This window comes from Heloderma suspectum, chromosome 6 (genome assembly GCF_057233095.1).
Source record: "Heloderma suspectum isolate Gila_16-S chromosome 6, 16-S_ref, whole genome shotgun sequence".
Taxonomy (NCBI): Eukaryota; Metazoa; Chordata; class Lepidosauria; order Squamata; family Helodermatidae; genus Heloderma; species Heloderma suspectum.
This window is the reverse complement of record NC_139463.1, coordinates 108962817-109034406: the sequence shown is the minus strand read 5'-3', so window position 1 is coordinate 109034406 and position 71590 is coordinate 108962817. Positions and strand designations below refer to the sequence as shown.

Genomic DNA, 71590 nt, shown 5'->3' with positions numbered 1-71590 from the left:
AGGCCAGGGACAGAATTGGCCCAGGATCACATACAAAATGGTCAATGATGTTAGGTCCACAGAAGGATAACTTGGAGATCAAAGTCACTGGGATAATGTACCCCAGGAATCCAATGACCCAACAAGCAGCCACCAGGCAATAGCAGGAATTTGGGGACATGATCTGTGGGTAGCACAGTGGGTGGCAGATAGCCAAGTACCGATCAAAAGCCATGGCTGAAAGGAAGAAGAATTCAGTGTTGCCAAGTGAGAATACAATGTAGAACTGGAGGAAGCAGGCATGGAAAGAGATGATCCCATGAGGGGATGCCAAGTCAAAGAGCATACGGGGCACAGTGGTGGTCACGTAGCACATCTCCAGCCAGGAGAAGTTGCTCAGCAAGATGTACATAGGAAGCTGTGCCAAGTGGGTGTCTAGGAATACCAGTGTGATGATGGAGATGTTCTCAGCTAAACTAAACACATAGAGAGTGGTGAAAAAAATGAAGAGTAGGACCCGCTTCTGTTGCCCACCTCCAAATCCCAGCAAAATGAATTCCTGGATGGCGGTCTCATTGGCAATCTCCATCTGGAATCACATAACAGAATCACTATTGCCTAGTGCCTACTACCCCAAGGAGAAATAACTTTATATACCATAGGCTTATCTGCCTAAGTACCTATCTATTGCCATTGAAAGATGAAGGCTAAGCAAGTAGGCTGCTTAGGGAGTGGAGTTTGACAGGCCCAACCCCATGTGTCAGATGGGGTGATTATTGCTCAGAAGCAATTAGTTTACCCATTTGGTTTTTAATATTAGAGAGAGAAAGAGAGAGACTGACAAATTCAGTTAAAATAGACTGATTTGGAGTAAGTCAGTTCTGAGAATATGAAGAGATGTTGATGTCCACATCTTGTCTCCACTCCCACTGAAATATCTCCCCTCTGCTACGAAGGACCAAGCACTGGAGTCAGTTGAGGCTTTCTCCCTCTTTTTAACCCCCCTAGGTGTGGAATTTTGAGACTAAAACAGGTGGGCTGAAAGTTTAGCCACCTCCCTTCTGGACTGTGGTGTTTCCAGTCTGGATTGGGGTAACATGGACTTACATTAGAGTAAAGAAATCTAGCACGCATAATGCCACTAAGCATGGTTAAAAGAACATTTAGTTTCACCCTAAATCCAGAAGTGACACCAAACCAAATCACACTACTCTATTTTATTTTTATTGCTGATCTAAATGCCACACTTGAAATCATACATTTAGCATTATCATCTATGTGGGAATGAGTCCATTCCATGCAATATATAATGGGATAGTGCAGCGCTGCCCCAAGAAATTTCACTGTCTGAAGCAGAGCACCAGCCGGCCTGGCACCTACCATGACCACCAATGCTAAGAGTAACAGTTTAACAGTCTCACTCCCCCTGCAGACTTCCCCCGAAGGAGCTGGCGTCACCTTGCTGAATGGTAGGACTGGCCCTATTACCCTATTATTTATTCATTTAGTATATTTATATGCTGCTTTTCTACAGCAAACTGTACCCAGAGTAGCTTACAATTGACATTACCTTATCAAAAGATGACATTTGGAACGGGAAAATAATCCATTTGCTACAAAACATATCAATTAAAATGCAAATATGCATGTAAAAAATTACAATAAATGAATCCAATTCATTTTTACAATTAAACAAAATGCACAGGCCACCTTCCCCCAAACTCTCATTGTCTTCTTGCACTCTGAATGTCCAGAGCACCCTGGCTAAACACACTCAGGGGGGTGTGACCTTCTCACCAGGCTCGGTCTCTCACAGCTGGCTCCTTCATCTCTCCTCTAAAGGAGGCTGGCAACAACAAAAGGGTAGAGCTGGGAGCAGCTGACCATCACTGTATAATATCCCTTAAAATACTTTGCATGAGTTAGGTTGAATGTGTGTTTGTGACACAATTCCAACTTCCAAATGCTATGCTACTGATTTGTTCTTCAGATTGGTGGCAGAATGAACCATGGAAATATCTCTCCCAGGAACAATACCTTTCTGCACTGAAACAACCTATCTATTCCACCTGAACTTCTGAGAGGAGATTTTTCAGAGAAACTTTCTGAGATTTTTCTCCCATCCCCTTGAAGAAGAGGTCCCTTATGCCAAATATTCTCCAAATATCCTCTGCTCTGTGTGAGTGTATGTATGTTTGTGTCTGTGGGTGCTGCAATTCCCTCTCCCACAATATCATGCAAAATGGCAAGTTGGCTGCCCGCTGTTGCCAGACATCCCAATATTCTGTTCTTTTTGACACGGAAAGGTTTTATTCTCATTTGGGAAAGCAAAGGAAAAGTCTGCCATTCTAAAAGCCAGGTCTGGCAGTCAAAGCAGAATTGTGTTCGTGATACAGAATCATCACCACCACCACCACCCACTCTCTGTCTCTGTCTCTGTCTCCGTCTCTCTCTCTCACACACACACACACACACACACACCCTGGCATGACCATTATTCTCCATATCTAATCCCTTAAATCCCAGCAAAATGAATTCCTGGACTGTGGTCCCATTGGCCAAATCCATCTGGAAGCAAAGAGTAAAATCATGATCACAGGAGGTATAAGTTACTTTATATATTCCAAACCTATCTGCCTTTCTAATGACCGGCTACCAAGCAATTAGAACCACGAAAATAGTATATCAAGAGTTTCGTTTTCCTTTAAAATGTTCTCATGGGTCATGGTGACAATAAAAAATGGCAAGAATTAATAACAAACTTTTAAAGGAATAACAAGAAGCCATAAATATCTGCATTTACTTTTCAAAAGCCCATTAGAATAGGTGGGTTGAATTGCCCAATATTTATCTATAGTATGTATGTAGATCGGTGAGTAAAAATACTTTTACGATGGCTGGATAAAGCAGATAAGTCCTGTCTGTACTCTGGAGTGAAGTTGCTCCTAAATTTATTAGACACACACACACACACACACACACACACACAGGCGCGCATATATATATATATATATATATATATATATTCTTCATCTACAGATACTAATGCAGAATATAAAAAATTAAAAAAACAAATTCAAATATCATGAAAACAATAAAACATCAAACATTAACATAAAATAATCAAGAGCAGCAAATGCATAAATTATACAACTCATATCGATCAATTTAAAAACGCTTGGGCAAAAAAAGAAAGAAAGAAAGAAAGAAAGAAAGAAAGAAAGAAATTTTCCCAGGTGCTGAAAAGAGTACAAAGTCAGTACCAGTCACACTTCCATTGGGTTCCACAATTGGGGCATCGCAGCAGAGAATGCAGCAATGGTTCTTTGGGAAGGGCAATTGCAAAATATAGTATGGGCATATCGATACATGTTAGCATATATGGGTTGAATAATGATTCACTTGTCTCATTGATTTCAATGGGTCTACTTTATGTATGACTAAGTCTAAACCCAACCCTATGTATTTGTGGTGTGTATATGTTATATTTGTATATTTAAGGGATATATATATGAATGAAAGATGAAGGCTACGTAGAGTTGCCATTTATGGAATGTACTGGGCCATTCTTTCTGTCCCATTATTCCTCAGAAGTAACTATATTCTGATTAAGTATAAATTGTAATATATGCCATAATTCACCAGATAATTCAGTCACCAAAGATAGGTACTTCATCACAAAGATCCTTCTGCATCCAAATTCAAACTACAATGAAGAAAACAGAAGAAAACTATGTGGCTCCACCCCATGGGTTGGATCCAGATTTATTCATAATTAAGGTAGACCTGTTTAAATCTATGGGAGTTGAATGAGTCCTGATTCACCCACATCTCATTGATTTCAATGGGTCTTTCCTAGGTATGCTTAAATGTCAGTCCAGCCCCATATTCCTGCCCTTTCCTCTGTCATTGAATAGTCTTACCATGCAGAAGCAAGGGGGAGACATCCAGTCAATCATGCTAGACTAGCCTTCCCCAACCTGGTGCCCTGCAGAAGTGTGGGACTAAACTCCAGCATGTGTTGGATTACAGATGCAGATGTGCTGGACTACAACTCCCAGCATCCTTCAGCCACATCTGGAAGGCAACCAGACTGAGGAAGGCTGTCCTAGACTATTAGCAAGCCTAAAAAATGAGAATTGGTTGGTAACATCTTTCAGCATGAATTGATGGGAAAGTATGATGAAGTAGCTTCCTCACCTTGGCTAGACAACTTTACAGCAGTAAAAGCATGTGGGTGGTTTCTGCTACTTAGAAAAACCCTAATTACCTTGGCTGTCCCCATGGTAAATTGTTTCATGAGTGTGGCACACTGAATCCTGAAATATTTCCTCCTCACATTCGTATTTATTTACTTATGTTTGCACCAATCTCCTCCTTCCAAAAGCTTGGGATGGCTTCCGAGCACCTATCACTTCAGTATCCCTTTCAGGCTGAGCCTTGCTTAGTTTAAAGGCCACTGAAAATGGACACCTCTTCCCATCCAACCCCCTCCACTTCCTCCTTGAGTCTCCTTTGCCTTAATTATTACCCTCATTTCAGCACCTCATCAGGAATCAAAACGTTGATCCATCCAGCAGACAGCTCACCAGTTGTGCTGTGACAGAATTGGGGGGGGATGCTGTTGTCTGTGCATTACTGGCCTGCAGGACTGATGATGGGAAGGACAGGTGGGACCATATTGTGGGCTTGATGGCAGAAAGAATCACCATGTGGATACGCAGACCAGTGTTGAAATGCCACTGATTCTCCTTTTGACTGCAGTTTTAATTGGGGACAGAATGAACCTTGGGAACATCTCTCCCAGGAACAATACATGTTTGTTTTGAAACAGCATATCTCAGGAGAAAGGATTCTACTTCTTCCAAAATTTTTCAGAGGAGTTATTTCAGAGAACATTTCTGAGAGCTTTCTCCTGCCCCTTCCCCCAAAGAGGCCAATTTTGCCTAACATTTTCCAAACATCCTCGTGTGTGTTTGCCTATATGTGTATATGTATAGCCACTAGGGCTGTGCACGGAACCCCTGCTTCACTTCAGATGCCACTTCGGACCCTCCTAATCAGCCCCGCTTTGACTAGGACCAATTCGGATCCCCTCTGTTTCTATTCAGTTCTGGATCCAAAGCGAGATTCGAACCCTATATGGTTCCAGCCCAGCCTATCTTAAGGAGCGCCTCCAGCAACACCAGACAGGCCGCTCAACAAGATCAGCCTCGGATGGCCTTCTCTCTGTCCCAGCAGCCAGGAAAGCTAGGCTGGTGGGGACAAGGGAGTAGGGTTGGCGGAGAATTTCTCCCCGAAACTTCGGGGGGCCAAGCGCCAACGTGTTCGGCCCCCCGAACAAGTTTCGGGGAGAAATCCTCCGAACCCCCCCGCACCCCCCCCCCGGGACGGGACTTACCTTCACCGAATGTCCTTCCCGGTGGCTGGTCCGGCCGGCGGTTCGGCAGGTGTTCGAGCGAGGCGGGAGCGGCAGCCGGTCTTTCGACCGGCTGCCGCCGCCGCCATTGCAATGAAAGGAAAAAAAAAAAACGCCCCCTGATAGGCTACGTGATGATTCACGTAGCCTATCACGGCTAGATTTGCAAAGTCAGCCGTGATAGGCGACGTCAATCGTCACGTAGCCTATCACGGGTGACTTAAAAAAAAAAAAAAAAAGTGTGTACGGATAATGGCGGCCCCCATAGGGAGCCGCCATTCCCCTTCCTTATTTTCGCCGTAGTCTACATAAACATTTACGTAGACTACAGCAACTAAATAAGGAACGCGAATGGCGGCTCCCTATGGGGGCCGCCATTAGCGTACGCGCTTTTTTTTTTTTTAAGTCACCCGTGATAGGCTACGTGACGATTGATGTAGCCTATCACGGCTGACTTTGCAGATCTAGCTGTGATAGGCTACGTGAATCGTCACGTAGCCTATCAGGGGGCGTTTTTGTTTTTTTTTTAACTTTCACGTTCGCGGCCGGGCGAGGCGGGAAGCCTCCTCCCCGGCCTGAATTTCAGCTGGGCCGAGGCGGGAAGCCTCCCCCCCCGGCCTGAACTTCGCGGGGGGACCAGCGAAGCGCCTCCCCCCCACCGTGAACGTCCTTCGAGGACAGGTAAGTGACTTTCGTCCACCGCTACGAGGGAGAGGGCCTTTTCTGTGGTGGCCCCCACTCTGTGGAACTCCCTCCCTAGGGAACTCTGCCATGCCCCCTCTTTAATGAGCTTCCACCACGCATTAAAAATGTGGTTATTCAGGCAGGCATTTGGGGTGGGTTACGGTATTTTAGAAAATGTTTTTACTGTAGAATTTTATTGTTTTAAACGGTTTTATTGTATGTTGTACATCGCCCAGAGTGGCTGGGTGACCAGCCAGATGGGCGATTAATAAATTTAATCATCATCATCATCGGACCACTCGATTTGGGTGTTTTCCCATTGACTTGCATGGGAAAACACAAATGGCCATAACTTTTTCAGTTTTCATGATAAATACATGAAACCTGGGGGCCTCTCTGCCAACATGGAGGGTTCCACCTGCCAGATTTCAGACAGTTTATCCCAGTATGTTTCATGCTTGGTGCAGCTGAAATTTGAGTTTTTCCACAAAAACTCTCAAAGCAAAGAGCTACACCTCTCAGCGCCATGCCACTGCTGCATCCCACCTGCACAGCTGTCTATGGCTGTGTTTCCATGACAACGGATGGAGATGCTAATGGAGGAGCTCTGGATTTTTTAAAAGGCATCAGCTTTGCTCAATGTGGGCCATGTAGGGCTCCATGAGCAGGTTCTCTGGAGCAGTAAAAATTGCTTCACAGAACATACTTCCTGGTTGGGGTGGGGGTTGGAGTGAACGTCATCTGACTGGAAGGGGCTGCTCAGCCAATAAGACAGGCTTTCCCCCCTCCCCCCTTTCTCCTTTCCCCTAAAAGTCCAGATGCACCTTTATTTCAAGAGCAAGCCTCATTGAGCCCAATGGGAGTTACTTCCAAGAAGACACACATATGCTTGTGCTGAGAAAGAGGGCAGTAAATGCAAGGGGGACTGGGTAAAAGAGGATCCATAAAATAAAAAAGGGAGCATCGTGATTTCATATGATTTTTAAAGGGGAGACCTACAAAACCACCATCCAATCACAAAGCATATCTGCCTCCATGGAATGAACCAGAAAAATCACGGATCTGCCACTCATGGGCACAGCCATGGCACAAAAGTATGGATCCTTGGCAGGGGTCCTCTTGATTTCGTATGAAAGAGCAAATCCCCCAAACCACCATCATATCACAGAAAACATCTGCCTCCATGGATTGAACCAAAAAAAATCATGGATCTGCCCCTCATGGGCACAGCCACAGTGCTAAAACAGACTGAACCAGAGAAATCATCATGGATCCGCCACTCGTGGGTGCAGCCAGGGTGGGAAAAAATGGATTCAAGGCAGGAATCCTTAGGGATCCTCATGATTTTTACAAGTAAGATACCCCCAAATACCAAATATGACCAAATACCGTCATATAACATAACATGGACTGAGTCTAACATGGTCTATGGACTGAATGACAAAAAACATAGATTTGGGGGCTTCATAACACCGTCATGTTATAATGCCATAAATAAGACACCCAATTCAATATGGATCTTTTGAATTTTTACATGGGGTCCCCCTGCCTAACCCCCCCCCCATCAAAGCACAGAACTCATCTATTGCTTCCCAGCAGATCCTAGATCTTCTGCTTCACCTCAAATGGTGTGAAAAATCATCTGAAATCAAGAGGATCCCTGCCTCGGAACCCTTGTTTCTGCATCATGGCTGCACCATGAGTGGTGGATCTGTGATTTTTCTGATTCAGTCCATGGAGACAGATGTGTTCTGTAATATGATGGAGTTCGGGGATAAGTTCCTTGGAAAAAAACGATGAGGATCGCTGGGGGAATCCCTGCCTCAGATCCCTGTTTTTGCACCGTGGCTGTGCCCACGAGTGGCACATCTGTGATTTTTCTGGTTCAGTCCATGGAGGCAGATGTGCTCTGTGATATGATGGTGGTCTGGGGGATTTGCTCTGTAAAAATATGAAATCATGAGGATCTCTTTTTGATTTCTTGGATCATTGTTTACTTCTTTCCAACACGAAGATGGAAATTGTTTTCCCAGGCATTTTAGCATTTTAGCTTTCTAATTATTTAGCTTAGCTGTTTAAAATCTGTATTTTAAATCTCTGCATTGCTGCTAGGCTTTATTCTGGTTTTATTCTAGTTGCATTGTTATATTGTGGTTTTAATGCTCTATATTTTATATTGTTCTACTGTGTGCTTTTTGGTTTTAATTTTTGTGAACCATCCAGAGAGCTTCAGGTATTGGGCAGCATAGAAATGAAAAAAATATAAATAAATAAATAAATAAATAAATAAATAAATAAAATCAGCCCCCATTTTAACCTGCAGGATCTCTGTAACAAAGAAATTTCTTCCTAAGGCAAGAAACCAAACAAAGGAGAATCGGAGCCTCAAACCCATGTTGTGCCCTGTCATTTGAGGGGGTAAATTGCTGGTGGAAACAACCCCAAGGACTGCTAGCTGTCCTGCTCATGAGGAGGAGACAGCTAGCGAGTGGCAGGGACGTGCTCCTCACCTCCTCCTCCTCCTGCCTGGGCAATTCAAAGTGATATTTGCATATAAGTTTACGTGCAAATAGACTTATATGCAAAAAGTGCTGTGAATCGTGAATACACTCAAGATTCACTGTGCTTTTTGCATATAAGTCTATGTGCACATAGATTTCTGCTCACCATGTTTTTTTTAAAAAAACATGGCGATCAGAGTGGAGGGACTGGCAAACAGAGCAGGGGCGGGGGGGGGCATCTGGAGAACCCAGACAAGGGTGGGTTTTCAGATCCCTTAGTAACATCACCAGAATGATCTCTGAAATGCAGCCATTTTTCTCCAGTTATTCAATCTTCCCCCCTCCTCCACCACTATCATTGATTGGAGATTTCTAGGTTATGTTCAGCCCTGATTTGGCAACTAGAGTTTCCATCTGCCAAAGCTCCCTCCCTCCTCCTCAACCCTTCCCTGAACTTTATCAAGTAGATATTTTTGGTGCCAGGCTATCTGAGTTGCTCAGAATGAATCACAGAGTCAGACAAGGTGTGTCATATACAAGCCATTTCATTTGGGGGTACCTGGTTGCTATTCTGCTTTGCCTCGTATCATGCAGATGCACCTCCAAAGCAGCCCACTTCTACTCATTATTCAGGCTTCGGACTGAGGCAGTGCACAGCCCTAATAGCCATTGCCATTATTCCACACTGCCCTGCAAAATAGCTGCTAACACTGAAGGTCTACTTTGCCCATGGCATTTTGGTGCCTAAAGCTTAGCAGCAACTGGCACACACCCTCAAGCCCAAACCAAGAGTCACAGATTCAAGAATAGTTAAGTTCTTATGAGGTAGACAGTACCCTAGGTGTCCCCCTCTCCCTTGTGGTAAAAGATACAACAATAATAGGCCTTTTGTTGTTGTTCAGTCGTTCAGTCGTGTCCGACTCTTCGTGACCCCATGGACCATAGCACGCCAGGCCTTCCTGTCCTGCGCTATCTCCCGGAGTGTGCTCAAGTTCATATTCATTGCATCCGTGATGCTATCTAGCCATCTCATCCTCTGCCGTCCCCTTCTCCTTTTGCCTTCAGTCTTTCCCAGCATCAGGGTCTTTACATTTGTAAATTAAGGATAGCTTATTTACTCACATATCTCCTGGAGCCAGTCAATGCAGCAGCAGAAAGGCCTCCCTCCCACTCTTACTGGAATCAATGTATCTGCTTGCAGGTGCACAGCAAATTCCAGCATGGCATTAAGAGATCCTATCTCATAGAAAGGGACACTACTCTCTGACTCTCGAACAAGCCCTAGAGATTCATTAAGGAATATTGTTCCACGCACAGGCCTAAAGAGTGGCTGTGTCAGGGAATATTCTGAGAAAACTGGATTTCAGAATGTGTTCACTTTCAACTTACACTGAACAACAATAAAGTTAACCTTTGGGCTCTATGGGATTTAACCTGTGACCATGGCATCATTAACACCACACTCTAAACCACAAGTTCTCAAACTCTCCACCCTCAGTGCCCCCTTGATGGACGTGAAAAGGACTGAGGCTCACCAGTCACAGAACTTTAGTGCAGAGGCAGAGCTGGTAACAAACTGCTGACAGATAAAGTTTCCCAGTACCAGCTGACCAAAAGAGCTACTAAATAAGGCAGTCTGTTATGTGCTTATTTGATTTATATGGGCTTTATTTGATTTATATATATGGGCTTTATTTGATTTACACCAGTATGAGAATATGGTACGTGGTGTGAAGTTGCATGCATGCTCTTCCCTCCTACCCCATCTCATTTCTCCGGAGACGAGAACACCAAGGTGCTGGCAACATTAAGGTGTCTCTACCATGCTTTCCCTCTGCATCTCACCCCTTCACTAATTGCAAAATACTGTTTCTACACACACACACAGACACACACACACACACCTATCCCTTTCCCTTAGCTGGACAGGGAAGAATGAGTCTCCTATCCCCCAGCTCTGATAATTTTTCTCATTCAAACACACTCTGATTCCCAAGCTTACAGAGACTCTGGGGTTGACTGATTTGCTTTCCCTCTCCTTCCATCATCTGGGATTTCCAAAGATGGCCAGCGGTTGATCACGGCCTTCTCCTCTTCCTAATGGGAGCAACCCACTCCTTGCTTCTACTCTGGCTCTAGCTTAGCTACCCTCTTGTCACAGCCCTTTTTATGGGGAATGCAATGTGTGTGCTAGAGCCTTGCTCCAGTCTGCATAGCGGTGCAGTGGGGTGGGGTGATTCTTTACAATCAAGCAAGAGCCAAAAGGAGATGCACATGTTTTATTGCAGGGAAGAGATGATAAATAAAAAAGGGCTCTTGAAATGGAAGAAAGAAGAACAGAACATTAACACAGAGGAAAGTGTAGACTTGGGCTTCCTTCACATGGGGCTTTCATCCTGCAATTGAGATTGCTCCTACACAGATGTTTGTGGGTTCTTTACATGACGCCGTGACTCACCTGCACTAAATGCCCTTTGTTCCATTTTTAACTAGATTGCAGATAATGAGCTATCAAATTATCCCACTGTGTTCTGCTTGAGTTCCCTCCATGAAAAGAGGCAAAAAGAGGGGCGAGATCAATAAAAGATAATGGAAGACTCAGATACAGGGAGAAGGAGGGGGAAAGGGGAGCAAGGAAAGGAAGCATGTGAAAATGGAGTTATCATGATCCCACATTTAAAACAGAAGCAGAAAGACTCATTTTAAATGCAGGCTTTTAAGCTGGTGTAGAGATGGCATTAAGAGATCCTATCTCATAGAAAGGCACACTGCAATCTGACTCTCGAACAGTCCTAGAGATTCATTAAAGGAATATTGTTCCATGCACAGGCCTAAAGAGTGGCTGTGTCAGGGAATATTCTGAGAAAACTGGATTTCAGAATGTGTTCACTTTTAACCTACGTTGAACAAAAATAAAGTTAACCTTTGGGCTCTATGGGATTGAACCATGAACTGTGACCATGGCATTGTGAACAGCGCACTCTAAACCACAGGTTCTCCAGCTTTCCACCCTCAGGACCCCCTTGAGACACCTAAAAGGGACTGAGGTTCACCAGCCACACCAGTCACAAAACTGTAGTGCTGTGGCAGATCTGGTAACAAACTGCTGACAGATAAAGTTTCCCATTATCAGCTGGCCAAAAGAGCTACAAAATAAGGCAGTCCTTTGTGAGGAGGTGGGCTGGTTTTGTACAATTTATTTGATTTCCAAATAGCGCATTATCACTGCAATGTCAGAGCACCACCTGGTGGCTTTATGAATGGAACATATGGAATTTAACCACAAAGGAAACATCCAAACAGGGGTATTGAGGTATATCAACCAGTTCTAGATGGGTTTGCACTCCCCCTGAAGGAGCAAGTTCATAGCTTGGGGGTGCTTCTTGACCCAGCCCTACTCCTGGCACCCCAGGTGGAGGCAACGGTGAGAAGTGCCTGATATCAACTTCAACTGATATGCCAGCTACACTCTTTCCTGGAATATGTGGACCTGGTAACAGTGGTGCACGTGCTGGAAACCTCAAGACTTGAATTCTGCAATGCACTGTACTTGGAGCTGCCTGTATATTTAGTTCGGAAACTTCAACTGGTACAAAATATGGCAGCCAGGTTGGTCTTTGGGACATCTGGTGGAGACCATATTACACTAGTTTTAAAATCTTTACACTGGCTGCCAATTTGTTTCTGAGCAAAATATAAAGTTCTGGTTCTTACATTTAAAGCCTTACATGGTCTAGGTCCAAGGTACATTAGGGAGTGCCTTCTCCCCTATGTCCCAGTCCACCACTTAAGGTCGTCTGAGGGCTATCTGCTATGGCTGCCTAATGTGAGATTGGCAGCTACATGCAAGACAAGCATTTCCTTTGCCTCCCCTCAATTGTGGAATGACCTGCTGGTTGAAATGAACCTGCTGATCTCATTGAAGGTTTTTAAGCAGGCGTTAAAGATGCTGTTATTCCGGCAGGCCTTCTCTTTTTAGAACTCTTGTTCCTTTTGCTGACTTTTGTATACTGTTTTAAGCAGTGTTGTTTTAAGCTGTGTTTTGTTGTTGGATTTTTAAAAAAATGTTTTTAGTTCAAAGTTGTTTTTAGTTATATGTTGTTCTATATATAGTTCATATGTTTTATGTAAATGGTTTTTAAACTTTGTATTTTGTATTTTAAAGTTTTAACTTTCGTAAACTGCCCAGAGAGCTTCAGCTATGGGGCAGTATAGAAATAAAATAAATAAATAAATAAATAAATAAATAAATTGGCCTGGGATGTGTTCACAAATAGAAGACATGATAGCAAAGTGCTCAACCTGTCTGGAATATCAGAGATCCAACACAGGAGAACCAGTGATAACCAATGAGCTTCCAGAAAGACCATGGCAGAAATTAGGAACTGATTTGTTCACATTTGAACAGAAAAATTGTCTACTCATGATTGACTATTATAGCAGATATCCAGAAACTGTACAGTTAAAAGACACAACAGCAGCCACAGTCATAAACCACATGAAGTCCATAATGGCATGGCATGGCATGGCATATGTGAGGAAATAGTTTCAGATAATGGTCCTCTATACAGCTCAGCTGAATTTGCAACATTTGCTAAAGGATGAGGATTCATTCATGAACCAGCCCATATTTTCCACAAGCAAATGGACTAGCTGAAAAATATGTGCAAGTCATGAAAAATATGCTTTAAAAGACACAACAGAGCCACCAAGACATATATCCAGGCTTGCTAAACTACAGGAATGCTCCTGTTGTAGGAGAAACATCACAAGCACAACTACTGATTCGCAGAAGTCTCAGATCACAGCTACTTACAAGACCAAGTCAACTAAATGCCAGAACACAAAGAACTGAGTGAGGATATCAGAAACAAAGCAAGCCAACAGAAAATCAAACAGAAGGCTTACTATGATAGAAATAAGGGACACCTTAAACCATTATAAGAGGGACAATGTGTAAGGATGCAACAAAAGGAAGGACAATGCATACCTGTAACAGTAACAGCAAAGCAAAAACACCAAGATCATCTCTAGTAAACATGGGGAATGGAAAAGAATATAGATGAAACAGAAAGAATTTATGCTGGACAAAACAGAGCACATGTGATGAGGATGCAGCAGACCAAAGCAACCAGGAAGCTACAGAGCAGTTGTCAAAAACAGAAACAGATCAGGAGTCAAATTCACAAGAGAACACAGAAGAATTGGAACTGAACCCAAGAGATGACAACAAAAGCAAAGAGGACACCAACACAGTAAAAGCAGAACAGCAAGCAAGTTATTCCAGGTATGGCAGGAAACTGAAACCAAAAATCTGGAAGGATTACTTGGCCAACTAAGTTTAAATGGGGGGGGGGGTAATGTATGTAAAAGTAGTGTGGTTCATTCACTGCTACCAGATGGCAGTGGTAGTGCCTGTATATGTATTTGCTTATTGGGAGGAGTAAAGTTCGTTGTTATGGGCCGCGGTGGCTTAGTGGTTAAGACACTGAACTGCAGACCGGAAGGTCGGCAGGACAGCAGTTCGAGACCCGAGTGCTGCGTGACGGAGTGAGCTCCCGTCTTCAGTCCCAGCTTCTGCCAACCTAGCAGTTCGAAAGCAAGAAATTGCAAGTAGATAAATAGGTACCGCTTCGGCGGGAAAGGTAACAGCGTTCCGTGCACCTCGGTGTTCAGTCATGCCTGCCACATGACTACGGAAGTGTCTTCGGACAGTGCTGGCTCTTCGGCTTAGAAATGGAGATGAGCACCACACCCTAGAGTCGGACACGACTGGTTGGGGACACCTTTACCTTTACCTTTTTTTAAAGTTCGTTGTTAGCTCACCCTGCAAGCTGGCATGTGTCTACTTTACCCTGATCAGCACAAGACATAACAGAGTTTTCATATAACTATTTTTATTGCATGTTGATGATGTTTTTCATTCTTAGGAGACATGAAAATTATGAAGTCAGGCTGCCATATTTTATAAAAATTGGGTAATTACTTTATTTCATTCATAACATAACATTTACTCAAATGGGACAATCTGTCTCTATTAGTTTGTGGTTTGTATTCCAGTCCTCAAAGGGAGAGTTAAACTTCCTTGTAGTGCTGTGAGGTGGCCAAGCAGCCATTATGATCCTCAGCTTAGTTCTGGTTCATCCAGAATGGCCCATATGAAATGCTAAGAAGGGACTTGTTCCACTCTTTCCTGACTTTGAATACATGGATTTCATCTCTTCAAATGGGTGGTTCAGTTTGGTTTAATTCTTACTCCCCATCCCCAGCACACATGCAGTCATTTTATCCTGTGACCTTTGTCATCAGAAAACTAAACTTTCTCCTCAGCAACCTGCCCAGTGCTTCTTTCACCTGATTGTTTCTCAAACAGTAGATCAGGGGGTTGAGAAAGGGTGTAATGGCAGCATAAAACACTGTTATTGCCTTAGTGACCTCTGATTGACTTTCTCCACCTGGTATTAAATACATCCCTCCTACTGAGCCATAGAAAAGTGTCACAACCACTAGATGCATCGATATAGTAGAAAAGGCCTTCCTACAACTGCCTTGGTTAGAGGATTTCATGAGGGTGAAAATTACAGTGCCATACGATAGCACAACAAAGAAGACATTGCCTAAAAACAAGGCATTCGCAACTATTTGGAAGACAAGGGGAGCAGTACCAAGTAGAGGGCAGGCCAGAGACAAAATTGGCCCAGGATCACACAGAAAATGGTGAATTCTATTAGGTCCACAGAAGGACAACTTGGAAATCAAAGTCACTGGGAGAATGTACCCAAGGAATCCAAGGACCCAACAAGCAGCCACCAGGCAATAGCAGGAATTTGGGGACATGATCTCTGAGTAGCGCAGTGGGTGGCAAATGGCCAAGTACCGATCCAAAGCCATGGCTGAGAGGAAGAAGAATTCAGTGTTACCAAGAGAAAATAAGATGTAGAACTGGAGAAAACAGGCATGAAAGGAAATAATTCCATGAGGGGATGCCAGGTCAAAGAGCATCCGGGGCACAGTGCTGGACACATAGCACATCTCCAGCCAGGAGAAGTTGCTCAGCAGGATGTACATAGGAATCCTGGCCAAGTGGGCATCCACAAACACCAATGTGATAATGGTGATGTTCTCAGCTAAAGTGAGCACATAGAGAATGGTGAAAAAAATGAGGAGCATGAATCGTTTCTCTGGCTCAACTTCAAATCCCAGCAAAACGAATTCCCGGACGGTGGTCCCATTGGCCAACTCCATCTGGAATCAAATGACAAAATTGCTATCACAGGATGTATAAGTTACTTTATATATTCTAGTCCTACCTGCCTCTTTGATGACAGGCTACCTAACAATTAGAAACATGAATGTTATATCAAGAGTCCTATTTTACTTTAAAATGTTCTAATGTGGATACCTATGTTGACAATAAAAAAATGGAATGAATTAATAATAAACTTTTAAAGGAAACAAAACAACCCATGAATATCTGCATTTAATTTGCAAAAGCCCATTACAATAGGTGGCTTGAATTGCCCAAATATTTATGCATATTATGTAGGTTGGTGACTAAAAATACTTGTACGATGGCTAGATAAAGCAAATAACTGCATCCTGGAGCAAAGATGCTCCTAAATTAATTATATATACACACACACATACATGTGTGTGTCTGTATATAAATGCATATCTATCTCTATCTCTATCTATCTATAGGTAGAAATGGATATAGATATAGATATTTCTTCATCTACAGATACTAATGCAGAATATGAAAAGATAATTAAAAATGAATGCAGATATCATGAAAACAATAAAACATCAAACATTAACATAAAATAAATTACCCAACTCACATCAACCAACTTAAAAATGCTTGGGCAAAAAAAAGAAAAGAAGAAGAAAAGAGGAATTCTCCCAGGTGCTGAAAAGAGTACAAAGTCAATACAAGTCACACATCTATTGGGTTCCACAATTCGGGCATCACAACAGAGAATGCAGCAATGGTACTTTGGGAAGAGCAATTACAAAACTTAGTATGGGCATATCGATACATGTTAGCATATATGGGCTGAGTAATAATTCACTTGTCTCATTGATTTCAATGCGTCTACTTTAAGCATGAGTAAGTCTAAGCCCAACCCAATGCATTCATGGTGTCTATATGTTGTATTTGTATATTTAAGGGAGATGATAGACACACAGACAGACAGTCAGTCAGACAGACAGACAGATAGACAGACAGACATGGATACAGATATATGAAAAGACAAAGGCTAAGCACATTTGCCATTGCAATTTATGGCATATTTTGTGTGTGTGTGTGTGTGTGTGTGTGTGTGTGTGTGATTCTATCTATCTATCTATCTATCTATCTATCTATCTATGGCAAAGGCTAGGCAGACTTGCCATTATGGAATGTATTGGGCCATTCCTTTTGTCCCATTATTCCTCAGAAGTAACTATTTTCTGATTAAGTATAAATTGTAATATATGCCATAATACACCAGATAATTCAGTCACCACAGAGATGTACTTTATCCCAAAGATCTTTCTGCTTCCATATTCAAACTACAATAAAGAAAACAAAACAAAACCATCTGGCTCCACCCCATGGGTTGGATCCAGATTTAGTCATAATTAAGGGAGACCTATTTAAATCTATGGAAGTTAAGTGAGTCATGACTCACCCACATCTCATTGATTTCAGTGGGTATCCTCTAGGTATGCTTAAATCTTGATCAAGCCCCACATTCGTGCCATTTTGTCTGACACTGAGTAGTCTTACCATGCAGAAGTGGGGGGGCATCCAGTCAATCGTGCTAGACTAGCCTTCACCACCGTGCTGCCCTGGAGATGTGTTGGACTAAACCCCAGCATGTGTTGGATTACAAATGCAGATGTGCTGGACTACAACTCCCAGCATCCTCCAGCCACATCTGGAAGGCAACCAGAGTGAGGAAGGCTATCTGAGGCTATTAGCAAGCGTAACAAAGGAGAATTGGTTGATAATATCTTTTGGCATGAATAGATGGGAAAGTATGATGAACCACCTTCCTCACTTTGGCTGGACAACTTCACAACAGTAAAAGCATATGGGTGGTGTCTGCAAGTTAGAAAAACCGTAATTCAAATTCACTCTTTTCTTTCCTTGGCTGTTCCCATAGTAAATTGTTTCATGAGTGTGGCACACTCAATTCAGAAATATTTCCACCTCACATTCATATTTATCTACGTATTATGTTTGCTCCGATCTCCTCCTTCCAAAAGCTTGGGATGGCTTCCAAGCACCTATCACTTCAGTATCCCTTTCAGGCTGAGCACTGCTTAGTTTAAAATGCCACTGAAAATAGACACCCTTTCCCATCCAACCTCTCCTTTTTCTTCTTGAGTCTCCTTTGCCTTAATTATTACCCTCATTTCAGCACCTCAGCAGGAATCAAAATGTTGATCCATCCAGCAGACAGCTCACCAGATGTGCATTCACAGAATTGCGGGGGGATGAATGCTGGTCTCTATGCATTATCCTGGTCTGCAGGACTGATGGAGGGAAGGACAGGCGGGACCATATTGTGGGCTTGATGGCAGAAAGTCACCATGTGGATATGCAGACCAGAGTTGAAATGCCACTGATTCCTCCTTTTGACTGCAGTTTTAATTGGGGACAGAATGAACCTTGGGAACATCTCTCCCAGGAACAATACATGTTTGTTTTAAAACAGCATATCTCAGGAGACAGGATTCTCCTTATTCCAAAATTTCTCAGAAGAGTATTTTCAGAGAAATTTCTGAGGGCTTTCTCCTGCCCCTCCCCGCAAAAAGATCACTTTTGCCTAATATTTTCTGAATATTTTCATGTGTGTTTACCTGTGTGTGTGTTGTAATAGCCCCTGCCATCATTCCACACTGCCCTGGAAAATAGCTGCCAACACCGCAGGTCTACTTTGGAATGGCCCATGACATTTTGCTGCCTCAAGCTTAGCAGCAACTGGCACACACCCTTAAGCTGAAATCATGAGGCAGGGATACCAGAATAGTCAAGGCCTTTTGAGGCAGAAAATACCCTAGGTGTCCCCCTCTCCCTTGTGGTAAAAGATACAACAATAATAGGCATATTATTGTTAATATGCATTTTAATATACATTAATATACGTTTGTAAATTAAGGGTAGCTTATTTACTCACATATATCCTGGAGCCAGTCAATGCAGCAGCAGAAAGATCTCCCTCCCACTCTTACTGGAATCGATGGGGTTCATCACACGGAGTTCTTATCCTGCTATTGAGATGGCTCCCTCTTGGAAGTTGGCAGGCTCTTTAGATGATGACGCCATTACCCTCCAGGGTGTCCCGCTATTTCCTCCAGCCTATCTCCTGTTTTCCTCAAATGCAAAAAATGTGGTATTTTTTCCAGCCCACAGAACAGGAGCACCATGGCCTCCCTGTGAAATTCTCTAATAGTGGAAGAAACTGCTGTGTCTGCCTGCTGTGGTCATTTGTTTTCAGTTGCGAGGGGCACATGCGGTCAGGATGAGATTTGACAGGAGACAGGGCAAGAATCACCTGCCGTTTGCTTCTCCTGCCTCTACATTTCTCAACTGGGGAGAGAGAAGATGGTAAAATGCCTCCCTACAATGAAGGGAGACACATCTGATCCCCCACCCCACCAAGCTCAGAAGCAACATCCTCTGTTGTTTCAGAGCACCCTATTAAGTTCAATGGGGCTTACTCCAAAGTAGGTGTGCCAAGGGTTGCAGACTTAAAGGGGGCTCTTATGTCTACTCAGAAGTAAGTTCCACTGAGTTCAATGCAGCTTAATCCCACATAAGTGTGCCAGGGGTTGCGGACTTACAGCACAATCTTACATCTTATGTCTACTCAGAAGTAAATCAGATGTTTCCAATCCTGGGGGCTGCGAGAAAACAGTACACCAGAAGTTAAGCTACGAAAACAAGACTCCCCCCCTTCTTTGCACACATGCCAGGGAGGGAAGAAGGCACTCCCTCGGTTCAAACCACGTGGCTGCACTGTAAAGAAACCCTTCCTAATCTCACAAAGAAACCGAAAGCAGGAAGCTCTGGAAAGGACCTGGGTTTTTGTGGGGGTTTGCTTAATGTAGAAACATTGAATGTATCTACTTGCAGGTGCACAGCAAATGCCAGCATGGCATTAAGAGATCCTATCTCATAGAAAGGCACACTGCAATCTGACTCTCGAACAGGTCCTAGAGATTTGTTAAAGGAATATTGTTCCATGCACAGGCCTAAAGTGTGGCTGTGTCAGGGAATATTCTGAGAAAACTGGATTTCAGAATGTGTTCACTTTTAACCAACACTGAACAAAAATAAAGTTAACCTTTGGGCTCTATGGGAATGAACCTGTGACCATGGCATTGTGAACAGCGCACTCTAAACCACAGGTTCTCCAGCTTTCCACCCACAGGACCCCCTTGAGAGACCTACAAAGGACTGAGGTTCACCAGCCACACCAGTCACAAAACTGTGGTGCAGGAGCAGAGCTGGTAACAAACTGCTGACAGATAAAGTTTCCCATTATCAGCTGGCCAAAAGAGCTACTAAATAAGGTAGTCTGTTATGGGCTGGTTTTATACACTTTATTTTATTTACAACAGTATGAGAATATGGTAAGTGGAGTGAAGTTGCATGCATGCTTTTCCCTCCTACACCATCTCATTTCACTGGAGATGAGAACACCAAGGTGCTGGCAACATTAAGGTGTCTCTACTATGCTTTCCCTCTGCATCTCTCCCCATCGCTAATTGCAAAATACTGTTTACACACACACACACACACACACACTTCCTTTAGCTGGACGGGGAGGAATGAATCCCCTATCCCCCAGCTCTGATAGTTTTTCTCATTCAGACACACTCTGATTCCCAAGCTTATAGAGACTCTGGGTTGACTGATTTGCTTTCCCTCTCCTTCCCATCATCTGGGATCTCCAAAGATGGCCAGCGGTTGATCACCACATTCTCCTACCCACCGCTTGCTTCTACTCTGGCTCTAGCTTAGCTACCCTCTTGAAACAGCACTTTTATGGGATATTCAATGTGTGTGCTAGCGCTTTGCTCCAGTCTGCATAGCCATGCAGTGGAGTGGGGTGAGTCTTTACAATCAAGCAAGAGCCAAAAGGAGATGCACATTTTTTTATTGCAGGGAAGAGATGATAAATAAAAAAGGGGTTCTTGAAATGAAAGAAAAATAGCAGAACATCAACACAGAGGGTAGTGTAGACTTGGTTGGCCTTCCTTCACACAGAGCTTTTATCCTGGGAATGAGATTGCTCCTTCAAGGAAGTTTGCTCTTCAGATGATGCTATGAAGCTCCAAGGCATCTCCTGCATTAAATGCCCTTTGTTCCATTTTTAAATAGATCGCAGATAATGAGCTATCGAATTACCCTGTTACGTTCTGCTTGAGTTTCCTCCATGAAAAGAGTGAAAGCAGCAGGAAGAGGAGTGAGGTCCATGAAAGATACTGGAAGACTCAGATACCGGGAGAAGGAGGGGGAAAGGGGAGGGGGGAAAGGAAGCAGGTGAAGAAGGGAGTTGTGATCCTGCATTTAAAGTGGAAGCAGAAAGCCCGATTTTAAATGCAGCATTTTAAGCTGGTATAGAGATGCCCTTCCACTAATCTTTCCTTCTTCTTCTCTAAAGGGATACATGTGCCCTCATGTGATAAGTGATTATGTGCTCCTCCTTTGTCAAAGGGCTTCTCTACATTAAATCAAAATACCGCATCCTACCTGGCTTTCTTCTTGCATTTTTCTTTTCTTTTCGGGATCATGATCAGCGCATTACACATGCCTCCCCCTTTCCTCCACCCACCCTTTTTGGATGTTTCCTTTGTGGGTAAATTCCATATGTTCCATTCATAAAGCCACCAGGTGGTGCTCTGACATTGCAGAGATAATGCGCTATCCTGGAAATACACCACCTCTTTGCTGGCAGTGTATATTTATTACTGCATTTTTGGTGAGTTAAATCATGGTGGAATAAAGCTAAAAAATGGTGGGAGAGGCACTGGAGGATAACAACGTCATGACAAGGACCCACAAACTTAGTGAGTGACCAATCTTGATCGCACTATGTAAGCAACTGCTGACACAATTGGTGTCATTACAGGAGGCTTCCAGACAAGGCTTTCATGGTGCCACTGCCCTGTCACATTCATGGAGTTGTTTGTTTGTGAGTGGGAGTGAGGGTGTGGTTCCAGATTATGTCTTGCACTTATAATTCTCCTATGTCTTCTCACCTACCTTTTTTCCTATCACAGATAGCCTCTTAAGAATGAAAAGATGGAATTGCTGCACAATGCCTTCTAATAGGGAGCCCCCAGAGCCCTCTAACTAAAAGCACACACATTTAACCACAACGATGATCCATTTTATTAGATTTAGGAAACAATTCTAATTCCACTGGAAGCTGCCCAAATACTCTTAAGTGTTCCATGCCAGGCATCTTGGTTCTCAGAAGGAATAGTCCACATCCTTGTAGTGCCTTTATGTTGGCAGGCAATGAATGAATGCCTCGCAGACGCTTCCCACAGTTTAGGTTAAGAATACCATGACTGCACAGTGGAAAACATGGAAGAGAAGACTTGCTCTTCCCACTCTGAATATATTTTCATTCTGTCTCTTCGGTGTAGTGGCTGACTATTTTGGTTTGTTTGCTTCTTTGTTCCTTCTTGACTCCTCCCATTCATTTCAGCAGTCTCACCTTTCTCCCCAGCAACCTGCTCAGGGCCTCCTTCACCTGATCATTCCTCAAACAGTAGATCAGGGGGTTGAGAAAGGGTGTAATGACACTGTAGAAGACAGTTATTGTTTTAGTAAGTTCTGACTGGCTTTCTCCACCTGGAATTAAGTACATCCCTCCCACTGAACCATAGAAAAGGGTCACCACCAATAGGTGCATTGATATGGTGGAGAAGGCCTTCCTAGAACTACCTTGGTTAGAGGATTTCATGAGGGTGAAAATTACAATGCCGTATGATAGAAAAACGAAGAAGACATTGCCTAAAAATGCAGTATGCATGACAATCTGGCAGAGAAGCGGAACATTTCCGAGTGGAGGGCAGGCCAGGGACAGAATTGGCCCAGGATCACATACAAAGTGGTCAATGATGTTAGGTCCACAGAAGAATAACTTGGAGATCAAAGTCACTGGGATAATGTACCACAGGAATCCAATGACCCAACAAGCAGCCACCAGGCAATAGCAGGAATTTGGGGACATGATCTGTGGATAGCGCAGTGGGTGGCAGATAGCCAAGTACCGATCAAAAGCCATGGCTGAAAGGAAGAAGAATTCAGTGTTGCCAAGTGAGAATACAATGTAGAACTGGAGGAAGCAGGCATGGAAAGAGATGATCCCATGAGGGGATGCCAAGTCAAAGAGCATACGGGGCACAGTGGTGGTCACGTAGCACATCTCCAGCCAGGAGAAGTTGCTCAGCAAGATGTACATAGGAAGCTGTGCCAAGTGGGTGTCTAGGAATACCAGTGTGATGATGGAGATGTTCTCAGTTAAAGTAAGCACATAGAGAGTGGTGAAAAAAATGAGGAGTAGGACCCGCTTCTGTTGCCCACCTCCAAATCCCAGCAAAATGAATTCCTGGATGGCGGTCTCATTGGCAATCTCCATCTGGAATCACATAACAGAATCACTATCACCGACTGCACAGAGGAGAAATAACTTTATATACCATAGGCTTATCTGCCTAAGTGCCTATCTATTGCCACTGAAAGATGAAGACTAAGCAGGTTGGCTGCTTAGGGAGTGGAGTTTGACAGGCCCGACCCCATGTGTCAGATCGGGTGATTATTGCTCAGAAGCAATTAGTTTACCCATTTGGTTTTTAATATTAGAGAGAGAAAGAGAGATACCGACAAATTCAGTTAAAATAGACAGATTTGGAGTAATTCAGTTCTGAGAATATGAAGAGATGTTGATGTCCACATCTTGTCTCCACTCCCACTGAAATATCTCCCCTCCATCTGCTACGATGGGCCAAACACTGGAGTCAGTTGAGGCTTTCAGGGATGGCAGAGAATTCTGCCACAGATCCCAGTGAGGCTGGATTCTTTAGAATCTGGGCACCCCAGAATCTGTGGCGGAACGGCCTCCCGCCCCCCCCTGCGAAATCCCCCCAAGATGGCACTTACCTGGGGCGGATGCGGCATAAATATTTACATAGACTAGAACGGCAAAAAATAAAGGAACGCAAATAGCGTCCACTACGTTATTTGCGTTCCCTTTTTTTTGCCGTTTTATCTTACATAAATATTTAGGTAAGATAAATCGGCAAAAAATAGGGAATGCAAATGGTGGCCACCGTAGCCGCCGCCATTTGCATACACTGCATGTTTGTTTTTTTTTTGGGGGGGGGGTTAGTCGTAATAAGCTATGTAAATTCTTACATAGCCTATCACGGCTCCCTGGCTGGAGACAAATGGCGGCCGCTACAGAAATCTGGAAATCCGGCTGTGGACAGCCCTGGCTGCCTGGCCGGCTGCTCCGCTGAGCTGCCACAGAGCAGAGCCGGCCATTGAGGATTCTGGGGGGGGAGGACCGGATCGCCTCCTCCCCTGTCGAGGATTCCGGGGGTAGGGACGGAGTGTCTCCCCCCCCCATGAACAGAATCCGCAAAAATGTAAGTGACTTTTGTACATCACAATTTTAAACCCCCTGGGTATGGGATTTTGAGAATAAAACAGGTGGGCTGAAAGTTTAGCCACCTCCCTTCTGGACTGTGGTGTTTCCAGTCTGAATTGGGGTAACATGGACTTACATTAGAGTAAAGAAATCTAGCACGCATAATGCCACTAAGCATGGTTAAAAGAACATTTAGTTTCACCCTAAATCCAGAAGTGACACCAGACCAAATCACACTACTCTATTTTATTTTTATTTTGATCTAAATGCCACACTTGAAATCATACATTTAGCATTATCATCTATGTGGGAATGAGTCCATTCCATGCAATATATAATGGGATAGTGCAGCGCTGCCCCAAGAAATTTCACTGTCTGAAGCAGAGCACCAGCTGGCCTGGTGGCACCTACCACGACCACCAATGCCAAGAGCAACAGTTTAACAGTCTCACTCTCCATGCAGACTTCCCCTGAAGGAGCTGGCTTCACCTTGCTGAATGGTAGGACTGGCCCTATTACCCTATTATTTATTCATTTAGTATATTTGTATGCTGCTTTTCTACAGCAAACTGTACCCAGAGTAGCTTAAAATAGACATTACCTTATCAAAAGATGACATTTGGAATGGGAAAATAATCCATTTGTTACAAAACATATCAATTAAAATGCAAATATGAATGTAAAAAATTACAATAAATGAATCAAATTCATTTTTACAATTAAACAGGTGCTGAGAAAAAACCAAAATGCACAGGCCACCTTCCCCCGAACTCCCATTGTCTTCTTGCACTCCAAGTGTCCAGGGCACTCAGGGGGGCGTGACGTTCTCACCAGGCTCGGTCTCTCACAGCTGGCTCCTTCATCTCTCCTCTAAAGGAGGCTGGCAACAACAAAAGGGTAGAGCTGGGAGCAGCTGACCATCACTGTATAATATCCCTTAAAATACTTTGCATGAGTTAGGTTGAATTTGTGTTTGTGACACAATTCCAACTTCCAAATGCTATGCTACTGATTTGTTCTTCAGATTGGTGGCAGAATGAACCATGGAAATATCTCTCCCAGGAACAATACCTTTCTGCACTGAAACAAACCTCTCTCAGGAGACAGGATTCTATGTATTCTACCTAACTTCAAAGGAAGTTTCTTTTTCAGAGAAAATGTCTGACATTTTTCTCCCATCCCCTTGAAGAAGAGGTCCTTTTTGCCAAATATTCTCCAAATATCCTCTGCTCTCTCTCTCTCTCTCGCTCTCTCTCTCTCTGTGTGTATGTGTGTGGCCCCTGCCATTCCCCCTCCCACGATGTCATGCAAAATGGCAAGTTGGCTGCCCGCTGTTGCCAGACATCCCAATATTCTGTTCTTTTTGACATGGAAAGGAAGGTTTCATTCTCGTTTGGGAAAGCAAAGGAAAAGTCTGCCATTCTAAAAGCCAGGTCTGGCAGTCAAAGCAGAATTGTGTTCGTGATACAGAATCACCACCACCACCACCACCACCCTCTCTCTCTCTCTCTCTCTCTCTCTCTCACACACACACACACACACACCCTGGCATGACCTTTATTATCCATACCCAATCCCTCAAATCCCAGCAAAATGAATTCCTGGACTGTGGTCCCATTGGCCAATGCCATCTGGAAGCAAACAGTAAAATCACCATCACAGGAGGAATAAGTTACTTTATACTGTATATTCCAAACCTATCTGCCTCTCTATTGACAGGGTACCAAGCAATTAGAACCATGAATAGTATATCAAGAGTCTCGTTTTCCTTTAAAATGTTTTCATGTGGGCTGGGTACCCATGGTGACAATAAAAAAATGGCAAGAATTAATAATAAACTTTTGAAGATATCATAACAACCCATGACTATCTGCATTTACTTTGCAAAAGCCCATTATAATAAGTGGCTTGAATTGCCCAAATATTTATCTGTACTGTGTAGGGTGTGGACTAAAAATACTTGTACAGTGGCTAGATAAAGCAGATAACTATCCTGTCTATCCTGTTAACTAGTTAACTAAACTAACTATCTATCTATCTATCTATCTATCTATCTATCTAGTTAACTAACTAGTTAACTAAACTATAGTTAACTAAACTATCCTGTTTAGGAGCAAAGTTGCTCCTAAATTTATTACACACAAAGACACACACACACACACACACACACGTGTATGTATTTCTTACATACATAAGATATATTTCTTCATCTACACATACTAATGCAGAATATGAAAAGATTACTAAAAATGAATGCAAATATCATGAAAACAATGAAATATGAAATATTAACATAAAATAATCAAGAGGAACAAAAACATAATTCACACAACTCACAGCAACCAACTTAAAAATGCTTAGTAAAAGAAGAAGAAGAAGCAGTTTTACCTGGTGCTGAAAAGAGTACAAGGTCAGTACCAGTCGCACCTCCATTGGGTTCCACAGTTTGGGAATCACAACAGAGGATGCACCAATGGTACTTTGGGAAAAGCAATTACATGGGCATATCGATACATGTTAGCATCCATGGGATGAGAAATGATTGATTTGTCTCACTGATTTCAATGGGTCTACTTTAAGCATGAGTAAGTCAAAACCCAACCGTGTGTGTGTGTGTGTGTGTGTGTGTGTGCAGGAGTATGTCTATATGTGCCCTATATGTATGTGTGTGTGTGTGTGTGTGTCTATATACATATACGTATACGTATACGTATACATATACATATACATATACATATACATATATATATATATATATATATATATATATATATATATATATCTCAAAGGCTAAACAGAGTTGCTGTTCATGGAATGTACTGGGCCATTCCTTCTGTCCCATTATTCCTCGGAAATAACTATATTCTGATCAAGTATATGTTGTAACATATGCCATAATTCAGCAGATAATTCAGTCAACAAAGAGAGCGATCTATTGCAAAGATCTTTCTGCTTCCAAATTCAAACTTCAATAAAGAAAACAAAGCAAAACCATCTGGCTCCACCCCATGGATTGGATCCAGATTTAGTCATATTTAAAGGAGACGTATTTAAATTTATGGGAGTTAAGTGAGTCATGACTCACCCACATCTCACTGATTTTTCAAGGAGTCTCCTCTAGGTATGCTTAAATCTCAATCCAGCCCACATTCCTGCCCTTTCCTATGTCACTGAGTAGTCTTACCATGCAGAAGAGGGTAGGGGGAGAGACATCCAGTCAATTGTGCTAGACTAGCCTTCCCCAACCTGGTGCCCCACAGAAGTGTGCGACTAAACCCCAGCATGTGTTGGATTACAGATGCAGATGTGCTGGACTACAACTCCCAGAATCCTCCAGCCACATCTGGAAGGCAACTAGACTGATGAAGGCTATCCTAGACTATTAGCAAACCTAATAAATGAGAATTGGTTGATATCTTTCAGCATGAATAGATGGGAAAGCATGAAGAATAAGCTTCCTTACCTTGGCTAGACAACTTCACAACAGCAAAAGCATGCGGGAGATGTCTACAACTTAGAAAAACCCTATTTAACTCATTTCTTTCCTTGGCTGTCCCCACGGTAAATTGTTTCATGAGTGTGGCACACTGAATCCTGAAATATTTCCTCCTCACATTCATATTTATCTACGTATTATGTTTGCACCGATCTCCTCCTTCCAAAAGCTTGGGATGGCTTTCAAGCACCTATCACTTCAGTATCCCTTTCAGGCTGAGCCTTGCTTAGTTTAAAATGCCACTGAAAATGGACACCCTTTCCCATCCAACCTCTCCTTTTTCTCCTTGAGTCTCCTTTGCCTTAATTATTACCCTCATTTCAGCACCTCAGCAGGAATCAAAATCCAGCAGACAGCTCATCAGATGTGCATTCACAGAATTGGGGTGGGGGAAGGATGCTGGTGTCTGTGCATTACTGGCCTGCAGGACTGATGATGGGAAGGACAGGTGGGACCATATTGTGGGTCTGATGGCAGAAAGAGTCACCATCTGGATATGCAGAGCAGAGTTGAAATGCCACTGCTTCCTCCTTTTGACTGTAGTTTTAATTAGTGACAGAATGAACATTGGGCACATGTCTCCAAGGAACAATATATGTTTCCTTTGAAACTTCTCAGGAGACAGGAATCTCCTCATTCCAAAATTTCTCACAAGAGTTTTTTCAGAGAAAATGTCTGTGCACTTTCCCCTGGCCCTCCCCCCAAACAGGTCGATTTTGCCTAATATTTTCCAAATAGCCTTGTGTGTGTTTGCCTGTGTGTGTTTGCCTGTGTGTGTATATGTATAGCCACTGCCATTATTCCACACTGCCCTGGAAAATAGCTGCCAACACTGCAGGTCTACTCTGGAAAGGCCAATAGCATTTTGCTGCCTCAAACTTAGCAGCAACTGGCACACCCCAAAGGCCAAAATCAAGAGGCAGGGATTCAAGAACAGTCAAGGCCTTTTGAGGTAGAAAATGCCCCAGGTGTCCCCCTATCCCCTATAGTAAAAGATACAATGACAATAATAGGCCTATACATTTGTAAAGGAAGGGTAGCTTATTTACCCACATATCTCTGGAGCCAGTCAATGCAGCAGCAGAAAGGTCTCCCTCCCACTCTTCCTGGAATCAAAGTATCTGCTTGCAGGTGCACAGCAAATGCCAGCATGGCATTGAGAGACCCTGTCTCATGGAAAGGGACACTACTCTCTGACTCTCAAACAAGCCCCAGAGATTCATTAAAGGAATATTGTTCCATACACAGGCCTAATGAGTGGCTGTGTCAGGGAATATTCTGAGAAAACTGGTTTTCAGAGTGTGTTCACTTTTAACCAACGCTGAACAACAATAAAGTTAATCTTTGGGCTCTATGGGATTCAACCTGTGACCATGGCATCATTAACACCACACTCTAAACCACAGGTTCTCAAACTCTCCACACTCAGGACCCACTTGAGAGACATAAAAAGGACTGAGGCTCACCAGTCCCCCAACTGTAGTGCGGGGGCAGAGCTTGTCACAAACTACTGACAGATAAAGTTTCCCATTATCAGCTAGCCAAAAGAGCTGCTAAATAAGGCAGTCCTTGGGGGGTTGGTCTCCTTTTGTAGAATTTAATTATGGTAAGTGGAGTGAAGTTGCATGCATGCTCTTCCCTCCTACCCCATCTCATTTCTCCGGAGATGAATGCCAAGGTGCTGGCAACATTAAGGTGTCTCTACTATGCTTTCCCTCTGCATCTCTCCACTTCACGAATTGCAAAATACTGTTTCCACACACACACACACACACACCTATCCCTTTCCCTTAGCTGGACAGGGAGGAATGAGTCTCCTATCCCCCAGCTCTGATAGTTTTTCTCATTCAAACACACTCTGATTCCCTAGCTTATAGAGACTCTGGGGTTGACTGATTTACTTTCCCTCTCCTTCCATCATTTGGGATTTCCAAAGATGGCCAGCGGTTGATCATGGCCTTCTCCTCTTCCAAATGGGAGCAACCCACCCCTTGCTTCTACTCTGGCTCTAGCTTAGCTACCCTCTTGTCACAGCCCTTTTTATGGGGAACGCCATGTGTGTGCTGCTAGAGCCTTGCTCCAGTCTGCATGGCCGTGCAGTGGGGTGGGGTGAGTCTTTACAATCAAGCAAGAGCCAAAAGGAGATGCACATTTTTTATTGCAGGGAAGAGATGATAAATAAAAAAGGGGTTCTTGAAATGGAAGAAAGAGCAGAATATCAACACAGGGGAAAGTGAAGACTTGTACTTTTTTTTCTTCTCCAAAGGGATACATGTGCACACAGGTGAGAAGTGAGATGTGCTCCTCATTTGTCAAACTTTCTCTCTCAATCACACACCTTGACTGCCATAGCATATGTAAAAACAAATGACATGGAGGGTTTGAATCTGATCATTTTCATTCCATTGCTTTTCATGGAACACAGCATAATGACACAATTGGTGTCATCAAAGGATGCATCCAGACAAGGCTTTCATGGTGCCACTGCCCTGTCTCATTCATGGAATTGTGTGCGGGGGGGGGGGTCTAGATGATGTGTTGCACTTGTCATCCACCTCTGTCCTCTCACCCATCTTTTTTCCTCTCACAGATAGCTTCTTAAGAATGAAAAAAATGGCTGCACAACGCCTTCCAATAGGGAGCCCTTGGAGCCTCTAACTACAAGCACACACATTTAACCACAGTAAATAATCCATTTTATTAAAATTAGGAAACAATTCTAACACCAATGGAAAATGCCCAAATACTCTTAAGGGTTCCATGCCATGCATCCTGCTTCTCAGAAGGAATAGTCCACATCCTTGTAGTGCCTTTAGGTTGGCAGGCAATGAATGAATACCCCACAGACTCTTCCCACAATTTAGTTGATAAGTATCATGACCACACAGAAGAAAAAATGGAAGAGGAGTGTTATATGCCTATATATTCCTATTCTGAATATATTTTCATTCTGTCTCTTAAGCGTAGTAGCTGACTATTTTGGTTTGTTTGTCCCTTTGTTCCTTCTTGACTCCACCCATTCATTTCAGCAGTCTCACCTTTCTCCCCAGCAACCTGCCCAGGGCTTCCTTCACCTGATCGTTCCTCAAACAATAGATCAGGGGGTTGAGAAAGGGTGTAATGACACTGTAGAAGACAGTTATTGCTTTAGTAAGCTCTGACTGGCTTTCTCCACCTGGAATTAAATACATCCCTCCCACTGAACCATAGAAAAGGGTCACCACCAATAGGTGCATTGAAATGGTGGAGAAGGCCTTCCTAGAACTGCCTTGGTTAGAGGATTTCGTGAGGGTGTAAATTACAATGCCGTATGATAACACAACAAAGAAGACATTGGCTAAAAAGAGAGCATTCACAACAATTTGGCAGAGAAGTGGAACATTTCTGAGCGGAGGGCAGGCCAGGGACAAAATTGGCCCAGGATCACATACAAAATGGTCAATGATGTTAGGTCCACAGAAGGATAACTTGGAGATCAAAGTCACTGGGATAATGTACCCCAGGAATCCAATGACCCAACAAGCAGCCACCAGGCAATAGCAGGAATTTGGGGACATGATCTGTGGGTAGCGTAATGGGTGGCAGATGGCCAAATACCGATCGAAAGCCATGGCCGAAAGGAAGAAGAATTCAGTGGTGCCAAGTGAGAATACAATGTAGAACTGGAGGAAGCAGGCATGGAAAGAGATGATCCCATGAGGGGATGCCAAGTCAAAGAGCATACGGGGCACAGTGGTGGTCACGTAGCACATCTCCAGCCAGGAGAAGTTGCTCAGCAAGATGTACATAGGAAGCTGTGCCAAGTGGGTGTCTAGGAATACCAGTGTGATGATGGAGATGTTCTCAGCTAAAGTAAGCACATAGAGAGTGGTGAAAAAAATGAGGAGTAGGACCCGCTTCTGTTGCCCACCTCCAAATCCCAGCAAAATGAATTCCTGGATGGCAGTCTCATTGGCAATCTCCATCTGGAATCACATAACAGAATCACTATCATCGACTACACAGAGGAGAAATAACTTTACATACCATAGGCTTATCTGCCTAAGTGCCTATCTATTGCCACTGAAAGATGAAGGCTAAGCAGGTAGGCTGCTTAGGGAGTGGAGTTTGACAGGCCCGACCCCATGTGTCAGATCGGGTGATTATTGCTCAGAAGCAATTAGTTTACCCATTTGGTTTTTAATATTAGAGAGAGAAAGAGAGAGACCGACAAATTCAGTTAAAATAGACAGATTTGGAGTAATTAAATTCTGAGTATACGAAGAGATGTTGATGTCCACATCTTGTCTCCACTCCCACTGAAATATCTCCCCTCCATCTGCTACGATGGGCCAAACACTGGAGTCAGTTGAGGCTTTCTCCCTTTTTTTTAAACCCCCTGGGTGTGGGATTTTGAGTCTGAAATAGGTGAGCTGAAATTTTAGCCCCCTCCTTCCTGGACTGTGGTGGTTCCACTCTGACTTGAGGTGACATGCACTTACACTGGAGGAAAGAAATCTAGCATGCTTAATGCCACAGAACATTTAGTTTCACCCTAAGTCCAGAAATGACACTAAACCAAATCATGCTACTCTATTTCATTTTTATTGGAAGGGAAAATAAATGCTGATCTAAAATGCCACACTTGAAATCATACATTTAGCATTATCATATATGTGGGAATGAGTCCATTCCATAAAATATATAATGGGATAGTACAGTGCTGTCCCAAGGAATTTTGCTGTCCGAAGCAGAGCGCCAGCAGGCATCCACGACGACCACCAATGAGAAGGCAACAATTTTAACAGACTTGTTCCTCTATGAACATCCCCTGCCTGAAGCAGCTGGCTTCACCTTGTCGCTCACATTAATCATGTGGGCAGTGGGTGTTCTGAACCAGTGCCTGGGTGTGCTAATAGACTGGATGAGGGCTAATATCCTGATCCAGACAAGACGGAGGTACTGTTAGTGGGTGGTTCGTCTGCCTGGCTAGGTGATGTTCAGCCTGTTCTGAAGGGGGTTGCACACCCTCTAAAGGATCAAGTTTGTAGCTTACGGGTGCTCTTTGACCCAGAACTGTCACTTGAGGCACAGGTGGACTGGGTGGCACAGAACACCGTTTATCAGCTTAGGCTGGAATACCAACTCAGCCCTTAGTTGGAGAGAGACAGCCTAGCTACAGTTATTCATGCTCTGATAAACCTCTCATTTGGATTACTGCAATGTGTTTTATATGTGGGGCTGCCTTTGAAAATGGCCCAGAAACTTCAGCTGGTCAAAAAGAGGGCAGTGAGATTGTTAATAGGGTCTGGCCAATGAGATCACATTATGCCAGTACTTTTCCAGCTGCACTGGCTGCCAGTCCATATCTGGGGGCTCCATTCAAAGTGCTGGTATTTGCTTGCTTGCTTGCTTGCTTACTTATTACATTTCTATCCTGCCTATATCATTAAGATCTCAGGGTGGCAAACAGATAAAATTAACTTAAAAGTATAAAACAATAAATAGTTTAAACACCTAAAAACATATTAAACTATTAAACAAACTAATACCAGTTAAAATCTAAAACAATAAAACAGTTAAAACCATGTGCTAGGGAATGCATTTAGCCTTCAAAGGCTTTGGTAAAAAGCCATGTTTTTAGTTGGTGCCAAAACGAGACCAATGAGCTTCGGCTATTGGGCAGTATTGAAATGAAATGAAATGAAATGAAATGAAATGAAATGAATGAATGAATGAATAAAATGTCTGTGCCAATCGGGCCTCCAAGATGAGGGCATTCCACAACCAGGGTGCCACAGCAGAGAAGATCCTCTCCCATGTCCCACCATAGTGTATGTCTCATACTGGTGGGACGCAGAGGATGGCCCCTCCAACAGATCTCAGTTCTCAGGCAGGCATATATAGGGAGAGGCGCTCCCTCAAATATTGAGGCCCCAAGCCACTTAGGGCTTTAAATGTCATCACCAGAACCTTGAATTCTGACCGGAAGCATATTGGCAGCCAATGCAATTCCTTTAAAACTGGTGTGTTTGGGGGTTTTTTTATGAGGTGTTCCGGTCGGCAGTCTAGCTGCTGCATTTTGCACTAGCTGCAACTTCCGAGTTGTCTTTAAGAGCAGCCCCATGTAAAGTGCATTGAAGAAGTCTAATCGGGAAGTTATCAGTGCATGTACTACTGTGGCTAGGTTATCCCTGTCCAGGAAAGGCCATAGCTGGAGGATCAGCCAAAGCTGGCCCCAAGTACTCCAGGCCACGGAATCCACCTGGGGATCAAGTGACAGGGATGGAACTAGGATTACTCCCAAGATACGCAGCTGCTCCTTCAGGGGGAGTGCAACCCCATCCAGGACAGGTCACTTACCCAATTCCCAGACTCAGGAACCACCAATCCACAGAGCTTCGATCTTGTCAGGATTTAGCTTCAGTTTATTGGCCCTCATCCAGCCCCTTATTGCCTCCAGGCACTGGTCCAGCACCTTTACCACCTCAGCAACCTCTGATGAAAAGGAGAAACAGAGCCAAGTATCATCAGCGTACTGATGACACCCCACCCCAAAACTCCTAATGACCTCTCCCAATGTCTTCATATAGATGTTGAACAGCATGGGGGATAGAATAGAACCCTGTGGCACCCCACAGCTTAATAGCCATGGGGTAGAACAGGAACCCCCCAATACCACTCTCTGGAATTGGCCCTGTAGGTAGGAGTGGAACCACTGTAGCACAGTGCCCCCAACTCCCATCTTGCAGAGCCGATCCAAGAAGACAGCATGATCAAGGGTGTCAAAAGCTGCTGAGAGATCCAGGAAGATCAACAGGGTAGCACTCCCCCTGTCTTTCACCTGGAGAAGGTCGTCAGTCAGAGATTAGCATTCAAAGCCCTAAACTGCTTGGGGCTAGGTTATCTGAAGGATCGCCTCCTCCCATATGTGCATGCCTGGACCCTAAGTTCATCCTCAGAGGTCCTTCTCCATGAGTCACTACCAAAGGAAGTGAGGCAGGTGTCTACCTTTTATGCTGTGGCACCCTAGCTGAAGTTTGAGCTCCACAGAAAGGTTTGCCTGGCACCAACATCATGCTGCTCTCTGCACCAGGTGAAGACCTTTTTATTTTCCCAACAGTTTACACTCCGGTCTTTTAGATCTGCTGTTTCAAATCTGTATTTTAAATCCTTGCATTGCTGCTAGTTTCTTTTTTTTTTCTGGTTGTACTTTTATGTTGTAGCTTTAAGCTTTCAAATTTTATATTGTTTTATGTTATGCTTTATGGTTTTATTTTTTGAACTTCCCAGAGAGCCTCAGCTATTGGGTGGTATAGAAATAAATACATACATGCATAAACAAACAAACTTCCCTGTGCATCATTGTATAATATCCCTTAAAATACTTTGCACGTGTTAGGCTTAATTATATTGTGACACAATTCCAATTTCCCTGCCCTGAGAGATGTCCAGGCATAGCAGCACTGAAATTTTTAGTTCATCTACATTCAATGAGAATGTTCTGGAAATGTCACTCATCCTCTTAATGTTAGCTTAATTTACAGATATCCAAGCCGAGCACAGTGGGAGCAAAGAGGCTCCTCAAAGAAGATAGTATAGCTGTTCATTCTGCAATGCTCCCCAAAGACAGCTACTGAGAATCGTTGACACGTTTTCTCATCCCTTCTCCGACCTGTCTCCCCACAATTTTAGAATGGTCTATCAAAATTTACTTGTAGAGGCCATTACCTTCTCCCCCCCTCATCCCACCCCAAATTGACACCCTTTGCAATCCATCCCTCTATGCTTCCCAATCCCACCGGAATCACCTTTGCTCTAGCAATAACTCACTTTTCTTTACCTCAGCAGGCATTAAAACATTGATCCATCCAGCAGGCAGCTCACCAGATGTGCTGTGACAGAATTTGGGGGGAACAACACGGTTCTCTGTGCTCATCTACAGGATTGATGGAGGGAAGGACAGACCATATTGTGGGCTTGGTGGCCGAAAATGTCACCATGTGGATATGTAGACCAGAGCTCAAATGCCACCCATTAGTTCTTTTGATTGGTGGCAGAATGAACCATGGGAATATTTCTCTCAGGAACAATATCTTTTTGCACTGAAACAACATCTCTTGGGAGACAGAATTATACCTATGCCAAAACTTCTGAGAGGAGATTTTTCAGAGAAACTTTCTGAGATTTTTCTCCCATCCCCTTGAAGAAGAGGTCCCTTTGGCCAAACATTCTCCAAATATCATCTGCTGTGTGTGTGTGTGTGTGTGGGTGTGTGTGCGTGTGAGCATGTGTGCCATTCCCCTTCCCACAATGTCATGCAAAATGGCAAGCTGGCTGACAGCTGTTGCCAGACACCCCAATATTCTTCTGTTCTTTTTGACATGGAAAAGAAGGTTTCATTCCAGTTTGGGAAAGCACAGGACAGGTCTGCCATTCTAAAAGCCAGGCATGGCAGTCGAAGCAGAACTGTGTTCATGATACAGAGTCATCACCACCACCACCTCCACACAGTCTCTCTCTCTCACACACCCGCTGGCATCCTTTATTCTCCATACCTAATCCCTTGACTTCTTACCCTCCTTTGATCCTATTTTCAATTTACATTAAAGCTCCAAAATGTTGGCCCTGGAGAGTCGCTAGGAAAATCTATTCATTGGTTGTTAATATTTACCTATTCATTTGAGCTGGGAGGAAGAAAAAAATGGCCAGTTTGATTCCCAGCTAGCATGCATCTTAGTTTTGATGTTGCAGAATACAGAGGATTCAGGCCATTATTTGAGTTTTAATCATTAAACTCTAATGTTGTGGTGTATCAACAGCTCCCCGACAGCCCAATGGGTAGGATTCTTTGAACAAAAGAAGCTTCACACTCTCCCACAAGAGAAATCTTGTGAACTCCCCCCTTCCTGAACTCTCTTCCCCTCTTTCTCTCTCTTTGTTGCTGCAGAGGCACCCCAATGCCTCCAACTTCATGCTCCCCAAACCTGAACATATATGGAGAAGTAACAAACCCCTTCCTAACCTCTTCCCAACAAGTCCATTAGCTTGCCAAACCACCCCCGCTTCATTACCCCACTTTGCTGGAGAACCCAGTCAACTTTTCCCAGCTTCTTTCCCTGTCTCTTCCTTAGGCCTGTGCATGAATTCAGGAATAAGAAACTTCCTCCTTCCTTCCCTGCCAGTCCCCACAACCATCTCCCTCCTCCTTCTCCCCGCTCCCAGGACTCTCTCTCTCACACACACCTGGTAGTTAGTTATACTAAACCATTGCTTTAATGTGTCTGCCTTAATAATTAGAATTGGTACAAAATATAATGCTATAACAGGACCCCTCCCCTCTTATGACTTTTGTTCAGCAAGCAGGAAGAGAAGGAAAGAGGTGCTTCCTGGCTCCACCCAGTTTTCTTCTGTCCATACAAAGCTTTCACCTTTGCTCTCTCTGTCTCTCCACTCCAAGCCTCTAGCCTTGCTATTTCTCTTAGGGATATCCGTCATTGGGAAATCCAATTCGTTTTTGGCTCGACGAAGTTCTGTGACATGTATGATTTGTAGGGATGGATGGGCCCATCTCCATCTGGGGCATGGGGAAGCTCAACAAGCTGCCCCCGCCATTCGTGCACCCCAGTCCTGATCCGTGAGCCTCCCTGCTCGTCCCACCCTGCCAAGGCCCTTCCTCCCCACGCCGGCTGTCAGGGGCTTCTTTGGCAGCAGGTGGAGGTCAGAGCAGCTCGTCGAGCTCTGGAACGCTCAGCAGCCGGGTCCATCAGCGCCCCAGAGCTCGGCGAGCAGAATCCAGGAGGTTGGATGAGGGGGAGTCCATCAGACTCCACCCCTCTTCTGACTCCCACACCATCCCCAATGACTTGCTTTGCATCTGCCTGCCAAGCTGCAGGCTGTTCCCCGAACTCCGGGAACTTTTTTGCACATTTTTCTTGAAGGTTCTGCAATTTGCGTGAATTATGGCTGAATTTGTGCAAATCATGCAAATATGGCCATAATTTGCACAAGTTTGGGCTGTAATCTGTGCAGTTTTGCCATAATTCACACAAATTCCTCAGAAATTCATCCAAAGCTGCAAACTGGCCTGACTCGCTGCAGATTGAGTCAGGCACCACAGCAGGAACCAAAACAAAGTCTGGGGCAGCAAAACTAGAAAAACCCATCGAACCCCACCCCTTGGCATTTCTCTCCCTTTCCTGTCACCAGTCTTCTTCTTTCTCTATATTCCTTAGCCTTGCTCTTTTTCTCCCACTCACACCATTATCCTGAGGTAGGGGTGTCGGAGAATTCCACCACGGACCCCAATGAGGCCAGATTCAAAGGAAACCAGCCTCCAGAGTCCATGACGGAAAGGATCCCTTACCTCTGCCTCCCCACGGAATCCTCCCTGGCTGGATCCTCCCTGCTGGTGGCTCCGGAGCACCAGCAATACGGCCGCCATTGGCGTGCCATATCGCTAGCTGAGGCTGACTCCGGACACAAATGGCGTCCACTACGCCATTTGCAGCCATAAAGCTCTTAGATTAAGCTAAATGCAGATGTAAATGGCTGCATTTAGCGTAAACTAAGGGCTTTATGGCAGCAAATGGCATCTGCTATGCCAGTTGGGTCTGTGGTTTTTCTAGGGATGTACGAAAGTCACTTACCTTTTCGAAGGGTGACATTTGTGGGGTGGGGAGGCGCTCCGTCCCTCCCCCCAAAATTCTCTCCGGCCGGGGCTGCCCACAGCCAGACATCCTGACAGTGGGCAGCCTGCAGGGACACAAATGGCGGCTGCCGTAGCCGCCACCATGCGTCCCTGTATTTTGCTGTGATAGGCTATGTAAATATTTACGTTGCCTATCACGTAGGGATGTACGAAAGTGACTTACCTTTCGCGGATTATGTTGATGGGGCGGGGAGGCATTCCGTCCCTCCCCCCGAAATCCTGGCTGGGGGAGAGGTGCTCCGTTCCTCCCCCCAGAATCCTCGAATGGCCAGCTGTGCTCCACGGCAGCTCCGTGGAGCAGCCAGCCAGGCCCGGCCCGGCCAGGCCAGAGCCGTCCGCAGCCAGATTTCCGGCCGCAGAGGGCTTTGGATAAAAAAAACAAAAAACAAAAAAACAACTGCGTACGCAAATGGCGGCGGCTGTAGCCGCCGCCATTTGCGTACGCATTTTTTTTTAACCCACCCCCAACCATGAAAGGCTATGTAAAGATTTACTTAGCCTATCACGTCTTTTTTTTCTTCTTTTTTTAAACCTAGCCATGATAGGCTACTTAAATCTTTACACAGCCTATCACGTCTTTTTTTTTTTTTTCACAAGCCTGGAAATGGCGGCGGCAGGAGCCGGTCGGAAAACCGCCCACCGCCGCCACCGCTGCCTCAGCCACCGCCGGAGCTGCCACTGGAGCCGCCGCCACCTGGAAGATCCACCCCAGGTAAGTCTCGTCCCAGGGGGGATCCGCGGGGGGGGGGCAGGCCATTCCACCCCAGATTTCGGGGGGCCGAATGCACTGGCACTCGGCCTCACCGAGATCCGTGGCGGAATTCTCTGACATCCCTACTATCACGGTTTCCGCAGGGATGCAAATGGCATCCCTGTGTTAGCCATGATAGGCTACGTAAGTATTTACGTAGCCTATCACGGCTATATGGAAGAAGCAGCGAATGGCAGCCGCAGACACGGCCGCCATTCGCAAGTCAGCACGGACAGCAGCAGGTAGATGTTCCGTTCTGGGCCCATTTCGCAGGGTGGGGGGCAGGGGGGCTTCGTTCCGCCACGGATTTCAGGGGAATCCCAAAACTGGCATTCGGCCTCACCGAGATCCGTGGCGGAATTCTCTGACATCCCTAGGTTTTTCATAGCCTATTGCATGAAAAACCACAGATGCAAATGGCGTAGTGGACACCATTTGCATCCGGAGTCAGCCTCAGCCAGCGATATGGCACTCCAATGGTGGCCGTATCACTGGCTCTCCAGAGCCGGTCGGTGGCTCTGAGGAATTGCTGTAGAGCAGAGCTGGCTGGCGAGGATTCCGGGGGAGGGAAGGATCACCCCCCCCTGCAGAACCCCCCAGAACAAAAGGTAGTGGTTCCTCCCATCCCTATCTTGAGGTTTCTCTCTTCACCTAGCCTCTAGCCTTGCTATTTCTCTCTCCACTACCCATTTGCCTTGCTATTTCCCCTTCCCTCCCAATCTGTAGCCTTGCTAACCCCTCCACCCACCCACCCACACACACCTCTCTTGACTAGCCAGGCACCCAAAACAGCCACTAAGTGACTACCCACATCCTCTACGGGAACCATTCTGTGGTGCTGCCCACAGCAGTTTTTCAAATTCCCAACTTTGAACAGGTCCAAACTGGTCCAAAAAGGTTGGGGATCCCAGCTATATTATGTCTATTGCATCAGCCTACTCTTTCGAATGTATGTTTTTATTTCCTGTCAACAAAATACTCCTGGGTTAAGCAACTGTGTCTTCAATCTCCAAATCCCCTCAACCCCTTAAGGTGCAGACAGAGCTTTGGGATGTTCAGCGTTAAAAGATCTGTTCCAGTGTCAAGGTTGCATGTCTGAAAGTGTGCACTCAAGCAATGCAAAAGGGACAATTCCGAACACAACAGAAGAGCTCCGCTTAGGACTGGCCAAGACATTGTAATGCCTGGGGCAAAGCAGCAAATGGCACAACCCCACACACCCAAATTATGGTGTATAGTACTCAAGTTATTATTTTGATACCTGAGGCAGAAAACTCCCTAGGTGCCTCCCCCATGGCAGTAAAAAGCCCCAATAATAATAAATTAGACAACTCACAATTTTCTACCTTTTAATGGCACACCTCTGGCAACTGCCTCACTTTGCCTAACAGTAGGGCCGACCCTACATGCCATTACCGCTGCTGTCACTTGTAACCTATGAAACAATGTCACTTCAGGAAAAGAAAGAAAGAAAAGAAATGGTGTTGCTGCTAAGGGTGCCCCTGCCCCAAAGAAATGTTTGGAGAGTTTTTCTGTTTTATTTATTTATTCATTCATTCATTCATTCATTCATCCATTTCATTTCATTTCTTTACCGCCCAATAGCCAAAGTTCTCTGGGTGGTTCACAAAAATTAAAACCAAAAAGCACACAGTAAAACAATATAAAATATAAAAACATTAAAACCAGAATATAACAATACAACCAGAACAAAACCAGATTGTATTTTTTTTAATGTTTTTAACCTTTGTAAACTGCCCAGAGAGCTTTGGCTATTGGGTGGCATAGAAAGAAGAAGAAGAAGAAGAAGAAGAAGAAGAAGAAGAAGAAGAAGAAGAAGAAGAAGAAGGAGAAGAAGGAGGAGGAGAAGAAGGAGGAGGAGGAGGAGGAGAAGAAGGAGAAGAAGAAGGAGGAGGAGGAGGAGGAGGAGGAGGAGGAGAAGAAGAAGAAGAAGGAGAAGGAGGAGGAGGAGGAGGAGGAGGAGGAGGAGGAGAAGAAGAAGGAGAAGAAGAAGAAGAAGAAGAAGAAGAAGAAGAAGAAGAAGAAGAAGAAGAAGGAGGAGGAGGAGGAGGAGGAGGAGAAGGAGAAGAAGGAGGAGGAGGAGAAGAAGAAGAAGGAGAAGAAGAAGGAGGAGGAGGAGGAGGAGAAGAAGAAGAAGGAGAAGAAGAAGGAGGAGGAGGAGAAGAAGAAGAAGAAGAAGAAGAAGAAGAAGAAGAAGAAGAAGAAGAAGAAGAAGAAATGTATACCCTGCCCTTCTAGTGCCCACGTATGAATCAGAGTGGCTGAGAACAATTTTAAAAACCCAATATAAAAACATACATTCAATTAAAAATACAATAAAAATATGAAGGCGATTAAGCTGAATACATCAATCCTTGTGTAATCAAATAGCGCATCAGGAGAGCTAACCCTACAACACACCCCATCCTCCCACCACTAGCATTTCTTCCTCCAGAAAAAATAAAGAGATCCAGCATTTCAAACGCTTTATTTCTTGGCCACAGAACATAAAAGGAAACGGCAATAACTATTCACCACCGCCACCACCCCAAAGAAAAAGTCTGCACCAAAATTAACCCATATAAATGCTGTTAATACAACATTACAATATTAAATTTAACACGATCAGGCTCAAAACAACTCAGCCTCACTTAGCATCTGTGACCTTGCTCTGAAAGCTGCGGCAAGGAACCTGACTGTGTTTTCAGTGATGGTGATGTTAGCATCTGCCAAAAGCATACAGATATAAAACACATTGAAGCTCCCTGGATATGAATGAAGCACAGGAGAAATATAATGAACCCTCATATCCCTACTGAAATTGCAATATCAAAGAATATGAGATACTGCTTCCATTGCACAGCTACAGCTTGGATAGATAGTGAAGGGCCAGAATACACTTTTAAGGGTGCAATTTTATGAACGTTTAGACAGAGAAAAGTCCTACAACTCCCAGCATGCCCCAGCCAGCATGTGTGGCTCCCTACAACTGCTGGGAGTTGTAGGACCTTTCCCTGTCTTAATATGCATACGATTCTGCCCTTAGTTAGCCTTCCATGACAATTGATGGCAAACAATTCAGCCTGATAATGGAAAAGGCTCTTTCTTTCAAAATATTTAATGTGGCCAAGTACCTTGCAGGCTGCAGATTGGCTTTAGTTTGTAAAGCAAGATTCATAGAAGAGTAAACACTCCTTGTTGAGTTTTGGAAGTTGATAGCTAGTCTTTCCTCAATAGAAATATTTGCTTTCTCCAATACAATTGGTAGCAATTGATGTAATGGGTAGCAATTGAGCTGACTTTTTTATTGATAGATTTCAACTACGAAGAGGCATAATTATGAATTAAGAGCAATGAGAAAATGCCAACACCAGCAAGATAAACAAAGATGCAGCCAATATGTAGTTGCAAAAGACCATGCAATAGTTTCCGAAGAACAAATCCCAGCTTCAAGTCACACTACTGCATTATTAGACACACATCCTGGCAACAAAGTAAAAAAAAAGTAGACGATTTTTCTCTGTAGATCCATTAATTCCAGAAACCCAAAGCTGGAGTCTGTATGGTTCCTGGGTCCAGGAGATAGGCTCATTGACTGGATGGGGTCGCACTCCCTCTGAAGGATCAGGCCTGTAGCCTGGGGGTACTCCCAGATCCATCATTGTCACTGGAGGCCCAAGTGGCCGTGGCAGCTCAGAGTGCCTTTTAGCAGCTTCAGGTGGTTCTCCAGCTACGGCCTCTCCTGGACAAGGATAGCTTGGCCATGGTGGTACAGGCATTTGCAACCTCAAGACTGGATTACTATAATGTGCTGTATGTGGGCTGCCCTTAAGGCTGGTCCAGAAGTTGGAGCTAGTGCAGATTGCAGCAGCTCAGCTGTTGTCAGGAGCAGCCCCTTTTCAGCATGCAACTCCTTTGCTGAGGGAACTGCACTGGATGCCTATTCACTACCAGGCCAGGTTTAAGGTTTTGGGACTAGTGTACAAAGCCCTAAAGAACTTGGGACCAGGTCACCCGATAGAGTGCCTTCTTCTTTACCAACCTGCGCAGTCACCAAGGTCATCAGAGAGCATGTCCCTGGTGGTTCCACAAGGACTCATGAACCAGTTGGAGTCCACAATAAAAAGAGCCTTCAGTGTGGTGGCCCCCTTCCTGTGGAACTACCTGCATTTGGAGGCCAGGCAGGAGCCAACGCTGTGTTGTTTCAGTGTCTCCTGAAGACATTGTTATTTCGAGAGGGCTTCCTTGCACGACCAGCTGCAGTTTATTAAATTCCTCCTTCTTGGGAATTGCCTTTTAAAAAAATGCTTTAACTCTTTTAGCCTGGTGTTTTATTCTTTTACCTTGTTGTCCACTGCTCCAAAATCTTTTGCTGTGGAGCAGCATATAAATATTGTAAATACATAATACATACATGCATACATAAAGTCAACTTCTTAGATCCGGCATTGATTCCAGTTAAAATCCCATCCTTTCACTAAGTCAGCCTCTTCCTACTCAAAAACCTGACCAATGCTTCCTTCACCTGATCATTCCTGAGACAGTAGATCAGGGGGTTAAGCAGAGGGGCAACAGCAGAGTAGAAGAGAGTCATCACTTTAGTGCTCTCAGTATGACTTTCTCCACTGTGTCCTATATACATAGCAACTACAGATCCATAAAAGAGTGTCACCACTAGTAGATGGGAAGAGACTGTCGAAAAGCCCTTGACACTAGAGCTTTGGCTGGATGTGTTCACCAGGGTGAAAACTATACCTACATAGGAGACCATAATGAACAGAAAGGTGACCAAAACCATAGAAGAGGTCACAATGTAGCAGAAGAGGGGGAGGTACCCCAGTGGGGGGCAGGCCAATGCTAGGAGTTGGCCAGAGTCACATACAAAGTGATTAATGGTGTTGGCACCACAGAAAGACAACCTGGCAATCAAAAACACAGGTGCCACATACCATAGGAAGCCCACAACCCAACAAGCAGCCACAAGGCCATAGCAAAAATCCGGGGACATAATTTGTGGATAGCGCAGTGGGCGGCAGATGGCCAAATAGCGATCTAGGGCCATGGCTGAGAGGAAGAGGCATTCACTAGTGCCAAGTGAGAAGAAGATGTAAAACTGGAGGAAGCAGGCATGGAAGGAGATGACACCACTTGGGAAGGACAAGTCAAACAGCATCCGTGGCACAGTGGAACTCACGTAACACATCTCCAGCCATGAGAAGTTGCTCAGCAGGATGTACATGGGGAGATGGGACAAATGAGCATCTTGATTTACTAGCATGATGATGAGGAAGTTCTCAGCCAAAGTCAGGATGTAGGCAGCTGTGAAGAAGATCAGAAGAAGCAGACGCCCCTGTTGCCCAGCTCTGAAGCCCAACAGAATAAATTCCTCCACTGTGGTCCCATTAAGAAGCTCCATGGAGAACACAGAACCAGCCTGGGAAGATGCTAAACTTTCCTTGTTCAGTAGTAATCTAAGGTGTACTGCCTGATGCTTGTAATGCATGAAACATGTTGAGGTGGTATGAGTTCTCCTCAACATGGAACATGCATTGGTTTTTGAAATAAGGCACAAAAGTCTGTTAATTTGCAAAAGAAGGAAGCTAGTACAGCTGAAGAATTCCTGGGCTGTTCTGTTGTTGTGAGTTATTTACCAGCAAGTTGGTAAGGGTAAAATATCAATAAGAGAAGGTTGGGCTGACTTTAGCCTTGTTTGATATGTTTCTTTTTACTAGAACTCTCTTCATTCAATGACAATTTTCACGTTTAGCAGCAGCAAGTAGTGGGAATATCTGCATAGTTGTGCAATGAGTAAATTGCATGTAGTGATGTTGAATGCAGACTTGCTTTAAAAGATAATTGTTTCCCACATCATCCAGTGGTCTAGACTTCTTTGCTAACATCCCAGCACCCAGCAGCTACTGATGGTTTACCAGAGATTCTCCACCCCCACCCCAGTGCATCTCAGTTGATTTTCTGCTTCAACCTAGCTGTTCATGGGTTGGCTAAGTTCAAAATAACAATGCACATTTCTCTTAGCAAAGTCCTCATCTCCCAGAAAAATAGAAAGTGCCAGAATCTTTCAGAGGTTACAACTTAATCGAGCCTTCTAAGATTCCTATCTCATCCCCTTTTGATTTGGCAAAAAAACAAGATTTCTGTACCACAGTAGCACATGGCAAGATGCTCCAACAAGCCAGGGACAAGAGGGAGACAAAGTTCTGCCAAGTGAAGTGATCATTTTCTTCTTTGTATCATGCCCCAGACTCAAAGTTGACCTTGGCAGTGCAGAGAGAAGAGGCTGCATTGTAGGGTAAGCTTGGACAGGTTGGTTGTGGGTTACACACTGAGCCTGAGTCATTATTTAAAAGGTTTGCTGAAGCTTTCATCTAATAAAGGAATGGCCCCTGGGAACTAGCCTACTGAGGGTGCTGCTGCTTTCCATCGAAATTACATCACCTCAGACTTTGCAGAAGAAACAATAATTTGAAATGATGTTGTTTTTCTATGTAATGAGCCCTCCGAATGAGTTCAACAGAAACACCTGATTTTCATATTTTCCTTCCATTTTTTTAACATGGAATTTTCTTTTGAAATAAAGTCAAAAATACAGGCAACGAAAAGAAAGAATGCACGTGACAACATAGCACAATCGCTAATTCAGGAGAAAATGAAACCCACTGGCTGCAATCATTAGTACAATAGGGATAAGTTAAACTGGACAAATACGCTAAAACAGCCACATTCATATCTCGCTAACTGTTAGGAGTGTTTTGGTATAAATATTATATTGCTGAATCAGAATTCAAGAATCATCTATATTTGATTGGATTATGAACAAAGGGTTACTATTGTAGCCTGAAGAGGCACTCATATAGGGGGGCTTTGTAGTCTGCTAGGGTTCTAGCCTATCATGCCCCTACCTCTGTGCATGAACATCCTTGTCTCTGTGCATGTTGAGTGGCTTCCTGGTTGCCTGTAGGAAGATAAGAATGACATGGAGAAAGTCATGAATAATGGCGAGTAGATTGGTCTATTCCTGGGACTTAGTGCACATTTGTGGTTGTCATGGGCATGTTACAGAAACCATGCTGCCCGATCCTCACATCACTCTCCAATTTATAAGTCCACTCATGACAAATTTTTACCCAGTGAATGCATAGGTTTGCAATGGAAGTCTCATGGTCTCACTCAAGTAATGTTTGTTTCATCCTGTGTGCCCAGACTTTTCTCCTGCAAGGGAGAATGTGTCATGAGTGCTTGCCTGGTTGTACTGATAAGTGGAGTGGAGTGCCCTTCTTTAAAAAAGAAAAGAAAAAGCAGCTGTATTCTCCATCATTTTCCATGATGAATGGAGGGATCTTCCCTGGGTTGGAGGGGACATAGTGGCTAATAAACACCACTATGGGCATTTCTACACCAGCCTAAAATCCTGCATTTATAATGGGGCTTTCTGCTTCCGTTTTACGTGCAGGATCACCACTGACTCCCTTTACATGCACTTCTTCCCCCCACCCCTTCTCCCTATATCTGAGTCTTCCATTATCTTTCATTGATCTCACTCCTCTTCTTGCTGCTTTAACTCTTTTCACAGAGGAAACTGAAGCGGAATGCAACAGGGTAATTTGATAGCTCATTATCTGCGATCTATTGAAAAATGGAACAAAGGGCATTTAGTGCAGGAGGGTCATGGCAGGGTCACGGCATCATATAAAGAGCCTGCAAAGTTCCGTGAAGGAGCAATCTCAATCGCAGGATAAAAGCTCCATGCGATGAAGCCCTACATTTGTTCATTCTTGTGTTCCCTATGCATGGGAGATTCCATGGCAAATTGTTGTTTAAGGGAAGGTTGGTAAGCAAACACACACTTTCTGCATAGCTTAGAGAAGAGCAGGGAGAGTTCTTGTTGTGTGTCCATGGAGAGCTTGTGGGCAGTGGTGTGCTGGAGCTAGGGCTTGCAAGGAGGGAACACTGGCATTTATTTATGTATTTGCTAGCAGAGGTTGTCATCTGCCGCTTCCACCCTTCACACATCATTCCTTCTGAGCTAGGGATGTCAGAGAATTCTGCCATGGATCTCAGTGAGGCCGAATGCCAGTGCATTCGGCCCCCCGAACTCCATGGCAGAATGGCCTGCCCCCCCTGCCCCCCCGCGGATCCCCCCCGGGACGAGACTTACCTGGGGTGGATGTTCCGGATGGCAGCGGCTCCAGCGGCAGTGGAGGCGGCTGGTCTTCCGACCAGCCGCCGCCAGCGCCGCCACCATTTGCAGTCTGTTTTTTGTGGGTTTTTTCCCCATTCGTGAAAAAAAACCGCGTACGCAAATGGCAGCGGCTACGGCGGCCGCCATTTGCGTTCCTTATTTTTGGCTGTCTTAGTCTATGTAAATATTTACGCAGACTAAGATGGTGAAAATAAAGGGGAATGCAAATAGCATCCGCTACGCTATTTGCATTCCCCTTTCTTGTCTTCGTCTTAGTCTACATAAATATTTATGTAGACTAAGATGGCCAAAAATAAGGAACGCAAATGGTGGCGGCCGTAGCCGCTGCCATTTGCGTACGCATTTTTGTTTTTTGTTTTTAACCCAGACGTGATAGGCTACGTAAGTCTTTACGTAGCCTATCGCAGCTGAATTCAGGGACGCAAATGGCTACAGCTGCCACCATTTGCGTCCTTGCTAGCCAGTGGTTGGATGTCCAGCTGCTGGCAGAGCTGGCCGGCGGCTCTGAGGAACCCCCGCGGAGCAGAGCCAGCCGGCCAGGATTCCGGGGGGAGGTGCAGAGTGCCTCCCCCCCCAGCAAGGATTCCAGGGGGAGGGATGGAGCGCCTCTCCCCCAGCGGAACCCAGCAGAGCCAGGTAAGCAGAGTTTCGTACACCCCTCCTCTGAGCTTAGGTCAGGGGTAGGCTACCTTCTTTGGCCCATGATCTCATTTAATAATTCAATCAACTTTCCTGAGCACCACCAGAAAATGGCTGCCATGGGAGATGCGGTGAAGAACTTGTCCAAAAGACTGAGTAAAAGGGAGAGATGGGATCTGGGCCCCAACCTATTAAACAACTACACAGTTTTCACTAGCTACAGAAAAATATTTTGCACCCATCCCTGCTGCCCATTATGAAAATGTGTTCTTCTCTCTTCTTCTTTTTTAAGTGGGAGTGATAGGACTCCTTGGCAGGTGCCAAGAAAGGTGTCCAGGAGTACACTGGAGCCTTTAGGAACTATTTCACCTAACCCTGGTTTCTGCAAACCTTTTCCAGCAACAATGTACAGTCAGGGCCAGAAATATTGGAACAAGGATAATAGTTTTGGCAGTTGGCCTCTGTATACCACCAGATGGAAGTTGAAAGGAAACACACCCAGATGGGAGCGAAGTCAGGACTTTCAGCTGTAATTCAAGGGGTTTGACAAAAGTGGGGCACTAACCACTCAGGAAGGACAGCCAGTGGCATACACACACACCCATCGTTGGTGGCTCATAAGTAATGGAATGAATGGCTGACAAGCAGTTTCATGCCCAGGGGTGGCCCGTTTCCTGAGTACCCCATGACAAGTCAAGCAGATAAAAGGCCTGGAGGTGGTTCTGAGTTTGCATTTGCAACATTTGCATTTGGTAGCTGTTCACTGGAACTCCCAACATGAGGTCCAAAGAGGTGTCCATGGAAGTGAAGGAGGCCATCATTAGGCTGAGGAAACAAAATAAACCCATCAGAGAGATAGCAAAAACAGTGGGAGTGGCCAACACAACAGTCTGGAACAACATCCTGAAAAAGAAGGAATTAACTGACAAGCTCACCAACAGCAAAAGGCCTGGCAGACCACGGAAGACGACTAAAGTGGATGACTGCAGAATTCTGCTCATGGTGAAGAGGAACCCGTTCACAAGATCTAGCCAGGTCAAGAACGCTCTTGACTTTGAGTTAACTTGTCATTGTTAACACCTACAGTCAAGAGACAGCTTTATGAATGTAAATACAGAGCCTTCACAACAAGGTGCAAACCACTGGTAACGCTCAAGAACAGACAGGTCAGATTAGGCTTTGCCAGCAAACACCAAAAAAAGCCTGCCCAGTTCTGGAATAAGATTCTTTGGACTGATGAAACCAAGATTAACTTATACCAGAATGATGGGAAGAGAAAAGTGTGGAGAAGGAAAGGAACAGCTCATGATCCAAAGCATACCACATCATCTGTCAAACATGGTGGAGGCAGAGTTATGGCATGGGCATATATGGCTGCCAATGGAACTGGGTCACTGGTGTTTATTGATGACCTGACTGCTGATAAAAGCAGCGGGATGAATTCTGAAGTGTATAGGGCTCTACTGAAGTGTATAGGGGTTGGACCCGATGGCCTTGTAGGCCCCTTCCAACCCTACTATCCTATGATTCTATGATTCTGCTCAGATTCAGCCGAATGCTGCCAAACTGATAGGACGCCACTTCATATTGCAGATTGATAATGACCCAAAACATACAGCAAAAGCTACCCAAGAGTTTCTCAAGGCAAAGAAGTGGGATGTTCTTCAATGGCCAAGTCAGTCACCTGATCTCAACCCAATAGAGCATGCTTTTCACTTACTGAAGACAAGACTGAAGGCAGAAAGACCCACAAACAAGCAGCAGCTGAAGGCAGCTGCAAGGAAGGCCTGGCCAAGCATCTCAAGGGAGGAAACTCAGCATTTGGTCATGTCCATGGGTTCCAGACTTCAGGCAGTCATTGACTGCAAAGGATTTTCATCCAGGTATTAAAAGCGATCCTTAAGTTTGAAATGATGTTGGTATGAGCCACCAATGATGGGGGTTTGTGTATGCCACTGGCTGTCCTTCCTGAATGGTTAGTGCCTAGGAATAGGGATGTATGAAACTTACTTACCTTATCAAGGAATCATTCGCGGTGGTGGGGGGGAGGCAGTCTATCCCTCCCTGCCAGAATCCTCGACAGGGGGGGGGGAGGCAATCTGGTCCTCCTCCCTGGAATCCTCGACAGCGAGTGGATTCGGTGGCGACAGCTCCAGTGGCGGCGGCGGCTGGTCTCCTGGCTGGCCACGGCTGGGCTGCTGCCACCGCCATTGCCATCCTTGCAGCCGTGATAGGCTATGTAAGAATTTACATAGTCTATCACAGCTAACCCCCCCAAAAAAATCCCCAAGTGTACGCAAATGGCGGTGGCTACAGCGGCCGCCATTTGCGTTCCCTATTTTTTGCCAATTTATCTTATGTAAATATTTACTGTCTAATGCTTGGAATGCATGAAGCATGTTAAGATGGTCTGGGTTTTCCTCATGCTTGGACTATGCAATGGCTTCTGAAATAAGGCACAAAAGTCTGTTAATTTGCAAAAGAAGGAAGCTAGTTCTGCTGAAGAATTGCTGGGTTGTTCTATTGTAATGCATTATTTACCAACAAGTTGGTATACATGAGATGCCAATGAGAGGAGGATAGGCTGACTTTAGCTTTGCTTGATAGATTTCTTTTTACTAGAAGTCTCCTCATTCACTGACAATGTTTACATTTAGCAGCGTATATTGTTCACAGATGATTCTGTGTGCTCAGACGTTACTCCTGAAAGGAAGAATGAATCATCATGACTGCTAGCCTGGTGGTACTGATACGTGGAGTAGAGTGCCCCTTCTTTTGAAAAAATGGCAGCTGTACATTTTGGATCATTTTCCAAAATGTATCAGGGATCTTACCTTGGTAGGTGGGGATACCATGGCTAATAAAAGCCACTGCATCTGGGTAATTCTTGTGATCCCTATGTGTGAGAGATTCCATGGCAAATCATTGTTTAAGGGGAGGTTGGTAAGCCAGCACACAGTTTCCCCATATTTTAGAGGAGAGTGGGGAGACCTTCCATGTCCATGGGTGTTTGAATGCTCTGCAAATTTTTGAGTACTTGCGGGCTGTGGGATGGTATCGCCAGGGCTTGCAAGGATGGAATACTGGAACTCTTTTTTGCTAGCAGGGGTGCTGTTGTCATCTGCCACCTCCACCCTCTGCACTCAATTCCCTCTGAGTGTATGTTGGGGGTAGGCTACCCTCTTTGATCCATGGACTCATTTAAGAATTTGGTAAACTTTCCTGAGCACCACCCAAAAATGACTGCCAAGTGAAGGCCTTGTCCAAAAGACTGAGTGCAAGGCAGAGATGGGGTCTAAGCCCCAACCTATTAAACAACTGCACAGATTTCAGAAGCAACAGAAACCAATTTCACACAGATCCCAGCTGTGCTATGAAAATCTGCTCATTAAAAAAATGGTGGGGGGAGTGGTAGGGCTTCTTTGCAGGTGTCGAGAAAGGTGTCCAGGAGTATATTGGAGCCTGTGGGCACTATGTTGCCACCCCAGGTAAGTCTTGTTCTGCAATCCTCCCAGTAGTGTGTGTGTGTGTGGGGGGGTGAATTTTCTGGCAACTATGTATTGTATCCTGTAATGCAAATAATTTTGGGGAAGATTGGTCTTGAATTGGGAATTATGACCCATTCACTTTATAAATCTCTGCCCCTATTGGAGAAAAAAAACTGCTAGAACTAATTTGTTGGTGTGGATCAACAAAGCCTCCTGAATTTTTGGACTTTCCTTAGGGTCGTAGCTATACGGACTATCATGAGACCCTGCATTTCCAAAATGCCATTTGTCCAAGATGATTTAGATCAGTGAACAACAAGAGATCTTGCTTTTAAGTAATTTGTCTTTAGCCACAACAAATGCCCTATGGGCCACATTCTGTCAGAATGGCCACACCCTTCCAGTATTGTTTTTTACACTTGCCCCTCCCAATTCTCCCTTTTCTTACCCTGTTTTCTCTTTTCCCTTCCCTTCGGCTAAAGTACAGTTTGTAAACCCTTCGGGACAAAGAGCATCTTTTCTTTTCTCTTTGACTGTGAATAAATGCAACAATCCCCTTCATGGATCACTGCCTTGTTGTGGCGAAGGGGCTTGCGTAACTCAGTGAAGCCATAAGCTATGCCGTGCAGGGCCACCCACGGACAGGTCATGGCAGAGAGTTCTGACAAAATGTGGTCCACTGGAGAAGGAAATGGCAACCCACTCCGGTATTCTTGCCAAGAAAACCCCATGGAACGTATCACAAGGCTGAAAGAGATGACGCCGGAAGATGAGCCCCTCAGATCGGAAGGTCTCCAATATACTACTGGGGAAGAGCAGAGGGTATTTCCAAGTAGCGCCAGAAAGAGTGAAGCGGCTGGGCCAAAGCCGAAAGGACACTCAGCTGTGGATGTGTCTGGTGGTGAAAAGAAAATCCGATGCTGTAAAGAACAATATTGTTTAGGAACCTGGAATGTCAGATCAATGAATCAAGGTAAGCTGGAGGTGGTCAAACATGAGTTGGCAAGATTGAACATCGACATCTTGGAAATCAACGAACTAAAATGGACAGGCATGGGCAAATTTAATTCAGGTGACCATCATATCTACTACTGTGGGCAAGAATCCCTTAGAAGAAATGGAGTAGCACTCATAGTCAACGAAAGGGTGGGAAAAGCAGTACTGGGGTACAATCTCAAAAACGATAGAATGATCTCAGTACGAATCCAAGGCAAACCATTCAACATCACAGTAATTCAAGTCTATGCCCCAACCACTGAGGCCAAAGAAGCTGAGGTTGATCGGTTCTATGAAGACCTACAACACCTTCTAGAACTAACACCAACAAAAGATGTCCTCTTCATCATAGGGGATTGGAATGCTAAAGTAGGAAGTCAAGAAATCACTGGGATAACAGACAGGCATGGCCTTGGTGTACAAAATGAAGCAGGACAAAAGATAATAGAGTTTTGCCAAGAGAACACGCTGATCATAGCAAACACTCTTTTCCAACAGCACAAGAGACGACTCTACACATGGACATCACCAGATGGTCAATATCGAAATCAGATTGATTATGTCCTTTGCAGCCAAGAAGCTCCATACAGTCAGTCAAAACAAGACCTGGACTGACTGTGGCTCAGATCGTGAGCTTCTTGTTGCAAAATTTCGGCTTAAATTGAAGAACGTAGGGAAAACCACTAAACCGTTCAGGTATGACCTAAATCATATCCCTGATGAATATACAGTGGAGGTGAGGAATAGATTTCAGGGATTAGACCTGATAGACAGAGTGCCTGAGGAACTATGGATGGAGGTCCATAACATTGTTCAGGAGGCAGCAATGAAATCCATCCCAAAGAAAAAGAAATGCAAGAAAGCCAAGTGGCTGTCTGATGAGGCTTTACAAGTAGCTGAGGAAAGAAGGGAAGTGAAAAGCAAGGGAGAAAGGGGAAGATATATCCAACTGAATGCAGAGTTCCAGAGAATAGCAAGGAGAGACAAGAAGGCCTTCTTAAATGAACAGTGCAAAGAAATCGAGGAAAGCAACAGAATGGGAAAGACTAGAGATCTCTTCAAGAAAATTGGAGATCTCAAGGGAACGTTTTGTGCAAAGACAGGCATGATAAAGGACAAAGAAGGCAGGGACCTAACAGAAGCAGATGAGATTCAGAAGAGGTGGCAAGAATACACAGAAGAACTACACAGGAAAGATCTGAATGTCCCTGATAGCCATGATAGTGCGGTCACTGAACTTGAGCCGGACATCCTCGAGAGTGAAGTCAAGTGGGCCTTAGGAAGCATTAGTAACAACAAAGCTAGCGGAGATGACAGTATTCCAGCTGAGCTATTTAAAATCCTCAAAGATGATGCTGTTAAACTGCTGCATTCAATATGCCAACAAATCTGGAACACTCAACAGTGGCCACAAGATTGGAAAAGGTCAGTTTACATTCCAATTCCAAAGAAGGGCAACGCCAAAGAGTGTTCAAACTACCACACAATTGTGCTCATTTCACATGCCAGCAAGGTGATGCTGAAAATCCTACAAGCTAGGCTTCAGCAGTATGCGAACCGAGAACTACCGGAAGTACAAGCTGGGTTTCGAAGAGGCAGAGGAACTAGAGATCAAATCGCCAACGTTCGCTGCATCATGGAGAAAGCAAGAGAATTCCAGAAAAACATCTATTTCTGCTTCATTGACTACGCTAAAGCCTTTGATTGTGTGGATCACAACAAACTGTGGCAAATTCTGAAAGTGATGGGAGTACCAGACCACCTTATCTGTCTCCTGAGAAACCTGTACGAGGGTCAAGAAGCAACAGTAAGAACCAGACATGGAACAACCGAGTGGTTCAAAATTGGGAAAGGAGTACGACAAGGCTGCATATTGTCACCCTGCTTATTTAACTTATATGCAGAGTACATCATGAGAAACGCCAGGTTGGATGAATCACAGGTCAGAATTAAGATTGCTGGGAGAATTATCAACAACCTCCGATATGCAGACGATACCACCCTAATGGCAGAAAGCGAAGAGGATCTCAAGAGCCTCTTGTTGAGGGTGAAAGAGGAGAGTGCAAAAGCTGGTTTGAAACTCAACATTAAAAAAATGAAGATCATGGCATCTGACCCCATCACTTCCTGGCATATAGAAGGGGAAGAAATGGAAGCAGTGACAGATTTTACTTTCTTGGGCTCCAAGATCACCACAGACGGTGACTGTAGCCATGAAATTAAAAGTCGCTTGCTCCTTGGGAGGAAAGCTATGGCAAACCTAGACAGCATAGTAATAAGCAGAGACATCACCTTGCCGACAAAGGTCCGTCTAATCAAAGCTATGGTTTTCCCAGTAGTAATGTATGGCTGTGAGAGCTGGACTATAAGGAAGGCTGAGCGCCGAAGAATTGATGCTTTCGAACTGTGGTGCTGAAGAAGACTCTTACGAGTGCCCTGGACTGCAAGGAGGTCAAATCAGTCCATCCTAAAGGAAATCAACCCTGACTGCTCATTGGAAGGACAGATCCTGAAGCTGAAGCTCAAATATTTTAGCCACCTAAGAGAAAACTCTCTGGAAAAGACCCTGATGCTGGGAAAGACTGAAGGCAAAAGGAGAAGGGGACGACAGAGGATGAGATGGCTAGATAGCATCACCGATGCAATGAATATGAACTTGAGCACACTCCAGGAGAGAGCGCAGGACAGGAAGGCCTGGCGTGCTATGGTCCATGGGGTCACGAAGAGTCGGACACGACTGAACGACTGAACAACAACAACAACAAATGCAACAATAATCAAAGACAATAATGTACCATGAGTGCTATACATTAATGGTCTGTGTGTACTTTCCAAGTGTCCTGAAGTGATTTTATTTATTTATTTACAATATGTATATACCGGTCCCCATCTAGACAGTTTCTGGAGCAGTGAACAATAAAAGATACAAAAAAGAATAAAAGAGTAGAACACCATGTTAACTTTATTACTATTATTAAGAAAAAGAATTCTGATGAAACCATGGCCAGTCAGTCAAGGAAAGCTACTTGAAATATAGATGGCAGTGGTGGGAAAGGTGGTTTTCTTTGTTTCCGTGGGTAACAAAAAACTCCCTTGCCTAATCTGTGCAAATTATAGAGGCAAATGTAGGCAAATTATCTCCTTAATTTGCATAAATTTACCCACAGAAACAAACAAACAAACCCCAATTACGTTCCCAGATTTCTGGGGGGAAACCCTGGCTTTGCTCACAAATGCACATTCATTATAACATTTTATTTCAAGTTTGATAAGTCAGTTTCTTTGAAAATTACATCAGTGCATGTGCATCCCATGTAAAGTTGTTCCAGTCACAAGGCAAAGAGCCAAACATATTTTCATCCAATCATTCTCAGACTACTAGCCCCTATGGTGGCGTGGGGTTTACACTACTAGTAATGTACTTGAGCAATTCACAGCCAAGGGGACAAAAGTGGACTGAGACCAGTGAGTAAAAGTACTACTACTACAGCAGCTACTACTACCACTGATGTTAGTAATGTGATCGTACTGCAGCTAATGCCATGAAATAATGAAATCAAAAGTTTTAAAATGCATCAGGAGTACTAATCCCACAACACAGCCCATTTTCCCATCCTTGGGAGCTACTCATTCAGAAAAAAATACATAGATCCAGCATTTACAGCAGATAACCACCATCCTTTTCCTAAATCAACCTCTTCTTTCTCAAAAACCTGACCAATGCTTCCTTCACTTGATCATTCCTGAGACAGTAGATCAGGGGATTAAGCAGAGGGGCAACTTCAGAGTAGAAGAGAGTCATCACTTTAATGCTCTCAGTATGACTTTCCTCACTGTGCCCTATGTACATAGTAGCTACAGATCCATAAAAGAGTGTCACCACTAGTAGATGGGAAGAGACTGTCGAAAAGCCCTTGACACCAGTGCTTTGGGTGGATGTGTTCACCAGGGTGAAAACTATACCCACATAGGAGACCACAATGAACAGAAAAGTAACCAGAATTAGAAAAGAGGTGATGATGTAGCAGAAGAGGGGGAGGTACCCCAGTGGGGGGCAGGCCAATGCTAGGAGTTGGTCAGAGTCACATACAAAGTGATTAATGGTGTTGGCACCACAGAAAGACAATCTGGAGATCAAAAACACAGGTGCCACATACCACAGGAAGCCCACAACCCAACAAGCAGCCACAAGGCCATAGCAGAAATCTGGGGACATAATTTGTGGATAGCGCAGTGGGTGGCAGATGGCCAAATAGCGATCTAGGGCCATGGCTGAGAGGAAGAGGCATTCACTAGTGCCAAGTGAGAAGAAGATGTAAAACTGGAGGAAGCAGGCATGGAAGGAGATGACACCACCTGGGAAGGACAAGTCAAACAGCATCCGTGGCACAGTGGAACTCACGTAACACATCTCCAGCCATGAGAAGTTGCTCAGCAGGATGTACATGGGAAAACGGGCCAACTGAGCATCTTGATTTACTAGCATGATGATGAGGAAGTTCTCAGCCAAAGTCAGGATGTAGGCAGCTGTGATGAGGTTCAGGAGAAGCAGGCGCCCCTGTTGCCCAACTCTGAAGCCCAGCAGAATAAATTCCTCCACTATGGTTCTATTTAGAAGCTCCATCTGGAGCACACAGAACCAGCCTGGGAAGAAGGTAGTCTTTAATTGTTCAGTAGTAATCTAAGGTATACTGCCTAATGCTTGGAATGCATGAAGCATGTTGAAATGGTCTGGGTTTTCCTCATGCTTGGACTATGCAATGGTTTCTGAAATAAGGCACAAAAGTCTGTTAATTTGCAAAAGAAGGAAGCTAGTTCTGCTGAAGAATTGCTGGGTTGTTCTATTGCAATGCGTTATTTACCAACAAGTTGGTATACATGAGATGCCAGTAGGAGGAGGATAGGCTGACTTTAGCTTTGCTTGATAGATTTCTTTTTACTAGAAGTCTCCTCTTTCACTGACAATGTTTACATTTAGCAGTGTATATTGTTCACAGTGAGGATTTCTGACTAGTTATGCAATGAGTAAATTGCATGCAGCGATGCTTAGAATGCAGTCTTGATTCAAAACAAACTTGTTTCCTGGATCATCCCCTGGTCCAGACTTGTTTGCAAAACCCCAGCACCCAGCAGCCACAGATACTTCACCAAGAACTTAGCAGAAATAACTTCACCCACCCCAATGTATCTTAGTTGACTTTCTGCTTCAATCTAGCTATAAGTGAGTTAAATCAGTACAAAACAACAATGCACCTATCTATTAATGAAGGCCTCATTTTCCATAGAAGTAGAAAGTACCAGAATCCTTCAGGTTGAGCTTCAGAGGTTGCATCTTAATAAATTCCCATCTCATCTCCTTTTGATGTGGTAATAAGCCAAGATTTCTGTACCACAGTAGCACATAGTGAAATGATCCACCCAGTCAGGGACGTTGCATAAAGTTCCACCAACTGGATTGAACATTTTCTTCTTTGTATCATGCCCCAGACTTGAAGTTGACCTTGGTGCTAGAGAGAGAAGAGAGGCTGCATTGTAGGGTAAGCTTGGACAGGTTGGTTGTTGGTTATACACCAAGCCTGAGTCATTATTTTAAAAGGTTTGCTGAAGCTTTCATCTAACATAGGAATGGCCCTCGGGAACTAGCCTACAGAGGGTACTGCTGCTTTCCATTCAAGTAAATCTCCTCAGAGATTGCTGAAGAAACAGCAATTTAAAATTAATTTGTTTTCCTATGTAATGAGTCCTCCAAATGGGTTGAACAGAACCATCTGGTTCTCTATTTTCCTCTCCCCTTTTTCACATGGAATGCTATTTTGAAAAAAAGTTAAAATTTCAGGGAAGAAAAAGAAAGAACATGCCTAACAACGTAACACATTCATTTGAGAGGAAAGACAATCCATTGGTTGCAGTCTTTAGTAAATGGATATGTAAGTGGGACAATTACAGTAAAACAGCCTAAGGATTATGTCATCAACTATTAGGAGTGCTTGGAAATAGTCAGTAAATAAAGCATCTGAATTATATTGGAATGTGATCAAAAGGATACTATGTAGCCAGAAGAAGTGCTCATATGGGGGGTGGGCTGTGTAAATCCCCTAGGCCTCTGGCCTATCACACTCTGGCCTCTGTTCATGGTCATCCTTGTCTCAATGCATTCAAGTGGCTGTCTGGTTGCCTGTGGGAAGGATGTCATGGAGATTGTCTTGAATAACAGGTGGCATCTAGAATCATCTAGCCCTGTAATTTTGTGCTCATTTGTGGCTATCAAAGTCATGTTTTAGTCAGAGACGATGCTGCCCCAGCCTCATGTCTCACTCTCCCATTGGTAATTTCGCTCATGTCAAACTTGTACCTGACCAATGGATAGATTTGCAATGGAATTCTCTTGCTTTCACTCTCTTCTAGTGTTTTCCCTGTTCTGTGTGCCCAAGCTTTTCACCTGCAAGAAAGAGTGAGTCATGTGTGTTTGGCTGGCAGTGGTACACATAAGTGGACAAGAGTGCTCCTTCTTCAATAAAAATGGCAGCTGCACTCTCTGTTGCTTTTCCCATTGTATGGAGGGATCTTACCTGGGTTGGAGGGAGTACAGTGGCTTATAAAGGCCTTCACGATTCTGAAGGAGAGTATAGGGTCAGAGGGCACAAGAGTTAATCTCCAGCCCAGTATCTATTGGTAGCCCTGGATATTCCTTGCTCATGCAAATAGCACTAATTGTACTAACTGACTTTTCACCAATTGTCCAGCAATAAAATATTGGCTTATATCCTCAGAATTCCTTAAATATGGGGGCAGGTTGATGTAGCATTTTGCTAGATGAGCTGTATTCAGCTCTGGAAATGAATATATGAGACACTGCATTATTAAGTAAGGGGAGGAACATAATGCTTACCCACATATCATTATCAAATGCAAGGCAAGTGAAGATAGTGGCATAGAATGCAAGGGAGAAGTCAATGAAAGATATGTATTTATTTATTTAATTTCTATACTGCCCAATAGCCAAAGCTCTCTGGGCAGTTCACAACAATTAAAACCATAAAATACAGCATAGCATATGATATAAAATTTAAAAGTTTAAAATTACAATATAAAATATAGAAATGAGTGCTAGGAACAACTTCAGAGAATCTGTACAGAGAAGAGAAAGAGAGAGGAGAGAAGAAAGCAGAGAGAAAGGACATCCAAAAGAAGAAAAAGGATGGACATAGAACAGCAGAAATTCATGCTAAGGCTTCAATCCTATACACAGTTGAGAGGAAGCTGTATTGCATTCAATGGGGTTTACTTCTGAGTAAACATGCATAGGAGATTGCAGAGAAACTAAATGATTATTTGCATGTGTTCACTGCAGCAGATGTAGAGCAGATACCTGTGCCTGAACTGATGTTTTCAGGTAAGGAGTCTGAGAAGTGACATCTAAAAGTAGTGATAAGAGATTAAGTTCTAGATCTTACTGAAGAATTAAAGTGTGGGGGGGATAAATCAACAGGTCCAGATAGTATCCACCTGAGAACCTGCTGATCTTCTAACAAAAATATGTAGCATGTACCTGAGCTCAGCCTCTGATGACTGGAGGGTGACCAATGTAACACCATTAAAAAAAAAAAAAGCCTCCGGTCACAGGCTGGCTAGCTTAAAGTCTGTTCTGCTGGAAAGCATTATTGGTGGAAAGCATTATTTAAGACAAAATTATCAAGCATACAAAAGGATAAGTCTTGCTGAAGCAGAATCAGCATGGCTTCTGCAAACATAAGTCCTATTTTAGAGTTCTTTGGAATGTCAACAAACATGTGTGCAGGGGTGATCCAGAAGATATGTGGTGCTTCCAGATGAGGCTTTTATTACTCTGCCATGAATCATGGAATTTTATGGAGGGTTTAGATGACAACATCTTCCACTCATAAAGCTCCATGTTTTCCAACCACTTCTTCCAACTTTTTTTTTTTACAGAAGAAAAACAGTTAATTAAGAAAAGATGCCATAGCTGCACAATGACTTCTGATCAGTAGCACAAGGAGCCCTCAGTCTGGAAGCACCCATTGTTTACTTGGACTTTCAAAAGGGTTTTAACAAAGTCCTTCACCAAAGTCTCCAGAGCAAATTTAGTCAACATGGGATAAGAGGAGAAGGTCCTCCTCTGGACTGGCAACTGGTGAAATAACAGAAAGCAGCAAGTAAGAATACATGGACAATTCTCTTAATCCCCCCCCCCAAGTTCTGTATCAAGTCAGGACTGGTGCTTTTTAACTTGTTTATAGATTATCTGAAGTTAGGGGTGGGAAGTTAGGTGGTCAGGTTTGTTGATGATGACACCAAATTATTTAGGGCCTTTAAAACAAAAAGGGCCAGTCAACAGTTCCAGAAGGATCTCTCCAAACTGTAGGAATGGGCATTAAAATGGCACAAGCGGGTCAATGTAAACAAGTGTAAAGTGGTGCACATACACCACTCCTACTATACCTAGATGGAGATTACTTGGCCACAATTACTTATGTTCTAGTCATCTGTCTTTTAGACTATTGCAATGCACTGTATGTGGGATGGCCTTTAAAAATAGACCAGAAACTGCAGATGGTTCAAACCAGAGCCACAGATGTATTAAATGGGACCAGGTATTTTAATCATATATCCCAGTGCTTTACCAGTTACACTGGCTCCCAGTCCATTTCTGGGCCCAATTTAATGTGCTGGTCTTAACCGATAAAGCCCTTAATGGCTTGGGATCAGGTTACTTAAGAGATTGATTTCTCCCACATACAGCTACCTTAACCTTAATATTCTCTCAGGAGACCCTGTTCCTTGTGTTCCCACTGAGTAAAGTGAGGCAGGTGGCAACTAAGTAGGGATGTTGGAGAATCCCGCCACGGATTCCAGGGAGGCTGAATTCCTGTGAATTCGGGCCCCCAAAATCCATGGTGGAAAGAAGCAAACCCCCCTGCCACCCCAAGAAATGGGCCTGGAATGGAGCCTACCTGGTGTCAGCCATCCTGTGCTCCGCGAATGGCGGCCGCATCTGCGGCCGCCATTCTTCTTCCTTCGAATGGCCATGATAGGCTACGTAAATACTACGTAGCCTATCATGGCAAAAGGCAGGAACACAAATGGCGGCCGCTACGCCATTTGCGTCCCTGTCTTTTCTTTTGCCGTGATAGGCTACATATATATTTACGTAGCCTATCACAGCAAAAGACAGGGACGCAAATGGCGTAGCGCCCGCCGTTTGAGTCCCCGCTTTTGCCATGATAGGCTATGTAAATATTTACGTAGCCTATCACAGCTCAGTGAAGGGACGCAAATGGCGGCTGCTACGCCAGCCACCATTTGCGGCCGCAGACCTGCCGCGGCTGGATGCCTGGCTGTGGATGCACCCGGCCGGTGGCTCCGTGGAGTTGCCGTGGAGTGGAGCCGGCCAGGGAGGATTTCAGGGGGAGGGACGGAACACCTCCTCCCCCACCGCAGATGCCACTTACGAACAGGTAAGTGGTTTTGTACATCCCTACAACTAAGGAGAGGGCCTTCTCTGTGGTGCCACCTTGACAGTGGAAAAGCCTTCTCAAAGATATTCACTTTATTGTATTTTCAGTACCAGATTAAAAAAAAATCAATTTACTTCTAAACAAACTTCTGCTTTAAATAAATAAACTATCTAGGACTCTCATCATTTTAATGTGTTTTTAATCTGAAATGTTAAATGTTCTGTCCATATTTGAGGGAGCATTTTATGCTGCGTTTTTATTGTTTTCTGTTTTTAATTATTGTCTTTTTTCAGTATTGCATTTATTATTTTTCCTTTTTTTTCTGTAAGCCACCCAGAGAATGTGTGTGTGCATGTGTGTCCATATCCTTGCCACCTCAATAAATAAATAATTGAAGAATCTATATATTGCATTGTTTATTTGTTTATGTTCACAGAATATTACTGTGTAACATTTCCAAATGACCCCACAGAACCTCCTCCAAAACACAATGAATCCATTTGAAAGCTCAAAAGGGTCCATATTTAACAAAACGGAAAACAATGATTTTCTGTGGAAATTGCCTGTGTTTTGCCATGGTAGAAATTAGTAACCTGCCACCAAAGAGAAGGTCTTCTGGGGTTTATTGGATAATGATGTTGGTTCTTGAGGGATGTGTTCCCAATGGCCACCAAATTTTTCACGCTACTATTCAAGGTTTGGCAGGCACACAGATCCACATCCAACCCCATTTCTTCCTATGCAGCCCATGAATATTATATGACGGCTAGCATCAGTGTAAGACAAAGGAAACAACGACATCCCCACATCCCCAGATCCTGACATGACGTCTGTAATGTGCCTTCTCCTGGGTGGATCATCACTTTGAAGCCTACTGAGGTCCAGAAATGGCAATCATTCTCAAGGTAAGGGAGACTAGGGATGCAGAACACATAGGGCTGGATTTGAACAAGTGTCACATTCTAGAACATCCTTCCTCAACCTGCCAACCTCCAGGCATGTTGGTCTACAACTCCCACCATCCCTGGTCAGCACTGTATTGAGGAAATGTTGATAGATCATTAAAAAAAACAAAACAGGGTCAGAGAGAGAGAGGGAGAGGTGGGAAGGGAATGTCTGTGATTTGCAGCTGCATCCCAGATTTCAGCTTAACAATCAAGCCAAAGACTTCTCTTTGTTTAATGTTTTAATTAATGTTTAATTCTGGTTACATAACATTGCATAGGTCAAACAAACAAAATTTTCATTCAGTATCTGACATTTCAATTACTACCTTGTTTTTAAATGTTAATTAATTAATTACTTTTATACGCCATAATTCCTTGCTCACAATCCTTAATTCCTAGGTCACCACTGACACATCAAGTTTCATTTCAGACACGTTGAGAGGGGAGTCATGTTCCCTTACATCTACACTCTCCAGAACAATATATATGCCAAAGAAGGTGTATGCCCATGTTCTACTGAGTTTAATGATTCAATAGATTTCATCCATACCCCTTCAGACTTATCTCTTTAATTGCCCTTGGACTATCCTTAATTTCTGTGTCAATTTCTCTAGGACAGCAATTTGCCGTACTCTGGTACCAACTTTCAATATGAAGTCCTTTACAATTCTTCCAATGTTTGGCTATCAATCGTCTTGCCACTAACAGTAAATGACTCACTAATTCCTTATTTTGCAGACCAGTGTCTGATCCTATATATAAATTTAACATGGCTAAATGTGGAAATGGGTGAACCCATTATCCCGTTATAGAGCTAATCTCTTGAAACACTGTTTTCTAAAATGTATTTACCTTGGGACACGCTGACCACATATGCATACAGGTTTCTATACCTGTGCACCCCCTCCAGCATTCCAGGGATGTCCCAGGGCTCATCAAGCCAAAGATTTCTTGATTCACTGCCTTTGTCCATCCAGAGCTGATGAACTCCAAATTCTTTCAAAGACAGACCCTCTATTTTGTACATAAAGTTCCATTCAGTTCCTTTACTAACAGAAAATGGGATGCCCCTTGTTTTTAAGGTGTTTGGTGGTCCCTTAGCAGCACTTTCCTTTGGGGGTCTCTCATTCAACATACCTGGCAACTGAAATACAAGTGCAACCCATGCATAGCCCTTTCTTATCATCCCCTACTGTGGGCGAGGGGCAGGGGGAGGCAAGAAAAGCTCTACAAAGAAATAAGATAGGAAGGAATTGTAACTCCCTGGTACAGCACATGCAGAACATCCCAAGTTCAAATTGCTAGAATGAAACAAGTATAGACAAAGTAAATTGCAAACAGTGATATCCAATTGTGTGGGTGTACCATGTGTGTGTGTGTGTGTGTGTGTGTGTGTAGACGTGTGTGTGTGTTGGGGGGAGAGAGAGAGAGAGAGAGAGAGAGAGAACATCGTCAGTGTTCATGGCACTTCACTGAATACAAGAGGACAGGTCTCTGCCCCAAAGAACTCTCAGTCTAAAATTTGATGCAGGGAAAATACCAAAGGGAAGGGGAGTAAAGAGGGGAAGAATATATTGTTTCAAAAGCACATATTTATTATTTATTTGTTACATTTATACCTTGCCTATTTCCTCCAAGCAGAATACATTATCCTCCTCCTCTCCGTTTTATCCTCACAACAGTCCTGTGAAGTAAATTAGGCTGAGATTAACAGGCCCAAATTCTCCCAGTGAGCATCATGGCTGAGTTGGGATTTGATTGAACCCAGGTTTCCCTAGTCCTAGCCTAACACTCTAATCACTACACTACGCTGGCTTGGTTTGGGGTATTTTTAGGGGGTTGCGGGGGGCATATTTATGTTTGGTTTCAGTCTAACTCAAGGGAAGACCTTTGGTGTTCCTTCTAGAGTGCATTTTCTAACCAGCTGGCCCATGTTCTAGTTATTTTACTGTGTGTGCATGTTTTTAATTCATGGTACTGAATCCCTGAAGCTTTGTTTTGTTTTTCCTCCATTATTTTAAGCCAAATTGAACAAGCACCAGAAAAGCTGGACATGAATCTTCGAATGAAGTAAGTAGGAAGATAAGCATGTATTTCAAAGGAAATTATTCTATTCCATGTTGCATGTACGACACATTGACAATTTTAAAAATAAAAATAAAACACTTCATTGGGTAGAATATAAAGTTCATGTGTATGATTTCTGGTGAGGTATTTTACATAGGTATATTTTACTATATTTTTTTTTAAGATGGAGCAATAAAAGAAACGTTAGTGATTGGACATTGTTTCTGGATTCAGTAGTGGAGTAGAGAACTTTCACTGGGACAGAAATCAGGCTTAGGTTCCTGTGCTTGGATACAGTGAAGTTTACATTGCCCCCAAACAAACTATTGTTTAGATGCACTTCCCATCTTTGCTTTGTATAACTTGTAATTATTTGGAACTCATAATTTGTAATCACATGTGATCTGAAACAAGAAGTTGGAGGACCACCTGCCTTCCCTAAATGACATTCTTGTATTGTGTCTGCTTCTCGAAGGTAACTGATAAATAGAAAGGCCCAGTATAACTCTGTATAATTTATGGTGACAATTCTGTTATCTGATTCTAGATGGAGCTTGCCAATGGGACCACTGTCCAGGAATTCATCTTGCTAGGATTTGGAATTGGACAGCAAAAGCGGTTCCTGCTCCTCGTTTTTTTCAGCATTCTCTATGTGCTGACTTTGGCTGAGAACATCACCATCATCACACTGGTGTTCCTCGATGCCCACTTGTCTCAGCTTCGCATGTACACCTTGCTGAACAACTTCTCCTGGCTGGAGATGTGTTATGTGTCCACTACTGTGCCTCATATGCTTGTTGACCTATCTTCCCCTTATGGGATCATCTCCTTCTGGGAGTGCTTCCTCCAGTTCTACATCTTCTTTTCTCTCGGCTGCACTGAATGCTTCTTCCTCTCAACCATGGCTCTGGATCGGTACTTGGCCATCTGTCACCCGCTGCGTTACCCACACATTATGTCTCAACATTTCTGCTACACCCTGGTGGCTGTTTGTTGGGTTGTTGGTTTCCTGTGGTACCTTGTTCCAGCTGTTTTGATCTCCAAATTGTCCTTCTGTGGCTCCAACGTCATTGACCACTTTTTGTGTGATCCTGGTCCAATCCTATCCTTGGCCAGCCCTCCACTAGGAAATGCTCCCCTCTTTAGCCAGATTTGCCTGAATGGTCTGATTATAGGCAATGTCTCATTTGTTGTGCTGTCCTATGGAACGGTGATTATCACCCTGATAAAATCCTCTAGTCAAGGCAACCGTAGGAAGGCCTTCTCCACCATATCTTTCCACCTAGTGGTAGTGACACTTTTCTATGGCTCAGTGGCAGGGATGTATTTAACCCTAGGTGGGGAAAGCCACTCGGAGGTCACTAAGGCAGTGACACTCTTCTACACTGCCATTACCCCCTTTCTGAACCCCTTGATCTACTGTCTGAGGAATGATCAGGTGAAAGAGGCACTGGACAGGTTACTGAGGAGAAGGAGAAGGTTGGCTGGAAGAAAGGAAACAATGTAAATGGAGAAGGAAGCAAATCCCAAACAAAACACCCAGCTGTGCAATCAAAGATAAATCAAATCCAGATTCAGGTGTGTGCAACTGGGCTGACGGAAGTTGACCTCCCTACCCCTCCTCCGTACAGCAGCCCCTACAGCTCCATAGAAATGGGGCAAGTGAATGATGCAGGGGAGAAGGGAGGATCCTTGAAAATTGGGCAGAGCCAGAGGCACTTTCCATGAGCAGAGCCCTTCTGTCAACAGAAGGCAGATCCTGGATCCAACCCAATACATTCATAGCCGGGCATAGGGATGCCTTTCCCTCCTGAAGTGTTTTGTATTTTCCAAAGATGAACATGGTGGAAATATCAGGAAAGGGCTTGTGGGCTGCCTGGCTGCTATATGCCACTGCAAGGAAGTTCACTTCTTGCTTTGAGAACCAGAATACAAGGCAGAAACTGAGGTGCAGAATTTGGATTTTTTGCCAGATAATGGAAGTAAAAAAAAAGAAAGAAAAATCACTCCCCACATTATCTGGTGAAAATTCCAATTTAACTGGTTTGTACCTTATATGCATTGTATATATCTCAAAAGAGGTACTTTTATCCCACCTTTCCATCAGAAGCCCTTCAACCTAACTAGCAATGCAAAAATAAAACCACCGTAAAGGACTGTTCTTTTGTGGTGGTGGTGGTGGTTCTTCTTGCTTTCTTTTTACAGGAAAAGTCCACAGCAGGCATAAAAACCACAGAGAAGCAGCCAAAACAAAATCAGTTTCCACATTTTCAGATTTATCGATTGATTGATTGATTGATTTATCGATTATCCCATGTGTCTTTTGAAATATCCAGGTCTTTGCTGCTTATCAAAAGGCAAGCACTGATAAAACAAGGCAGTGTTCTTTCAGGAGGACAACCTGCGACACAAGGGTCACAACCCAAAAGGCTGTGTCTCTTGCACCAAGGCACACTGCCCCCACCCTACCCCAGTGGCTATAGAACACAAAACAGGGCCTCTGGTGCTGGTCTTAAGATACAGACAGATCCATTTTGGAATAATCAGATATATCAGTCCCAGTCCAGTGAGGGCTTTAAAGGTCAAAACCCACACTATGTTGGGTCTGAAAATGAACTAGCAAACCAACATATTGAAGTTATATTCAGGAACAGTCTTTTATCTATCTATTTATTTTTTCCTTTGAAGGATGCTGTGGCAAGACACTGTTAGTAATTAATTAGATAATTAAGACTGTGAACCTAATTTATGGGACAGTTGTTAATATTAGCTATCAGCTACTTTCTACAATAGAAACTGTGTAAGTATGTTCCAATCTTGTAGTGACGTAGGTTCTTTCCATCAGGCCAGTGTGTACCCATCAGCTGAACAGCCTATCCAGAGCTGAATGGGAAAGTTGGGTAGTTAGATGAAAGTTTTCCCTTTAAAGTACTAGAACATGACATCTTTAAAACAAGAAATGTTAAGCAAACACTATTTCCTGTTCAGCTATTAAGATCTGAGAATCTTTAGCAATGCTCACCTGGATAAGAAGAAATGTTTGTTTGTTATCCTACACAATATATTATATTTTGATGTGATGTGATATGAAGTATATTTTATAATAAAAATGAAAATTGATCCAAAGATTTCCCCCTTACTAATCCTTGTTAGTACAAAACCAAAGATTGTACCCAACCCACCTAGAACAATTTCTGGTGTACCCTTTGTATGAAGTGTATTGATCAGCTATTGTTGTTGTTGTTGTTCAGTCGTTCAGTCGTGTCCGACTCTTCGTGACCCCATGGACCATAGCACGCCAGGCCTTCCTGTCCTGCGCTCTCTCCCGGAGCGTGCTCAAGTTCATAATCATTGCATCGGTGATGCTATCTAGCCATCTCATCCTCTGTCGTCCCCTTCTCCTTTTGCCTTCAGTCTTTCCCAGCATCAGGGTCTTTTCCAGGGAGTTTTCTCTTCGCATTAGGTGGCCAAAATATTGGAGCTTCAGCTTCAGTATCTGTCCTTCCAATGAGCACTCAGGGTTGATTTCCTTTAGGATGGACTGATTTGACCTCCTTGCAGTCCAGGGGACTCGTAAGAGTCTTCTCCAGCACCACAGTTCGAAAGCATCAATTCTTCGGCGCTCAGCCTTCCTTATAGTCCAGCTCTCACAGCCATACATTACTACTGGGAAAACCATAGCTTTGATTAGACGGACCTTTGTCGGCAAGGTGATGTCTCTGCTTCTTACTATGCTGTCTAGGTTGGCCATAGCTTTCCTCCCAAGGAGCAAGCGTCTTTTAATTTCATGGCTACAGTCACCATCTGCGGTGATCTTGGAGCCCAAGAAAATAAAATCTGTCACTGCTTCCATTTCTTCCCCTTCTATATGCCAGGAAGTGATGGGGCCAGATGCCATGATCTTAGTTTTTTTAATTGATCAGCTATAGAGGCTTCCTAAATACTAGAACTATAGAATGATAGCACTCAACAAATTCATAGGAGGGTCCTTCTGGGTTAAAACAAGGGTGTTAGCTCTTTCAACCTGAGGGCCAAATATATTTTTGGAGAAGCTCTCAGGGCTGCATTCCAGTGGTGGGCAGGGCTGAATGCAAAGGGAGCAGCGTATATATGGTATACCAAAATACCATACATCAGCATATTTTAGCTTAAAGCTCTTACGGCCAGTAAGTAAGCCTTAGGAGGGGCATTGATTTCAAGCCTTTTTAGAAGGGGAAGGAGCAGTGCAAAAGTCAGGAAACCATCAAACAATCTGAGTTGGAAAACACCCAGAAGGTCATCCAATCTAACCCCACCCCCAAGTTTATAACACTATATAACTGCAAGGAAACAGTGGAAAAACTTCTCCAATCAGCAAGATACAGTGCTTAGCAGATCAATAAAGGGAATAGGGATGGTGCGGGTGCTCAACTGGGTGCAGGAGTCCGTTGGGCACCCCCCTGCCATCCACAGCCCCAGACCACACCCGCCAAGCCTCTGGCTTTGCTCACCCCTGCTTATGCCTTCCTTAGACCCATCTGCAAGCACCCACCATTTTCCTGAGCTTGTTTTTACAAAAAAAGCAGGTCTTTAAAAACGTGCATATTTAAATATGTGCAAATTTGGCCTGGGAAAGACTGATCTATGCAATATTAGAGGCATAAATGGCCCTTTTACACCTCTAATATTGGGTATATCAACGTTTCCCAGCCTGAATTTGCGCATATTTAAATATGTGCATTTTTGAAGACTTCTTTTTCTTCATAAAAACCGGGTTGGTAAAATGGCAGGCATTCATGGACAGGATCCAGGGAGAGTGCGGGTGGCTCAGCAAGCTCATGGGGGCTTGAGCTAGGGTCCGGCGGGGCTCGATCAGGGGCAGTGCTTCAGCAGGAGCTTGCCAAAACTGGACGGGAGGGGATCTGTCCATCCCTAAAAGGAACTGTTCTCTGTGATCCGGTGGGAGAACCTTTCACCTTTGGGAGTGGGACTATAGTATTTTGAGTGTTCTTCTATCTCATATCCAGATCACCAGATATCTCCTCCATAATGCATTGCATCTATTTGGTTGCTCAAATGGGCCCATGTTTATCTAACAAGGGAAAATAACAATTTCCTGTAGGAATTGCCTGCATTTCATCATGGAAGAGGGAGGCAACCAGTCTCCAAAGAGAAGCTGCTTTGATTAATAAATAATCATTGTGTTCTTCAGGGACTCATTCCCAAAGGCCACCATATATTCATCAGAGGCATTCAAGACTTTGGTATTCACAGCTGCCCATGCTTTCTTCCCATCACATGGCCTACAAATGCCACAACTGCATGCCAATGTCAAACACAGCAAAAAGAAAAGCCACAACAACAGTGTTGTCCCACCAAACTCTGAAATAGCAGCAGTCGTGGCAAGCCTTCCGCTTGATGGATCTACGCTTTGAATGCTACTGAGGTACAAAACCAGGAATAATTTTCAAGGCAAAGGAGACTTTGGAAGCTTCCAGATTAGGCTTTTAATGTGCAACTGCATTGCTTCGTTCATGGATATTTATGGGGGACCCAGCTGTTGTTGTCTTCCACCTGTAACCCTCCCGTGTTTTCCTACTGCTTCTTACATCTTTTGCTTACCACACACACACACACACACACACATGAATCCATGGAGGGAGTGATCCTATCCCCCCCCCCCCCCAGACAGTGTTGCGGAGGGCATAGGATAGTTTGCTTTCCTGGCTCTGAGGTCAGAGACAGGACTCCGAGGTCAGAGGCAAAGCTCTAACCTTGGGGACAGGAAACCATGCTCCCCACCCCTTCCCCTAACAGCTGGTGTGGAGAGAACCATGCCAGCTACCTCTCCACACATGGAAAATGGAGTGTGGAGATGGGGAAAAGAGGGTGTTCCTGGGGGAGGGGAGGAGACCGGGGTGGCTGTTATATGACATATCCTATGGTCACCCCAGCCTCCTTCCCTCTCCTTCTGAGGTGCCACCGCACTGGTGAAATCACAGAAATGCAGGGCAGTTGGACTGTGGAGATGAAGATGGCCTGGGCAGCCTCTGAACTCTCCCCTAGGATTATGTCCTAAGGAGGGAAAGATGAAATAGCTGCCCAATGCCTGTCGATTGGTAGTGCTAGGAACCCTTAGTCTGGAAACACCCTGGGCTGGGAACTGCAGAGGGATGGATTTAGCTGTGTCTGTGTGCCAACTTCGGGGTGGGGGGAGAGATTTGGGCTTCAAAGAGATGTTGATAGAAGATAATTAAAAGACAGACAGAGACAGAGACAGAGACAGAGACAGAGAGAGAGTTGAGAAGGAGGCTATGAAAAGTTCCTATGGTTCTCAGTAGCAATCCTGGTTGTAAACTTCTTTATGGTTCAGCCAGGACTTTGTTCAGTTCTAACAGTCAGACTTAATAAAGAGTGGTGCTGTTAGGGCTGGACCTTGGAGACAAAGTCCAGGGGCCTGCATCCTTGGGGCCCCCAAATGAGCATCAGGTGATGAGGGCAGCAAGGCAGCACAGAGCCAGACTCCATGTTATTCTTGCAGTCAGGACAGTGCTATGATTTACGTGAGCTTAAAATACAAAATTGCATGTGCTCA

At 44.1% G+C, this 71590-nt stretch overlaps 7 protein-coding genes across 7 annotated transcripts in view; 1 reads left to right on the top strand and 6 right to left on the bottom strand.

The window, feature by feature from the left end:
- The window catches only part of LOC146342415 (olfactory receptor 11G2-like), a 1032-nt gene extending 449 nt beyond the window's left edge, over nucleotides 1-583 (bottom strand). Inside the window, exon 1 of the mRNA XM_084807832.1 lies at nucleotides 1-583. This exon is cut by the window's left edge and continues 449 nt beyond it. Coding sequence (XP_084663958.1) covers nucleotides 1-568 — 568 coding nt within the window. The 5' untranslated portion in view covers nucleotides 569-583.
- Nucleotides 584-14868: 14285 nt separating this feature from the next.
- LOC146342414 (olfactory receptor 11G2-like) lies at nucleotides 14869-15867 on the bottom strand. Its single transcript, XM_084807831.1, has one exon. It carries the CDS (start codon nucleotides 15826-15828, stop codon nucleotides 14869-14871), a length of 960 nt encoding a protein of 319 aa, XP_084663957.1. The 5' UTR covers nucleotides 15829-15867.
- Nucleotides 15868-22289: 6422 nt separating this feature from the next.
- On the bottom strand, nucleotides 22290-23249 carry LOC146342413 (olfactory receptor 11G2-like). Its single transcript, XM_084808538.1, has one exon. The coding sequence runs from the start codon at nucleotides 23232-23234 to the stop codon at nucleotides 22290-22292; it is 945 nt and encodes a 314-aa protein (XP_084664664.1). The 5' UTR covers nucleotides 23235-23249.
- A 7512-nt stretch (nucleotides 23250-30761) lies between these two features.
- LOC146342412 (olfactory receptor 11G2-like) lies at nucleotides 30762-31721 on the bottom strand. Its single transcript, XM_084808537.1, has one exon. It carries the CDS (start codon nucleotides 31704-31706, stop codon nucleotides 30762-30764), a length of 945 nt encoding a protein of 314 aa, XP_084664663.1. The 5' UTR covers nucleotides 31707-31721.
- Nucleotides 31722-43659: 11938 nt separating this feature from the next.
- Nucleotides 43660-44598, bottom strand: LOC146342411 (olfactory receptor 11G2-like). The gene has a single exon (XM_084808535.1). The coding sequence runs from the start codon at nucleotides 44596-44598 to the stop codon at nucleotides 43660-43662; it is 939 nt and encodes a 312-aa protein (XP_084664661.1).
- An 11613-nt stretch (nucleotides 44599-56211) lies between these two features.
- Nucleotides 56212-57150, bottom strand: LOC146342410 (olfactory receptor 11G2-like). Its single transcript, XM_084808534.1, has one exon. The coding sequence runs from the start codon at nucleotides 57148-57150 to the stop codon at nucleotides 56212-56214; it is 939 nt and encodes a 312-aa protein (XP_084664660.1).
- Nucleotides 57151-65533: 8383 nt separating this feature from the next.
- LOC146342409 (olfactory receptor 11G2-like) lies at nucleotides 65534-66523 on the top strand. The gene has a single exon (XM_084808533.1). It carries the CDS (start codon nucleotides 65564-65566, stop codon nucleotides 66521-66523), a length of 960 nt encoding a protein of 319 aa, XP_084664659.1. The 5' UTR covers nucleotides 65534-65563.
- The last annotated feature ends 5067 nt before the right edge of the window (nucleotides 66524-71590 follow it).

Coding starts and splice junctions, on each gene's coding strand:
- LOC146342411 (XM_084808535.1), bottom strand. CDS start 44,598: ATGGAGCTTCTTAATGGGACCACAGTGGAGGAATTTATTCTGTTGGGC.
- LOC146342413 (XM_084808538.1), bottom strand. CDS start 23,234: ATGGAGATTGCCAATGAGACCGCCATCCAGGAATTCATTTTGCTGGGA.
- LOC146342414 (XM_084807831.1), bottom strand. CDS start 15,828: ATGGAGTTGGCCAATGGGACCACCGTCCGGGAATTCGTTTTGCTGGGA.
- LOC146342409 (XM_084808533.1), top strand. CDS start 65,564: ATGGAGCTTGCCAATGGGACCACTGTCCAGGAATTCATCTTGCTAGGA.
- LOC146342410 (XM_084808534.1), bottom strand. CDS start 57,150: ATGGAGCTTCTAAATAGAACCATAGTGGAGGAATTTATTCTGCTGGGC.
- LOC146342412 (XM_084808537.1), bottom strand. CDS start 31,706: ATGGAGATTGCCAATGAGACTGCCATCCAGGAATTCATTTTGCTGGGA.